This window comes from Aythya marila (assembly GCF_965140915.1).
Source record: "Aythya marila genome assembly, chromosome: 1".
Classification (NCBI taxonomy): Eukaryota; Metazoa; Chordata; class Aves; order Anseriformes; family Anatidae; genus Aythya; species Aythya marila.
Genome location: NC_139042.1, coordinates 207,263,997 through 207,324,944, shown reverse-complemented (window position 1 = coordinate 207,324,944; position 60,948 = coordinate 207,263,997). Strand labels below are relative to the sequence as shown.

The following is a 60,948-nucleotide window of genomic DNA, read 5'->3' as shown; positions in this document are numbered from 1 at the left end:
GAATGGGGAGAAAATATGTGAAAAGGGCTCAAGGATTGAGATAAGGACGAGAAAATCACGCAATAATTATTGTAACGGGCAAAACAGACTCGGCATAAGGAGATAGTAAGATTTATTGCCTATTACTAACAAGCGAGAGAAGTGAGAAAACAAAGGAAAAAAAAAACAAAAGCACCTTCCCCCCCCATCCACCCTTTTCCACCTCCTCCCCCCGAGCGGCGCAGGGGAACGGGGAATGGGGGTTATGGTCAGTCTACAGCACTTCTTCTCTGCCGCTCCTTCTCGGTCACTCTCGTCCCCTGTGCTGTGGGGTCCCACCCACGGGATGCAGTCCTTGATGAACTGATCCGGCGTGGGCTTCCCACAGGCAGCAGCTCTTCCAGAACTGCTCCAGATATGGGTCCGTACCACGGGGTCCATCCCTCAGGAGAAAACTGCTCCAACCTGGCTCCCCTACGGGCAGCAGCTCCTGCCAGATCACCTGCTCCTGCGTGGGCTCCTCTCCACGGGCTACAGGTCCGGCCCGGAATCTGCTCCGGCAGGGGTCTTCCACAGGCGGCAGCCTCCGTCGGTGCAGGGCCACCTGCTCCACCGTGGTCTCCTCCACGGGCTGCAGCGTGGAACCCTGCTCCACCGTGGTACTCCATGGGCTGCAGGGGGACATCCTGCTTCACCATGGTCCTCACCACAGGCCGCAGGGGACTTCTGCTCCGGCGCCTGGAGCACCTCTCCCCCTCCTTCTACACTGACCTTGGTGCAAGGCTGTTCTCCCACTCCCTTGACTCTCCCGGCTGCTGTGTGGCGCAGCGTTTTTTCCCTGTCTTAAATATGCTCTCACAGAGGCGCAAAACAACATCGCTTATTGGCTCGGATCTGGAAAACAATGGGGCCCTTCCCAAACATGGGGCAGCTTCTAGATCTTTCTCACAGAAACCACCCCTATGGCTCCCTGCTACCAAAACCTTGCCACGTAAACCCACTACACATGGCCAGCAGGATGACAGAGGTGATTGTCCCCATCTACTCTGTTCTTGAAAGACTACACCTGGAGTACTGCATTCAGCTCTTAGGACCCAGCACAAGAAAGACATGGACCTGTTAGAATGAGTCCAGAGAGTGCCATGAGGATGATCAGAGGGATGGAGAAGTTCTCCTATGAAGACAAGCTGAAGGAGTTGGGGCCTTCCATTACCTAAAGGAGGCCTACAAGAAAAAAGGAGGGACTCTCTGTCAGGGCATGTAGTGACAAGGCAAGGACTAATGGTTTTAAACTGAAAGAGGGAAGATTTAGGTTAGATATTGGGAATAAATTCTTTACTCAGAGGGTAGTGAGGCACTGGAACAGGTTGCCCAGAGAAGTTGTGAATAATCCATCCCTGGAAGTGTTTGAGGCCAGGCTGGATGGGGCTTTAAGAAACCTGGTATAGTGGAAGGTGTCCCAGGCCATGGCAGGCAGCTGAAACTAGATGATCTTTAAAGACCCTTCCAAACCTAGACATTCTGTGATTCTATGAAACAAAACCCGACTTCTACATTTTCCACAAAACACCTAAGAAAAGAGAAGTCAATTCTACAAGCTGTTGTTGAAGCTCCATACTTACATTAAAAATGACAGTAGTTATTTTTTACCAGAGAAAATAAACTATAGATAACTTTCAGAAATCTATCCCATATCCTTACTCCAAGGAGAGGTATGGGAGCTAAGCAATTTGTTGGTCAAGTTATACTTAAAAGACTGCAGTATTTTTATGAAATACCAGAGCATTCCCTCCACAGTGAGCAAATTGGTTAAACATCTCAGTCTCATATTCAAGTACCACTAGGTGTTGAATACCTAATATTCAAATATATATATGAATATATATATATTTTTATATATATATATATATATATATATTTATATATATATATTTATATATATATTCAGGCATGAATAAACAAGAGGCTGAAGGTGCTTAAGCCTTTTTAAGAAGTGGACAACAACAACAAATATACAATTGTCTACTGTGCGTCAGAACGTTGCAGCATGAAACATTGAATGTTGGTTTAGCTTAATTTTGCAGATAATTTGCCTGTAATATTTTAAGTCAGAATGTTGGAGCTCAAATAAAGAAACTGAAAATCAATATGGAAGAAGAAATAGCATATGCCAGGCATTACCAAGATTTCTTAAGAGGTGTTTGACTCAAGTGTAAAAAAAATAAAAAAAAAATACAGCACAAGTTGAATTTATTATTCTTTAAAGATAGATTAAGGACGGGGAATGGGGGAACAAGAAAAGAAGACTGAGAAGGGGTATAGGTTGTTTTGATTTAAAATCACTGTAAGTTACAAAATCAAAGATGACTCATCATCAGAGAACCAGGAGGCACCAGTGTACAATATAGATGCTAAGTGTCACTAGAGAAGTAGTAAAAAAAAAAAAAAAAAAAAAGAAAAAATTAAAATCTCAAGCTCTTACAAGGAAGGGCGAAAAAGCAGAAAGGATGCCAGTAGAGCCCTCAAAATAAGCATTTGCTGTCATCTCAAATCCAAAGGCTACCTTAGACATTAAAAAAATATTTTTGACATTACCTCTTGTATCTAACATCTAATTAACATCTAATTTCAATATTAGCTCTCCTGATAAATTCCACAGAATATCTTTTGTTTTGCAAAACAAACACCTTGTCTGGGGAAATGGAACTTGACAATTCTGACTACCTCTGCTTAAGTACAGTCTTGCTAGACCAAAGAAATGTTAATACTAACTTAACAACTGGCAGCTATCTAAGTACTAGTAAATGTTAGCTCTTAGTTATGTTGTGAAAACATCATGACAGTGTATCAGTTTCACCAAATGTAATAACCTTAAATGATTATGAAAAATAAACACCTAAAATGAACAGCAAAGAGATAGGAATTATCATTTAATGACATCCCAAATTAATAACCAATAAAGAAAACACATTGTAAAGAAGAAAGGTGAAAAAAATGATTAATAGTTGCAAGAAAAAACACACACAACTTCAATTTGGGGAACCAATCAAATATCAATTGTCAGTAGCATTCGGGACAGCATGATTTCAGGCTTGTATCAATTCTTACTCAGTCATGAACACATCCACCTTTGGATACTGCTAGTAAAAATAAAAGCAGCAAAAATGCAGAAATAGTCAGCAGATCCTTTTGATCTGTACCTGAAACAAAATAACAGCTGCATTTAATCTCATATAATAGTAAGGAAAGAAAAAAAAATGTTTCTATTCTTAAACAAAGAAGCTCTGTGGCACCACTTAGAACAATTAACTTTTTTTGAACAAGTACCAAAGATTTCACATAGCTTAAACTTAGTCTTAAACTACTCAAAGAGAAACTTGCTTTTGATCCATGAGAAAATAACACACTGGTTAATTTGGAGCTCAGTCAACAGAGCTGTAGCAACTATTATCATTGACACTTGTCACATTAAACTTCAGAAAAAGGCCTCAAGCAAACAAGCTTGTTGTCCTAAGTACATTACAAACGTATCTTCAATGATACAGCGCATCTGAAATTACATGAAAGAAATTTCACTCTGTATGACATGGCACCTTGATTAAAAAAAAATCTACATCGGAAGAAGCTATTAAGGGACTGTTTAAATGCATTAAACATTCTCAAAATGCATTAGTACAAGAAGACAGACATACTATGCAAGGTTCTGCCACGCTCATCAAAACCATACTCATGCACCACCACATAGTATTATTATCAATTATCAGGATGACTGAAAGATTTTGTCCATGTAATTTACAAAGGATATGAAACTCAGTGCTTCAGTGCATAGCAAACCCATAATCTTAGGGTATGCAATTGAGTCTTTGAGTTGCCATTAGATATTCTGTTACAAGGCTTAATGTAAAGAGCTCCAGGCAGAACTTCTACAGCTTCTGTGTACCCGCATTCAACTACCCTTTTTTAACCTTTATTATAGATTCACAATATTCGCATCCTTAAGAGCCACTAACAAATTTCACCAGAAGTACTAACCTCATGAATCAGAAACTCTAAAACCACAAAATATAAGATGCTTCACAGGCACCAGACTGTTCCACATCTTTCTGTAACTTCTACAGGATGTGCTGCAGGTTTGTTAGTCCAGACGAAACTCAACTGACAAAATATACTGCTTTAATTTAGAAAACAGCTTCAAACCATGCCGTCTACCAGATTCTTACGATATGAATCGCAAGACTGAAGAAAATCTTTTCTTAGCTTGGATCCAGGAAAGCAATGACATAAGAGTTACTATTACACTGCTCACCACTGCATTTTTCCTCCCTTTTCCCCTCTTCCTCCTTAAGGAACTGAGAGAACAGAGTAAATAAAAAGAATCTGGAGCCTAGTATAAGGCAGAGCTTATACCCTAGCTGCCTATAATTGGAAATAGCAATCCCATTTCCAGCTAATCCTCTGAGGAACTCACCTGTACTGCTCATGCACAAACTACTTTAGGGATTGGTGAAGTGTATTGGTATGTATTTGTATCAACTTGGAGTACTGCTCCAAATACTGGACAAGCTTTTTCTGAAGTGTCCCAGAACCTACACACTGCATGAACAACAATCCCAAGCAGCTCTGTGTAATGTGCACTAGGTCTTTCCTTCCCTTTCACTCCTCATGACATGTCATAGTTCTATAGCTTGTTATGGGGCTGACCCAAACAGAGTGGCTAGAAGCTACTTCCTGATCAGTAAGCCATACCCCCAGGTAACTCAGGTCAACTCTGTTTCTTCATCCTTGAATACACAGTGAACACGCTCCTCTGCATTGTAATACACCTGACCACAGCGTAGATGTGGCTCCTCCTGCTGGTACCAGAGCTCTTCATTGAACTCTGGGAAGAAGAAGGCAATTTCTCTGCTGGCTGATGCTGGTGAATCTGTTAGAATAGAGGAAAAAGATGAGAGATGATAGTCTTGCACCTTAAAGATGCACTACGTCTCAAATGAAAGGGCAGAATCTGAGGATGTAAAGAAAAGTGCCAGGCTTGGTTGTAACAGGCTAGGTGCACGTGGAATCTGCAAGAGAGATCAAATCATGAATTTTGACACTCCGAACAGAAAGTAAACAAAGGCAGACAGAACACCATCATTCATTCCTCACTGATCTCTAGTCCCACCCAGCACTCGGCCAAGAAAGCCTACCTGAGCCATGAGTGGTATTCCTGGTGTCAGTGAGGCCATAAGCTCCTCGGATGGAATCTGGGACACTGTTTCGGGCTCGGAATACTTTGGTGGGTCCCATCAGGGTTCTCCAGAGGGAGATAGCATTCTCATGGGCCAAGATATAAGCCCACATAGGGCCACTGAGAAAAGGACAAGGAAAGAGCAGAAATAGGTAAGGTTACAACAGGGTATAGCTTTCTCATTCTTATAAATATGACAAGCTCCAAGAAGCGAAATAATGTAACTACAGTGCAGTGTTCTCTGAGAAAAGACACAGATCCACTACAACACCAGCAAATAAGACCATGGTTTGGAAATAGACCGCAAGCGTGACCTCCTCCCAGGTGATGGCAACACAAAACACTGGGGATGCCGTTCTTGCAGTTGATCCCTGCTATCTGCCCACCCCTCAGCACATCACAAGCGCCGTGTGAGATGCATCCCACGCCGAGGTGGGCCCCTCCGGATGCAGGAATGCTCAGGCGAGACAAGGGTCCGCCTGCTACGCGAAGCAAGCTCCCTCCTCGCGCCCCGCGCTGCCCGCCCGCAGACGCAGCAGGTACCTGGCCATGAACTCCACCAGCCGCTGGTAGAAGAACCGCCCTGCGGGAGAAAGGCGCCTGGAGTCACGCGGCCCGGCCCAGCGGCCAGGCCCGCCGGCCCCGGAGCCGCGGGCCACCCGCGGGCCGCCTACCCGCGTGCTCCCGGTAGAAGCGGCGGCTCTGCTCCCGCCCGCAGCGCAGCTCCTTGGCGCGCACGATGAGGAACCGGTTGCTGAGGATGATCTCGTGCACGGCCTGTAAGGCAGGCAGAGGCGCGGCGGCTAGGCGGGCGAGGCGGCCCGCCGGCCCGGCGCGGGCGGCCCGGCCCCCCCGGCCCTCACCTCCAGCACCAGCGGGTGGGCCACGGCGTCCGGCTTCAGCAGCGCCAGCGTCAGCTGCAGCGGCCTCGCGCAGCGCCCCGCCGCCGCCATCGCCCCGTGCCGCTACCGGGCGCGCGACCACGTGACGGCTGACGCGTGGGCGGCGGGGCGGCGCCGGGCGGCGGGGCGGGCGGCGCGTGTCGCGTAGCAGCGGGGACGCGGAGGCGGCGCCATGGCGGAGGCGGCGGCGGCGGAGCAGGCCCGGGAGGAGGCCGCGGCCGGCGCCGAGGAGGCCGTGAAGATCATCTGCCTGGGCGACAGCGCCGTGGGCAAGTCCAAGTGTGTGGCCGCGCCGGTCCCCGCCGCCCGGCCGGGCCTCGCGGGAGGTGAGGGGGCCGCGGCCTCACCCTGCGCCGTTCTCTTTCCGCAGGCTGCTGGAGAGGTTCCTGCTCGACGGATTGTATCCACGCGCCGCGCCGCTCGGGACCCTCCATTGCCAGCCGTGCCGCCGGGGCCGCCCCTCAGCCGGCCGGGCGGTGGGGCGGGGCGGGGCGGGGCGGGGCAGGGCGGCGGGCGGCGGGTCCGGCCGCGGTGAGGGGACGTGCACCTCCGTCGGCTCCTTAACGCGGTCGCAGCCGCCCCCAGCAGCTCTCCACCTTCGCCCTGACGCTGTACAAGCACCGCGCTCGCGTGGACGGGAAGCCGGTCCTAGTGGGTAAGCGGGCAGTGCCCTGGCCGGAGTTCCGCGGGCCGCGGGGACGGGGCAGTGCCGGCTCTGTGGAGAGAGGGTGACGCCGATGGTGCTGCTGGCATACGCAGCAGTACGGAGACCCCAAAATACGGCAGGGGAGGTACTTGCAATGGGCAAAGAGATGCCAAATGGCAATTTGTAGAAGTCAGGGAAATGGGAGAATGAAAGAATCAGAATCACAGAATTGCAGTGGTTTCACACTGATAAACAGGCAAGCTCCACTGTGCCCCTCTGTCACTCCCCCTTCTAACAGAAGTCCCTTCAAAGCACAAACAGTTTGTGATTCTGTGTAACAGGTTTACATTGCAAGGTTTTGGTAGCTGGGGGAAGAGAGAAGGGGGAAGGGATGGGACACAAAGGGGTGGCTTCTGTGGGAAGAGCTGAGAAGCTACCCCATGTTAGATAAGAGCCAGTTTCAGCTGTCTCCAAAAGGGACCTGCCGCTGGCCAGAGCTCAGCCAATGAGCAATGCTAGTTGTGCCTCTGGAAGAGCAGATTAAAGAAAGGAAAAAAACTGCTGTGCTACAGCAGCTGGGAGAGAGGAGTGAGAAAAAGTGAGAGAAACAGCCTTGCAGACACTAAGGTCAGTGAAGGAGGGGAAGGAGTGCTCCAGGTGCTGGGGCAGAAGATACCTGGAAGCTCATGGAGGACCATGGTGGAGCAGGCTGTCCCCCTGCAGCCTATGGTGTACCACAGCAGAGCAGATCTCCATGGTGGAGCAGACTCTAGGCTGGAACTGCAGCCTTCAGAGAAGAGCCCCCATTGGATCAGGAGGCCTGGTGGGAGCTGCTGCCCATGGTACAGACCCATACCGGACCAGTTCTTGGAGAACTGCAGGCTGCAGGAAGCCTAGGATCAGTTCAAGAAGTATGCATCCCATGGGAGGGACCCCATGCTGGGGGGCAGGGGAGGACAGTGAAGACGAAGGAATGGCAGAGAGGAAGTGTTATGGACTGAATGCAACCCCCACTCCCCCTTCCCCTGCACAGCTCAGGCAGAAGATGTAGAAGAGGGTGGATGGTGGGGGAAGGTGTTTTTAATTTGGTTTTAGTTCTCACTGCTGTAATTTGTTAGCAGTAGGCAATAAGGTTACATTAATCTTAACGTGGTGAGTCTGTTTTGCCCATGATGGTAATTGGTGAGCAAACTCCTTGTCCTTATCTGAACCCATAAGCCTTTTTTCATCATATTTTCTCCCCTTGTTCGTTTGAGGAAGGGAGTGAGAGAGTGGCATGGTAGAGCTTAGCTGTCCATCAGTATGAAAGCACTGCACTTCTGTACTGCTGCTCGTGTCACTACAATTTCTGCATTTTCAGAAACCGCAGCTCTGAAAGGGACTGTGAGATGTCATCTAGCACATCTCTATACAGGGGAAATTCTTTACTTAATGACACTCTTCACGGATACTTATCTATTTCATTTAGTCAAAGACTTTTAACGATTAAGACTGTTCAGGTCATCTATTCCAATATACATGCCCTTACTTCTAGAAAGCTTCTTGACACTCAGTGTGAATCTTCTCTATCCAAGGTAAAACAGTTATTTTCTCTGTTTCCTGGGCACTAGAAAAGTTTTTTCCCCTTTCTGCTTGCATCAGTTTTCCACATGTTTGAGTGTTGTAGTTTTTCCCTTTATTTCTTCTCTCTTTTAGACTAAATAACCTCAGTTTATTCTGCCTTTTTCACAGTATAGATCTCTGGTGATTCTTGATGCTTCCGCTGAATTCTGTTCAGTTGGTTCATGACTGAAATATGGTTTACAAAATTAGAGATGATCCTTCATCAGACTTGCTAGTGTATATCATTGCTTTGAGTTATGAAATGCTGCAATTCTTAAACAACCAGTATAGTATATACTGTAGTATAAGACAGCACAAGGTCTCCTTTTTCTGTTTGAGTTTGGCCAGAACTTCCGTGTACATCCATTTTTGCCTGATTTCCTCCTTGTTGGAATGCATTGCTTCTGAGCTTGGAGGAGGTGATCATTGAATATTAACCAGCTTTCTTGGGCTCCTCTTCTTTCCAGGGCTTTCTTCCATAGTACTCTACGAAGCAGATCCCCGAAAAGGGCAAAGTCTGTTTCTCACAAAGTCCAGGGTAGCAAGCTTGCTGTGCTCCTTCCTTGCTGCTCTCTGGATCCAAAACTTCACCATTTCACAGTCACTGCAGCCAAGCCTGCCCTTGAGTTTCACATTCTCCACCAGCCCCTCCTTGTTGGTGAGAATGAAGTCTGGCAATGCACCTCTCCTCAGGGGCTCTTTTGTCACTTGGAGAAGGAAGTTGTCATCAATGCATTCCTAAAACCTCCTGGATTGCCTATGCCCTGCTGTGCTGTCCCTCCAACAAATAATGTGGCAGTTGAAGTCCCCCATGAGAACCAGGACTTGTGAAAGTGAGGCTGCTTCTATCTGTCTATAGAGGACCTCATCTGCTTGGTCTTCCTGATCAGGTGGCCTGTAGCAGACTCCCACTATAATGTCACCTGTCCCTGCCCTCCCTGTAATCCTGACCCATAAGCTCTCAGCTCCTCATTCATCCCCAGGCAGAGCTCCATCACTCCAGCTGCTGATTGACATGGAGGGTGATGCCTCCCCCTCGCCTCCCCTGCCTGTCCTTTCTGAAGAGCCTGTATCCTTCTATTAACACTCCAGTCATGGGAGCCATCCCATGGTCTCCATAAAGCCAATGAAGTCATAGCCCTGAAGGTGTGTGTACATCTCTAACACCTCTTGTTTATTCCAATACCACGTGCGTTAGCACAGAAACATTAAATTTGAGCCCCTACTGAAGCTGTCTTACTGGCTGGAATTCCTTTGTTGCTGGAAATTCCTGGAAATTCCTGGCTGGAATTCCTTTGTGCTGCTTTTCAGGTGCTCTCCTGCTGACCCATGACCTTCCTCCAGACTCTGGGCATCTTTTGCTGACACTAGCATCAAACTGGGAGGAACAGGATCGATTGAGGTTCCTCTCCTCCAGCAACTCTAGTTTGAAGCCCTCTTCACCAGCTTGGCAAGCCTATGACCAAAGATGTTCTTCCCCTTCTCTGACAGGTGGACCCCACCAGGCCCCATCAGACGAGGTTTCTGAAAGCAAGTCCCATGGTCTAGGTAGCTGAACCCCTGTCTGTGGCACTAGTCCTGTAACCATCTGTTGATTTGCTAAATTTGAGTGGCCCTTTCAATCCCCTTCCCTTTGCCCAGCAGGACTGATGAAGAAACTACCTGTGCTCCTGAGTCATTATTGCTGCTCCCAGGGCTCTGTAATCCCTCTTGATACTCCTCAGACTGCTCCTGGCTGCATCACTGGTGCCCACATGAAACAGCAACATCTGATAATAGTCCTTAGGCTGTACAAGGCTTGTCAGTATCCTGCTAACATCCCTGATATGACCCCCCCTGGTAAGCATCAGACCTCCCTCAAGAGTGGATCAGGTCAACAGATGGGCACCTCCGTGCCTCTCAGTAGAGATTTGCCTACTATTATCACCTGTCACCTTTTCTTAGTTGGACTAGTTGTTACACAGGGAGCAGGCTTACTCTGCTCCACCATCCCTGCAATAGGTCTTTCCTTATCAGTCTGCAGAGGGGTGAAGTAGTTCTGTAAAGGCATCTCAGGCTTTGGGGAAAGACTCTTCCTCCTGTTGATCATTGTTGCTGCCAGCTTCCACTCTCCAGTGTTATTGGTCTCACTCCCTTCAGTGAGTGACAGTGAGGGAGTTTTGGGCTGTTTGGCTGTGTGCTGAGTCCCCTGCAGACTGTGCTAGGATCCAACTATTCAACTCGTCAGCCTCCCTGATGCTACGCAGCCTTCTCACTGCCTACTGCAGCTCAGCCTGCCGGTGCTGGAGGTCCTCCTACCTTTCGCAGGCAGTTCTGCCACCTGTGCCTGCCCCAAGGGAAAGATCTAGGCTTTTCATGCAGTCAGAAGTCTACATTGCAGCCTCACCTTTCAGTAGCTCTGTCTTGGTGGAAGCATCATCCACTGCTAGGGCAGACAGCACAGACCGCGCAGCCAGACCCACGGCCTTTGCCCTGAGACAACTGCCCACCATTCTGCCCTGAGGATCAGGCAAGGTGAGCACCTGTGGCCTGCGCAGATGGGCAGGGAATAGAGCCTGACTGCAGGGGTAAGGTGTTCTCAATGCCTCCCACTCAGCCAGTGGAATGGCCTTCCCTCATGGGGCGCCCTCCTGCGCCAACTGCCACACTGTGCTCCTGCTTATGGGGTGTGAGGGGTGGCTGGCCTGCCCACACCTTGGCAGCTGCTCTCACCCCAGCTGCTAGCCCCCAGCAGGTCTCTGTACTCCCCCGGGGCTTCCCTGGCTCAGGAAACACCCTTGTATGATGCATACAGAACATGCCTGCCTGGAGCTGATCGCCTAAGTGAGTGCAAGTGAGGATTCTGGAATGGCACATTGAAAGAGTCAAGCAATTTTAGAAGCTAAGCAAAACTAACCAGAATGAATGCAAATATAGTCTGTTGAATACTTGCCTATATTTTGGGCAGTTTAAGAAGTTACCATCCAGAAAGTCAGATACAGTATCTAATCAGAAACTAACCTGTATTGCAATATAAAGTAGACACTAAGGTTCCCTTAGTGGAACCTTATTCCCAGTTACTGGCATAATAGTCTTTATGGAGACTGGTGTGCTTCAGTCTAGCTGACAGCATAACTACATCTAGTGGTTCTTACTTGAAGCTGCAGAAATTTATACAACATATAAGACACAAATTTTAGCCCATAAATCCAGCAAGAGGAGGGTGAAAAATCTCTACTTGAGGCACACAAACAGAAAATGGCATTAAAATATTGATGACTGTTCAGGAATGCTTCATGATACCTAGTATACAAGGTACTTAATGAATTGGGACCCATCTGTCTCAGGCTAACTTCAAAATTTTAGAAGCAGTTGTGCCCTTGGAAGGAGCAGATTCAGACTGTCTGGGAGAGTCAATGGAACATTTCATTTAGCAGGCACCTGGCTAACACAGATTAACACGGATGTAAGAAATCAAGCTGTCTCAAGACATTTGGATATTTTTTTCTATTGCCATCTCTAGTGACAAAGTACCATACGTTGTTACTACTCTTTTCTCCTTTGACTAGCTTTATCTTATTGTTCTTATCTGATGACTTCTCTTTTGCTAGAATGTTTATACCAATGTTGTAGCTAAGAAAATATCCTAGTTTTGCATGATTTCTTGGTACTGGAATGTTTCAGATTAGTGAGGTGAAACCTAATGTGTGACCCTGAGTAGATAGGCAAGTCTCCCTGTACTCAGCTCTGGTGAGGCCGCACCTCGAGTACTGTGTTCAGTTTTGGGCCCCTCGCTACAAGAAGGACATCGAGGTGCTTGAGCGAGTCCAGAGAAGGGCGATGAAGCTGGTGAGGGGCCTGGAGAACAAGTCCTACGAGGAGCGGCTGAGGGAGCTGGGCTTGTTCAGCCTGGAGAAGAGGAGGCTCAGGGGCGACCTTATCGCTCTCTACAGGTACCTTAAAGGAGGCTGTAGCGAGGTGGGGGTTGGTCTGTTCTCCCACGTGCCTGGTGACAGGACGAGGGGGAATGGGCTTAAGTTGTGCCAGGGGAGTTTTAGGTTGGATGTTAGGAAGAACTTCTTTACCGAAAGGGTTGTGAGGCATTGGAACAGGCTGCCCAGGGAAGCGGTGGAGTCACCATCCCTGGAGGTCTTTAAAAGACGTTTAGATGTAGAGCTTAGTGATATGGTTTAGTGGAGGACTTGTTAGTGTTAGGTCAGAGGTTGGACTCGATGATCTTGAGGTCTCTTCCAACCTAGAAATTCTGTGATTCTGTGATTCTGTCTTTGCATCCTGGATTTAAGTCCTAAGGAAAACAGAACTTAGGGCATTGTATCATCCCCAGTTTGTTTTTTGTTTGTTTGTTTGTTTGTTTTTCTGTCTTATAGATTTCTGGGACACAGCTGGACAAGAGAGGTTCCAGAGTATGCATGCATCCTATTACCATAAAGCTCATGCTTGTATAATGGTAAGGGTAGTGTCCCAGCTGCGATCTCTTGGAATTTTGGCTGATGGGGTCCCAGTTGATACTTGACCTGTATGTTACTTTTTCCAATTATACTGTCCTATATTTCTTGTCTCTTCCAGTTGTTTTAAAAAAACTTTCCTACATTGTTTCCTATTCTCTCACCAGATAAAGCCAGTGTAGTTGTGTATGTTTACCTTTCTTGTATCTTTCCAGATAGCACTAATACTGCATTCCCTGGGTTTTCTTTCTTCTAAGTTTCCTTTCTTTCATCACTGTGTTTCCAATAATGTGATATGTACAACTAAATGCATCTCTTTAGAAGCAGTCCTGTCAGGTGATGTGAGGGAAATGGCACTCTAATGTTGCTCTGCAATGTCACTTTTGAATTATGTAGTACAAAACTGTTTTAATATGTTCTGCAGGGGTACTACATAAGATATTCTTTTCTGGTCTTCTGCCTTTAATGGTTTCACATACTTTGAGCTTCCCATTTTTCTAGCTCAAATGAGCTTTGTTTTCTGACTCCTAACCCACTTAGATCTCTTGGTCTGTATTAGTTCTCTAATTTTTCACTATATCTCATCACTTGTGAGCATCAGTCAACTTTACTGATATTTTAATGTAATTGTTATATTAGAGAAGCTTCACATCTGACCCTATTGACTTAGCAGAACAGGTCTTTCCCAGTGATACGTCATGGGTGATAAAGTGCTTGTCATTGAATGAAATAAGCATGTAAAGGAAAATGGGGGACTGTTGCCTGCATCATGCAAAGAAGGGGGTTGGCTGCATATTTCAAAGCTTGCTGGATGTTCTCCATATTCTCTTTCATGCTTTCTAACAAAGGCCAGTTTCCCATGTTGATGTCCTCCTGGGAAAATTCTATGGATGCTGTACGTATGTTCGGTAAAGTAGTTTTATCAGGAGCTGTCCTACTGTTGGACCCATGATATAGCTGGTTCTTTTTTGGAAGGTGTTTGATGTGCAGCGAAAAGTCACCTACAAGAACCTGAGCAGCTGGTACAAGGAGCTGAGAGAATTCCGCCCAGAGATCCCTTGCATTGTGGTAGCCAATAAAATTGATGGTGAGTATATCTTCCTCTTTTAGCCTTCCAGAATTGTGAAGTTATTCTCTTCTTACCTATTTGTAAAAGAATGTCATTCATCTGTTGGGTCCAGACAAGTTCTTGAATATTAGTCCCTCAAGGGCTGTCTTTTACCAAATAAATAGCTGGGTCCTCTTGTAGCCCTTCATGGTGTCTTATAAGCTCTTGTCCTTGTTTTATTAGCAATTAAAATACAAATTTGATCCATTTATAGTTTATTCAAGTGATGTCCTTCCAATTCTGTCCTTGCCATGTTGCCCATTTCATTCAGCAAGTACACAAAAGCTGGAGCAGTACTTAGTTAAAAATTATAGGATGTCTTGGTGGAAAAGGAGCATAATCTATTCTGCGGCTTTCCCTGACACAGTCAGTAAATGCCTTTGCATTGCTAATTCAGTGTGCAGGTTTCCATGGGACTCTTCCATGCCAAACTATCTAAATATACCTGCTGAAAAACTTGTTCACCTTCCACTGAAGATGACTAGATGATTGCCTCCTCTTAGGAATGCTAGCTAGGCTTTCATAACTGCTGTTATTTAGGTTGTGATCTGTCTTCTGCATTCCATGAGAGGGCATAATGCATTGGCTTTCTGCTCAGCATCTAAGAGAGAAGACGTACCCATAGGTCCACAGTCTCCTGCTCTATTGGTTTTCTGTAAAGTACCATGTCAGACAGGGGCATCCTTGCTGACATTCATGGTGGAAAGTCATCGCAGCTATGAATAGGTGTCTCCATCTGAATAAGGTGTCTGGGCTCCCACTGCAGTTTGTGGAAGTTCATTTGATTCAGTGGTGCGGTCTAGGCTATGATGATCTTACTTAATAAAAACCTTTCCTACAGGATGTGTCAAGTTAACCTTCAATCCACTGATTGCACGTACTGTACAGGAAGTCCAGACAAAAGAACTTGCTGTTGACAGTCATATTATAGATACTACTTCTGTGTAGATGAATCCTGCTCCTAGTGTTCTATGTGAGAGTGGACACTGCTCCAAGAAAGTCTTCTCCCTTGCCTTTGCTGTATTCCATCAGGACAAGGAAATGATCACTCTTAACACAGACCCAGCCTGTGAAATGGTGGAGCCAGCTTCCTGCAAGGAGGTAAAGAGTGGCTGCCTGGGCAGTGCTCACTGGCAGGTGTTTGGTCTGAACTATTTCAGCTGTTGCTTCTGTGAGAGAGGCAAGATTGTGTGGAGTCATCCTCCTTCTGTGCATACAAGCTGTCTGTTAGTCAAAACTTTGAGCTGTTACTGCTGTGTCAGCATGTTCTATAAATATGAAGTAAATTTATTCCAAAACTGAAAGCCTCTGGCCTACTGATGTTGGAGTAGCTGGACCTAATTGCCTGCTAAGTAAAATATATATATATATATATATATATATATATATACATATATAACAGTTGAGTCATTTGTAAACTTGTACAAAATGTACATTATTCATTTGTGAGTTTGTCTTTGATTCACAGTAATATAGGTTACATAACATAAGGGCAGTGAGCAAGTACGGTTAAAACACCCAAATTGGAAGGAGAAGCATGGTTTATGCTGCCAGTGGTATCCAGGTCTCGTGAACACACAGCAAAATCACAGGGATGTACCTAGAAAATATTCATAGTTGCTGCAAAGTGAGTGAGCTGATATGTTCTGAGCTGCAAAACATTATGCATTTATAGCACATCAGAATCTATCTATAATGCAGTCAAACACCATGGATAAAGCAATAAGAACTCTTTCCTTTTTTTTTTTGTCTTCTTGCCAATTGTCTGCTGTTGCTTTTAAAACCCTCTAGCTTCACCTGACCTTGTACTGCAGAGACCAGGCCATGACAGCTAAATCAGACTCTGGTCTCCATCTGTTCCATCATCCCTGCATATGCTGACATTCTGCCTACAGTGATACTTTAATGACCATTTTTCCGTTTTTTCCTCCAGCGGATATGAAGGTGACCCAGAAAAATTTCAACTTTGCACGGAAGTTCAGTTTACCCTTTTACTTTGTGTCTGCTGCAGATGGCACTAATGTAGTGAAGGTAAAACACAGCTGTTTGGCTCAGTGTCTGTGAGACCTCTCTGTACAGTCCAAGGACATGGAGAATGCTGTAGGCACAGAGAATAGAAAAGGTCCTGGTACTTCTGCTTGGCTACTCATGACAGTCATGATAATTAGAGGTAGCTGTAGAGTGGTTTTTTGTTTGTTTCTTTGTTTGTTTTTTTCCTTGGGGTGTGGGTGCAGTTTCCAAATATTAAAGAAACCCATTGCCCTTTGCTTTGAGTGACAAGTGTTCTCCTTCTCATCAGCTCTTCAATGATGCTATCAAACTGGCAGTAGCTTATAAACAGAATTCAGGAGATTTCATGGATGAGGTTATGCGAGAACTGGAGGTAAGAAAGGCCCTACTTCCTGCACTCCTTCCTCTCTTAAATGATTAGTAACTCTGCCCTTTTCCCCCTCAGTAAAAGCAGAGTTTATACCAAAGGGTGAAACTTTGCAGGAAGGAGAGATATGCCTTATGCTGGTGACACCACTAGGTTTGTGTGCTGCTCGTATCTAGGTTGGAAGGGGCGAAGTAGCAACCTTCTGAAGAGCTCATGTTGCTCTAGACTGAGCTTGAAAGAATCACAGCAGAGTTTAGCTGTCATGATTTTCAGCATTTCCTTGTCCTACTTCTTTCCAGAGCTTTGACCTTGAGAAGAAGAGTGAGAATTTGTCGGATAAGGAAGAGAGCTTTCCTGAAGAGAAGCCCCCATCTGCCTAAGGACCAGACCCTGAGTCTATCATTTCTCTCTGCTCCAGTTGTCAGGGGCTAGTTAGAGCTGTCCTCCACAGAGAAAAGCATTTTTTCTCATGCCATGAGAACTCTGGTGATGGGCAGCTGGGCCTTTCTCCTTCTTGTGGAGGCCTGACCATGACCTTCGTTGACTGGGCCCTAACCTTCTGCACATCACGGTCAAGGAAAGGGTGAAGTATCCACACTGTTACGAGTTACTGCATGCTTCTTCAAGGCAAAGCTTGCTGGGAGAGCTAAACCACTGCTGGACCTGCAGAGAAGGGTCCTGCCCAGATGCTTTAATAGTATCTACTGGAGAAAACAAACACTAAAAATTTTTCAAAGGTTTGAACTTGGATTCTTCTTGCACTTTTGTTACAAGGCAGTCCAATTACTGTAGAGTTCAACTGCCAGCCCTCCCCATTCATTTCACAACCTAGCCAGTGCTGACTCTCAGTCCACCCGTTAGCTCTGCTGCAGTTTCTTCGGGTTTCTCTTCCCCGTTCTGTTATGGGGCAACTAGATCGGTAGACTTCTGGACATAGGAAATTTCTCCTTTCAGGTCCTCTAGTGTTTAATTGGGTGGACTCTCACACCCAGGAGGCTTTTTCCATCCCAGGCTGATGGATGTGGCTGCTCCTATATGCATGATGTAGTGTGCATTCCAAAGAGCCAGGTACAAGAACACAAATGGAGACATACATGTATACCATTAAAGCGGATGGCAAAACAGAATCACACAGTCACAGAATGGTGGAGGTTGGAAAGGACCTCTAAAGATCATCTAGTCCAACCCCTCTGCCGAGCAGGATCACCTAGAGCACATTGTGCAGGATGGCATCCAGGCAGGTTTTGAATATCTCCAGTGAAGGAGACTTCACAACCTTTCTGGGCAACCTGTTGTAATGCTCTGTCACCCTCACAGTAAAGTGCCCCCTCATATTCAGATGGAAAACAGATTAACACCGGTAAAACAACGTCCTTACCAGCACTCATGTAAACATAAACGCCACTTACATGATCATGAACACAAACCTGTAATTTTCTGTCTCTAAAGTTATCAGGACTGGTGTTCAGTGAGGAAATACACATGCAGCTTCACTCCATAAGCAGAGCAGATTTATATATCCTTCAAATAATAGCATGGGAATTAAGTCCATGTAATAGCTGTGGCTGGATGTCAAGCTCCTCAACCACTCACTGAGACAGGCCTTGCATCTTTCCAGATCTGAGTTTCCTGGTGCATGAGCTAGTCCACCTTTAAGTTCACAGATGCATTGTGCACACACACACACAGACACACACAGATCCCACCAGTAGCTGGCTCCGGGGATACTTGATGTTGCAGGCTGCTGTCCCTGAGATCTCTGGGCCAGTACTACCTGCATTCCCTTGTCCCATTGCACCCTCCTCCCTCAGCAGGCATGGCTTCAGCCTTTTTGGGTGACACTTTCCCCTTTGTGGCCTACAGTGTGCATATTTTGCAGGTGCCAAGTATGGAAATCCTTGCCTTGCACAGGAGATTGAATTAGGATGAGACATGGTTATCTGTGAAAATAGGCAGCTTTATTCTTAACCTAAGTAAAATTGAGTGTTTGTGTAGTCAGAGGAGGGTGGGCGAGACAGAGCAGGCCTTTGGCACTGGGGCTGCCTTTGGATTACCAGGCAATGCCCCTGAAGAAAATTGTTATAGCAGCCTGCACTGGATCATGCTCAGCCTGCTGCTCAAGCATTATTTCTCCTTAAAACCTGCAGGAGATCCTGCAACAAATTAAAGAATTCCAGGAGTTTCTGGCGCGGAAATGGACATGATCTAAATGGGCCTGATGATTGTGATGGTATTGGCTTGTGGACAGCGGTTGAGACAACGACTGGCTGTGGTGTTGAAGTAACCTCTCCCACTGGACGCAGTCCCATCTGTACCAGGATCCATTCGTAAAAGTGCTGAGTGGAGGTGTATACTCCAGGCCGATACATTCTACCACAGCCTGTCCCCCAGCTGGTCACACCAACGAGCCAGAAGTAGTCAGCAGTGTTATCTTTGCACACGAGAGGACCACCGCTGTCACCCTGCAGTAGAGGAGAGAAGCCTAAGGTGTTACTAGGTGTCCGCTGTCAGCAGCAGAGCTGGCTCCTCTCTCCCACCTCCTCCCAGAGCAGTATTCACAGCACAGAAAAGGTCTGCTTGGGTTCTGGAGCCTACAGTGGCTTTTCTGGGAGGAGGTCGTGGGCATGGAAGGTAGGTCTCTCTCTCTCTCCCCTATCTCTTGTGCAACAATCCCAGCTGTGGGAAGAAGGGTGTTCCAGGTGTGGGTCTACCAGGCACCAAGAACATTGCATGGGCTCTCTGGGCAGAGCCTTGGGGATGTGGGACAAGGGGGGCCTGGGCAAGGACCTGCAGATGGGAAAGGGGAGGTGAGCTGTGGAAGTGGTGGGGACCCAGAGCTAGAAGGGTGGCTTACATGTGCTGGTGTTTGTTTGGGCTACCCACGTGGCAGTGTGCTGACTTGTAGCATGCTCCTACCTGGCAGGTGTCGATGCCACCCTGCATAAAACCAGCACACAAGTTGTGGGTCTTGATGGCCCCTCTATAAAACTGGCTGCTGTTGCAGATTTTGAGGTTGATGAGATTGACCATGGCCTCCTGCAGGATATCAGGAGATCGTCCAGCTGCGAGCAGATAGAGGAATTGGCACCCGGCAACTCATTGCCAGTTCTTTCCCCCCTTGCCTACATATACCCCTTCCCTAAGTCTTGGCTTTGTGTCTTGAGAGGCACTGTGCTGATGTATCCCTTCTGTCTTGCTTTGGGAAATGGGTCAGGCCCATCTCTCTGTAGGCGTACTTCCCCATGGCTTTACCCTGGGTTGTGCCTCTGCCATCAGGGAAGCCCAACCCCTGTCTCCCCAGCATGCTAAACTTTCACTCTGGACAAAAGTGTTTTTGGGAACTTACATCTTTGCACTGTGGAACCCCAACCACTGATGTAGCAAGTTGACAGATCTGACACTCCCAGCGAGGCATCAGGCACGCAGGCAAGTTGTATATATTGACTGCACTGGACAGGTTGGTCCAATTCGAGCAGTGCAATGTCGTGCCCTGATTTGATATTTCTATAGTATTCATGCATCACTAGCCGCTTAATATTGCGCACTTCAACCTCAGGGCCCAGCTGAGACAACCGGTTGGCACCGACCACCACACGCCACATCGTGACATAACTGGAAGGAGATAGAGAAAGGGGTCAGAGGGAGGCAGAGCCATGTCCTGTTGCAGCCCAGCAGTTCCTCTGCTTTGTGGAGGAAAAAAGGAAAGCAATGGTATGAGGGCCGTGATAGCCCTCGTATGCTTTGGGCACAAGGAACATTGACGTGGAAGCTGCTAGGAAGCTTGGCGTGAACCAAGCCTTCTCACAAGCAGTCCCTCAGCTGGGTTTTGCAGTGCCCAGGCACTGGCCATATTGCAGGGAATCAGATGGGCCCTTACCTTGCGTTTTCGAAGCAGTGTGCTGCTGTGAGGACCCACTGTGGGCTGATGAGGGACCCTCCACATACATGCCCAACACCTGAATACCAGGGATTCTGGATGCTGACGATCCAGGGCCAGGCCCCTGGCTGGGCATTCGTGCCGCCCACGACGCGCATCATGCCGTTGTGCCTGGCCATAGGGCGGAGCCCACAGGTCCTGTAATCAGAAACTTTTTACTGCCTTGCTCACCTTCCCTTTGCTCTGTTCATGCTGAATGTGAGCCACCTTCCCTCCCCATGAGGCACAGTGTGGACAGTGGGGCCCCTGGTTGTCTCTGGCCATGCCCATTTCTGCTTTAGCCCTGTGGATGAGTTGTGCCAGCAGCCTGGATGCTGGTGAGGAATCGAGCTTCCCCCATGGGGTCTTGGAAGCTCTGCTGTGGTACAGGGGACAAGGGGACATCCTCCAGTGAACTCCATAAGGGTCCCCCCAGGCTCCCTCCCAAAGCCTCAGATGACTCACCCACAGTTTCCTGATGTGCCTTGCACAAGCCAGCCCATGGCCAGCAGCAGGAGGAAGGGCAGCACATTCATCACTCCCAATGGCAAGCGGCAGCTGCTCGTGCCCTGGGCTTGTTGCAACCAACACAGCAACCGATCGTGGTGTGCTGCCCGCGTTGCCCACGGAGCCCTCAGCGCCAACACCGATGTCACAGAGCCCCTGGTTCCGGGTGCTGGGCACGGCTGTGCCGGTGCCACCTGGGTGGCTGCATAGGGGGGTTCCAGGCAGGAAATGAGGTGGAAGCTGGGCTTGGGCTCAGCCCAGCCCCAGACAGACACCCTCTTAATGCTCTTCTGGTGGCACGAGCGTGTGCAGGCCACATGGCAGGCACAGCTCATGGCTCCAAGCACTGCCTGCTGACAGCTAGCAGGAGACACCAAAGCATGACTTTGTAACCTGTGTGGGAAGTTCACTGCCACCCTGTTCTCTGCAGCTGCTTACCAGCAGGTTCTCCCCAAAGACACACACCAGAGAACATAACTACTGTAGACAGTATGCATGTCTGAGCACTGTGGAGCTAGGCTGGATACAGCTGTGGCAGATGAGCAGTGATGTGTAAGCTGAATAAGCCAAGCATACCAAAGCAGGGTTAACCTTCCTACACAACTCAGTGGAAATGCACAGCTTACACACGCTATGTCAGCCATAGTAACATCCTGTAGCAGGATTAACATACTCACGTCACATACTATCTCCACTCTTAATTAATAATATTGTCATTCTTGGCCAAGTCTGGCGATATCTGTTGTGGAGTCTGGTATATGTGGCTAAACACACATAGTTCTATTGATATTCCTCCTCTCAGCTCTACATTCTCCATGGCTTTGCTAAATACTGCATCAGCCTCTTATCAGCTTGCTTCCTATTGCTATATGGGTGTATCTTGTTTGCATGCTGGAATGCCTGGAAGTTACAGGAGAAAGGCTGGAGCCAGCCACTTGGACTGCATTTTTTCCAAGCAGGACTGGGTGTCCAGAAAGAAGAGAGCAGTGACTTTACAGAATCACAGAATTGTAGGGGTTGTAAGGGACCTCAAGAGATCATCAAGTCCAACCCCCTGCCAAAGCAGGTTCCCTAGAGCAGGTTGCCCAGGTAGGTGTCCAGACAGGCCTTGAATATCTCCAGAGAAGGAGACTCCACAACCTCCCTGGGCAGCCTGTCCCAGTGCTCTGTCACTCTCATTGTGAAGAAGTTCTTTTGCATGTTGGTGCAGAACTTCCCATGCTCCGTCTTGTGGCCATTGCCCCTTGTCCTGTCCCCACAAACCACTGAAAAGAGGTTGGCCAAATTCCACTGTCTCCCACACTTAAGGTATTTGTAAACGTTATTAAGATCCCCTCTCAGTCTTCTCTTGTCCAGGCTGAACAGACCCAGGTCTCTCAGCATTTCCTCACAGGGAAGATGCTCCAGGCCCCGTATCATCTTTGTGGCCCTCCGCTGGACTCTTTCCAGGAGATCCCTGTCTTTTTTGTACCAGGTGCACAGAACTGGACACAGTACTCCAGGTGAGGCCTGACCAGGGCAGAGTAGAGGGGGAGGATCACTTCCCTTGAACTGCTGGCCACGCTCCTTTTAATGCACACCAGGATCCCATTGGCCCTCTTGGCCACCAGGGCACACTGCTGGGTCATGGCCAACCTGTCACCCACCAGGACCCCCAGATCCTTCTCCTCAGAGCTCTTCTCTATCAGGTCATCCCCCAGCCTGTACTGATACATGCAGTAACAACTGCAGACTTGAAGAACAGCAGCTGTAAAGCTTGTGAGAGGTGGGGGAGTTTCCTACTGCTACCTATGCTTGTGCAGATGGACGTAAAGGCAACCTGGTTCCTTCGATGACAGAGAAGCACAAGATTCAGCCTCTGGCTGAAAGTGGAATAACTGTTCTCAAGACCCTTGACACTGATCATGGCTTTATAGGCACCAGAACTGGGCTCCAAACAAACTGGACTCAAAACTGCCGTGTCTGAAAATTGACCTGAAGGTGGTGCCCCAAATCTGCTTATAGTAGACAGAAGGCCTTAGAGAAGATTATTTATTTTCTGTGGATACAAGGCCCAGGTACTTGTAATGCCATAAAGAATCACAGCTCCTCAGGAGCCAGCAACTGGAAACACCACATGTCTAGGGCCAGCTACTGGGGGGGATCACTGTGCACATGCGTTTCACTAGTTAACTTGAAGCTGGACTAGCTCATGAACAAGAGGAGACTTTCTGTCGTGTGGATGCAGCCCACCTGGTTGCAACCAGCTCCAGCATTCACAGACCTTACAGATGGACCAGGCCTGCCAACTGCCAGCCACATCTCCACCTCCCGGAGTCATGAGGTGTTTGTCACCATATAGACTTGTTTGAGCTGCATACCCTAAGCTGCTTCATAGAATATCCCAAGTTGGAAGGGACCCACAAGGATCATGGAGTCCAACTCCTGGTACCACACAGGTCTACCCACAAATTTAGACTGTATGACTAAGAGTATATTCCAAACGCTTCTTAAACTCCAACAGGCTTGGTGTCAGGACTACATTCCTGGGGAGCCTGTTCCAGTGTGTGACCAACCTCTCAGTGAAGAACCTTTTTCAGACATCCAGCCTGAACCTCCCCTGTCACAGCTTGACTCCATTCCCTCGGGTCCCATTGCTGGTCACTAAAGAGAACAGATCGGCACCTGCCCCTCCACTCCCTCTCGTGAGGAAGCTGTAGACCGCAATAAGGTCTCCCCTCAGCCTCCTCTTTTCCAGGCTGAACAGACCAACTGACCTCAACCACTCCTTGTACATCTTCCCCTCTAGGCCCTTCGCCATCCTTGTAGCCCTTCTCCAGACACTCTTCCAACAGTTTCACGTCCTTTTTGTACTGTGTTGCCCAAATCTGCCCACAGTACTCAAGGTAAGGCCACACCAGCGCAGAGTAGAGCAAGACAATCCCTTCCCTCGACCAACTAGCAACACTGTGCTTGATGCACCCCGGGATATGGTTGGCCCTCCTGGCTGCCAGGGCACACTGCTGGCTCATATTTACCTTGCTATCAACCACAGCCCCCAGATCCCTCTCCACTGGGCTGCCCTCCAGTGTCTCATCACCCAGTCTGTACACATAGCCAGGGTTGCCCCATCCCAGGTGCAGGACCCAGCACTTGCTCTTGTTAAACTTCATGTGGTTGGTGATCGCCCAGCTCTCCAATCTGTCCGGATCTCTCTGCAAGGCCTTTCCACCCTCAGAGTCAACAACTCCTCCCAGCTTAGTATCATCAGCAAATTTACTCAAAACACCCTTCTAGTCCTACATCCAAGTTGTTTATGAAAACAATGAAAAGAACTTGCCCTGAAATGGAACCATGGGGGACCCCACTGGTGACTGGCCACCAGCCTGATGTAGCCCCATTTACCATAACCCTCTGAGCCCTACCCATCAGCCAATTGTTCACCCATCATGTTTTTATCTAGTAGTATATGCTGGACATTTTGTCCAGTAGGATCCTAAGAGAAACTGTATTGAAAGCTTTACTGAAATCCAAAAAGATTACATCACCTGGCTTCCCTTGATCAACTAGATGGGTGATCTTATCATAAAAGGAAATCAAATTCATTAAACAGGACCTACCCCTCATGAACCCACGTTGGCTGTGACCGATGACTGCATTGTCCCCCAGGTGCGTTTCAGTAACTCCCTAGGAGACTTCCCACCTACACATATACCTTCTGCAGTATCTGTACAGAACCCTGCCCCGTAAACTGCCAGGACCATCCATCTCATCGTTCATCTTGCATTGTTCCCTTAGCCATCAGAAAGTGATGATGCTGCAGCTCTCAGCTGTTCAGCATACTTCCAACTGAGTTGAGATCTCCACCGGGGCATGCCCTTTGCTTCATCTTAAAGATGGTCTAAAAGGAGCTGTGCTAGCTCTGGTGATGCTGCTACATCCTGGTCCCTCCCCGATCAAGTCGGAGTTTCTGTCAAGAGACCTCAGCTTGAAGGTCCAACAAATACTTGCACATCCAGCAGGGTTGGTAACCTTCCAACCCTGCAGCTCACTATGCCAGCACTCTGTCAGACGTGTCACTGAGCCAAACTTCCAAGGTAGCTCCAAGGCTAAGCTTGATTAGTTGCGGGGGAGGGTCTGGCGCATTTGGGATAGGCACCACTGTGAAGCAACAGAAGGGGATGGAGCAGCAAGAGGCTAGGAGCAGTGGCAGCAGGAGGGCTTGGGAGTACAGTTTGGTATGCAGCAGGGTTGCAGAGCAGGATCCCTGCCCTTCCTGATTTGACTTTCTCCAAACTCCATGTGCTCTTCAAAAAGCATCTTCTGCAGTTTGATGTCCTTCAGGACTTGCCAAATCTCTGGCCCTGCAGCACTCTGCAACAAATCGTAGTTCTCGGCAGGGTCTGACTCCAAGTCAAAGAGCAGTGGTGGCACATGATGGGTCAGTGGGGTCAGCCCATGGCAGGCTTGGTCTGGGGTGGTATCACTGTGAAAGGAACCTGCAAAAGAGATGTCCAAGCGTAGCTCAGCTGCTACTCATCTTTTGACAGCAGAACCAGGCAGGACTTCACAAAGCTGCCCATGCAGAGGGGAGGCAGGACTAACCTTGTGTGAAGTAATGGGCCTTGTACTTCCCAAGTCTGACAGCAAACGGGCCATGCAGCGGATCAGGGGACGGTGGGTAGAAGAACATGGTCTGACGGGGACTCTGTGGGAAGCAACAGAGGTGATCTTGTCTGTGCGGCCATGAAGCTGGACAAGAGCCCAAGTACAAGACCAGGCAGAGGCGCCAGGGAATCACAAAGAAGCCCTGACACTACAGCCAGAAAATGGGGAAGCTAATGAGCAGCAGCATCCTGTTTGTTCCCTGCTCAAAGCTACAGAGGCTCCTGTCCATCCACTGCAGCCACAGGAACTAGGCTTCACAAGATATTGTGGTTGTTACAGTGTGCCCCAGAGCAGACCAGGCAAGCCCATGGTCCAGACCAGACAAAATCTCCCAGTTCACGGGTCACCCCCTCAGCTGGCACTGATCATCAAGCACATAGCTCAGGCCTCCTACCCAGCTTTCACATACCGCACCAGCCAGAACTGGCCTGCAGGACTCACCTTCCCTGATCCAAACAGCACTGGACTGAGGTCATAGCCATCCAGGGTAACACTGGGAAGAGCCGCTCCAGCCAAGGCAGTCAGTGTTGGCAAGATGTCCAGGGTGCTTGCGAGCTCATGAGTCACTCCTGCCACCCACAACAGCAAGGCACAAAGAACGGTTCAAACGCTTGATTCCACTCTCATCTCTACCATCCTCACTTCTCTCCCCTCCTCTGCTTGTCCCAGAGCAACTGAGTTGCCATGACACCCCTGCCTTGGCTGGTGCAAGCACACAAAAGGCACAGGCAGTGCTGAGTCTCACCTGGAGTGATATGGCCTGGCCAATATGCTACTGCTGGTTCCCGCATGCCACCTTCATATGTTGTGCCCTTCCCGCATCTCAGAAGGCCAGAGCTTCCTCCACGTGCCATTCGCATGGTAGAAGGGCTGCGAGAGAGAAGAACCACCTATCATCAGTTTCACAGGTCCTCACAACCCCTTCCCTGCTTGCCAGTGGGACCATGACAAGAAACACACCGTGCCAGTGACACTGACATCCTTTCCAGCCTTGTGAGGCAGGAGGCATGAGAGGGGTGAAGAAGCTGTGCAAGACACTTGAGCAGGGCACTAGAGACTGAGGCCACACACATATGAAAGGAACCTGGGGATATTCAGGCTGCATAGTCCTGGACCTAAGCTGGTGCGGCTTCTGCTTGTGAGGAGTACAGCTGATTGATGGGAGCAAGGAGATCATGCAATAGGTCCTCACCAGAACATTGCCTCAGTTCAGGTCACTAGGATGTCACCTGGGACTGCCATGCTATGTCAATGGGGCCCAATATCATGGTAGTACAATCTTACCAATTGATGAAGTCCCTCCAGTGAGCCCACTCACCCATTGTCAGAGGTGAAAAACACCAAGGTTGTGTTCGAAAGACCATTCTCTTGCAGTGCCTGCAGCAGCTGTCCCACTGAGCCATCGAACTCTGAAAGTGCATCACCAAATGGCCCACGCCGTGACTGTCCTGCATACTCCTGGCTTGCAAACTGGGGGTAGTGTGTATGCTGGAGAAAAGGCAGAGAGGGTTGCTACACAAACTCCCAGAGTTGCATTTCATTCCCAATTCACTCAGGGACAGCGAAAACCCCAGCTAGGCTGCAGATATGTGGCAATACCCAAGACATAACAAGGGGCATGCCCCTAAGTTTCAGAAACACCTCTCAGAAATGGTACAAAGAAGCTGAGTCCCGGGCAGGATGCGTAGACTCAGACAGTAGTAAGTTTTCCCAAATGGACTACTGGCCAGGGGAAACAGCCAATGCTCCAGAAAGCAGCCACGCAAGAATATCACCAGAATGGTGCTGCCACAGAACCTGGGCATGGGAACACTGACCCCAAATCTGCCAGGGGCGGGGAGTTCACCCATCCCTCATCCAAGTATTGACTGCTCAGCACAGCCCAAGCACCACAGGAGCTGAGGTGCTTCCCAGCTCTCCAGAGCTGAACAAAGGCTTCCTCCCCCACCCTCAAACCTGGAATAGCCCTCCCCCTCTCCTACATGGGAGGCATAGTAGAGCAGGAAGGGCAGGCCTCTTTGTGCACAGTCAGCAATGAAGTCCCGGGAAAATTTGTTGTAGAGTGGCACCAGATCAGGGAAGGAGACTGGCTGTTGCACGATGCTTTGGTTCCAGAGCAGTGGGACTGGCACAAGGTTCTGGTCACAAGTCCCAAAACACTTGGTATCCGGTGGGAAGCAGGTGAGATTCTGACAGGGGCCCTGGAGAGAACAAACAACACTGCCTTTCACCTGTTCTGCAGGACAGTGAATGGAAGGGGACAAAGAGACTCACAGCAACCTACCATCAGGTCCTACAAGAACCTTTTGGACAACCACTCTCAGAAGCCCAGGGGTCTGCGTCCACCCTAGCACCATCCAAGGACCATGCTGCACCAGTATCACTTTCTGCTGACAGCAGTTCAGATATTTCTGTGTAGCCCAGGAGCTGACCTTCTGTCCTGCAATCCACTAAAGGGCGTGTGTCCTCAGGCACAACTGCTACCTATGTTCTGCAGAACTGCCCTACCATATGAAAACCTCAGAGAAGGTCTTTCCCCACCAACATCCATTTCCCTGGCCTACGGCCACCCACACCCATCTACCCATGCAGGCAAAAACTCAGCCTACACATCCTCAAACACAAGGTTCACCTTTGAGGCACTCCCTCCACTTGGTCCTGATGCACCCTCATGGGCTGGACCCATCTCTCACCTGGTCGTGGGAGTACGGCACTCCCAAGAAGTGGTCAAAGCCCTGGTGGATGGGCAGGAAGGAGCCATTAACGCCCACACCAAGGTGCCACTTGCCAACCATGGCTGTCGCATAGCCTTTGGCCTTCAGCACCTCTGCAACAGTGACCTCAGACAGCGGCAGGCCTCCCCGGGATTCTGGGTCAAACACGCCAGGGTAAATCCCGGAGCGCATCTGGAACCGGCCTGTCAGCAGGGCTGCCCTGCAGAAGAGATCAGAGAGGCAGGAGACAGCCGTGACACCCGGCACAGCACAGTGCACGCCCCGCATTGCTCGGCAGCCCACACCTCTTCTCACAGCGGGCCCCTCACCCCTAGGGACCCAGAACCCCGGCTCCCCGCCCTCACAGCCGCCGCTGCCAGCCACCTGCCACAGGGCCGCGCACTCGGCCCCCTCGCAGCGGCTGCGCCTCCAGGCCTCCCAAGGCGCCGGGGCTTTACCGCCTGCCCCTGCAGCGCCGCGGAGCGCCGGGCGCCGCCTCGGTGCCTCCCCCCGGCCCGCAGCAGCTCCAGTACCGGGACGGGCTGCACACCGGGGCGCTGCTGTAGAAGCTGGTGAACCGCAGCCCCCGAGAAGCCATCCGGTCCAGGTTGGGCGTGGCGGAAGAAGGGTGCCCGTAGCTCCCCAGATCCCCGAAGCCCAGGTCGTCTGCCAGCAGCAGGACGAAGCTGGGGAGGGCGCCGGCCGCCCCGCGCAGCGCCGCCAGCAGCAGCAGGGCCCGCAGCGGGACCCGGCGCCGCGGCCCCATGGCGCTGCCGCCGTCTCGCGCGGGCTGTGCCGGGCGGGCGCTCAGCTGACCCGCGCGGCCAGCCACGTGACCCCGCCGCTGCGCAGGGCGTGCCGGGGCGGTGGCGGCCGGGGGGGGGTCTCGCGGCGCTGCCCCCGGGCCTCCGGCACCCGGCCCGCGGCGGCGCAGAGGGGGCGCAGAGGGGGCGCAGAGGGGGCCCGGCCCCGCCCTGGGGCCGCTCGCAGGCTGAGGCCGGGCCGCCGGGAGGCTGCTGGGGGGGACGGTGAGCACCTCGGAGCGAGGCAGCGAGCGGGGACCGGGCTGCACGTGCCCTGGCCAGCTGGCCCGGCCTCTGCTCCGAGGTGCGTGCTCCCGGGTCGCTGCTGTCTGGAGGGAGAAGTGACCGGGCTTCTCCCCGGGTGCCTGCAGGGCACAAAATCAATAGAGCGAGCTTTGTTCAGGGCAGACTTGGCCCTGTGGGAGTCCTGGTGCTTCTCCAGTGAAGCGTGTACAGCAGTGACAGAATTCCATGCTTACGAATAGGGGCTGCTGGCAGTGCTTGGCATGTAGAAGCCTATGTCCTTAAAGGTCAGTGACTTGCAATCAGAATAAGGAAAGGAACATGCAAAGAGCAATAGCAATTTTATGGTGGGAGTTCTGCACCTGAGAAGAATGCTGCTGTGCCTGATTTTGAGAAAGTTTGGAAGACAGGCACTGAAAATGAATTGGGGCCTAAGATCCTGAAGAGCACCATCTGTTTAGCATACCCAAAATGAGATTAAAGCAAGATCAGAGATCTTGTACAAACATGTACTGGTGGTGGGATGGGGTTAACCACACAGCAGGCAGAGGTGAGGACTTTCAGTCCAAAAGCAAAGCAGGTGTAAAACTGGCTAAAGTCCTAGTCTGGATGTTGTCATGTGGATACAGCATATTTTGTATTCAGCCTGTGTAATCAGTCTGTTCTGGATTTTACCATTATTACTGGTCAGCACTTCCTAAGACCCATCCGACTTTTACAACCACTTTACAATTTGCTTGGGAACTCAGCTTCCCATCACTTCCTGTCCTCACCAGTTCAGACTGCTGATATAGCTCCTGGCCTTCCCACCTGTCTCACCTTGTGCCTCCTGAAGGCCTGGCCCTGGCACAAGTAGGATGCTCGGGCTGCTGCTTCTGCTGTGTTCACTGACATCAATTATTCAGGGCTAAGAGGCAGAACGAGGGGGCTGTCACTGCAGCAGGAGGCAAAGCTGCTGTATAATTCATGTAGCCTACTTCATTCATAGGGCATTGCAGTGGTTGCCCTGTAGTGCCTGGCCATGGTGACTGTGGCACAAGGGGATGGCACGCAGGATGCTGAGGGGAGGAGAACAACTGCAGTTCTGTGCTCTGGAAGGGCACAACATGAGGACAGTTTCAGGAACCAGACAAGGAACAGGGAAGGACATGTGGGACTGTGTGCACTGTGCACAGGTGACATAGTTGTACGGAGCCAAGCAAGGCACTGTGTGACTGCCTCAAGCTGCACCAATGCCAGCAAGCAGGGGTAGAACATACAGATGAACAGTGTCCATGTGTCTGGGCTTAGAAGGGAAGGTCCAAGTGACTGCTGCTTTGCTGTGGGAGCCCACTCTGCAAGGACACATGCAGGCACACTGTGGTTGGGAATGGTAAGGGTAAATTTTACAGGCTGAGTGCATGAGAGTGGATTGTGAGTTTGTGGGATGCTTGTTAGTTGTATGTTTGAGTGCAGCCCCACATATGCTGGGAGTGTGCTCTGCATATGCATGTACCACTTTGGATGCACAGTGTGTGCATGCATGCAGACAAGCGGGTGGGTGCACACTGTGCATATGCATACTGGGTGTGCATACACTGTGTGTGTCTGCGTCTGGTCTCTGCATGTTGTGCTTGTGTGCACAAGAAACAATGCCTTTACCAGCACCCACATAGTACAAAAAACACAACCCAGAACTTTTCTGCCTCTCCAGTTATCAGGACTGGTGTTCAGTAGTGAAACATACATGCAGATTTACTCCCTTGATTCACAGGCAGAGCAGATTCACATATCCTTCAAATAATAGCATGGGAATTAAGTCCATGTAATAGCTGTGGCTGGATGTCAAGCTCCTCAGCCACTCACTGAGACAGGCCTTGGGTCTTTCCTGATCTGGATCTCCTGGTGTGTGCGCTAGTCCACCTTTAAGTTCACTGGTGCATTGCATGCACACCCACACAAGGACCCCACCAGTAGCTGGCTCTAGAGACACTTGGTGTTGCCAGCTGCTGTTGCCATGGGCAGGGATGCCACCCACTAGATCAGGTTGCCCAGGGCCTCATCTAACCTGGTCTTGAACACCTCCAGGATTGGTGCATCTACTACCTGAAAGGAAGTTGTGGGGAGCTGTTGGTCGGCCTCTCCTCACAGATAACTAGTGATAGGACTAGAGGGAATGGCCTCAAGTTGTGCCAGGGGAGGTTCAGGTTGGAAATTAGGAGACATTTCTTCTCAGAAAGAGTAGTCAGGCATTGTAACAGGTTGCCCAGCGAAGTGGCGGAGTCACTGTCCCTGGGGGTGTTTAAGGAAAGGTTGGATGTGGTGCTTAGCGACATGGTTCAGTGGGTGACATAGATAGTAGGGCAATAATTGGATCAGACGATCTTGGAGGTCTCTTCCAACCTCAATGATTCTATAATTCTGTGCTTCTCTCTGGGCAACCTGTTCCAGTGTCTCACCACCCTTACAGTCAAAAACTTCCTCCTAACCTCTAATCTAAATCTCCCCTCTTTTAGTTTAAAACTAGCTCCCCTTGTCCTGTCATTATCTGATTGAAGTTTCTCTCCATCTTTTTAATAAGATCCCTTTAAATGCTGAAAAGCCACAATGAGGTCACCTTGGAGCCTTCCCTTCTTTAGGCTGAACATCTCCAGCTCTCTCAGCCTATCTTCAGAGGAGAGGTGCTCCAACTCCTTGATCATCTGCGTGGCCCTCCACTGAACCTATTCTAACAGCCCCACATCCTTCTTGTGCTGGGGGCCCCAGACCTGGATGCAGGACTCCAAGTGGGCCTGACAAGGGCAGAGTAGAGGGAGCCTATCACCTCCCCCCACCTGCTGGCCACTCCTCTGTTGATGCAGCCCAGGATGCAGTTGGCCTGGGCAGTAAGTGTGCACTGCTGGCTCACACTGAATGCTCCTCAAGTCCTTCTCTGTAGGGCTGCCCTCACTGAGTTCTTCTCCCAGTCTGTACTCATACTTTCTGGGTGATTCTTTCTGCTTTGTGACCCATGGTCTGCACACAGCTTCATTTTGCAAGTGCCACATATGGAAATCCTTGCCTTGCACAGGAGATTGAATTAGGATGAGGCATGGTTAGCTGTGAAAATAGGCAGCTTTATTTCTTGAACTAAGTATATTTGAGTAAGTAAAACTAGAGGAGAGTGGGCAGGACAGAGCAGGCCTTTGGCACTGCGGCTGCCTTTGAATCACCAGATACTGCCCCCAAAGAAAATGGTTATAGTACACTGCAGCCTGCACTGGATCATGCTCAGCCTGCTGCTCAAGCATTATTTCCCTTTAGGGCATACAAGAGCTCCTGCACCCGACTAAAGAATTCTGTGAGTTTCTGAAGTGGAAATGGGCAGGAGTTAATCTTGCTTGCTTTTGTTGGCCTTGGCCTCTGGAAAGAAGTGGAGGCAGTGATAAAATGACTCCAATCCCGTGATCCTGGAGAGGATCGTACTGATGTGTGCAGTCCCATCTGTACCAGGATCCATTCGTAAAAGTGCTGAGTGGAGGTGTATACTCCAGGCCGATACATTCTACCACAGCCTGTCCCCCAGCTGGTCACACCAACGAGCCAGAAGTAGTCAGCAGTGTTATCTTTGCACACGAGAGGACCACCGCTGTCACCCTGCAGTGGAGGAGAGAAGCCTAAGGTGTTACTAGGTGTCCGCTGTCAGCAGCAGAGCTGGCTCCTCTCTCCCAGCTCCTCCCAGAGCAGTATTCACAGCACAGAAAAGGTCTGCTTGGGTTCTGGAGCCTACAGTGGCTTTTCTGGGAGGAGGTCGTGGGCGTGGAAGGTAGGTCTCTCTCTCTCTCTCCCCTATCTCTTGTGCAACAATCCCAGCTGTGGGAAGAAGGGTGTTCCAGGTGTGGGTCTACCAGGCACCAAGAACATTGCATGGGCTCTCTGGGCAGTCTTGGGGATGTGGGACAAGGGGGGCCTGGGCAAGGACCTGCAGATGGGAAAGGGGAGGTGAGCTGTGGAAGTGGTGGGGACCCAGAGCTAGAAGGGTGGTTTACATGTGCTGGTGTTCGTTTGGGCACGTATGTCAGGGCTAAATACATGGCAGTGTGCTGACTTGTTGCATGCTCCTACCTGGCAGGTGTCGATGCCACCCTGCATATAACCAGCACACAAGTTGTGGGTCTTGATGGCCCCTCTATACCACCGGCTGCTGTTGCAGAGTTTGAGGTCGATGAGATTGACCATGGCCTCCTGCAGGATATCAGGAGATCGTCCAGCTGCGAGCAGATAGAGGAATTGGCACCCGGCAACTCATTGCCAGTTCTTTCCCCCCTTGCCTACTGTCCTGGTTTCAGTTAGAACAGAATTAATTTTCTTCCTAGTAGCTGGTGGAATGCTGTGTTTTGGCTTAGGATGAGAAGAGTGCTGATAACACCCCGATGTTTTAATTGTTGCAGAGCAGTGCTTATACCAAGCCAAGGACACCTCAGACTTCTGCTCTGTCCTGCCAACAGGCAGGCTGGGGGTGCAGTAAGAGTTGGGAGGGGACAGACCCAGGACAGGTGACCCGAACTAGCCAAAGGGGTATTCCATACCATCTGGGGTCATGCTAAACAATATATAGGGGTGGCTAGCCGGGGGGAGGGGGCCGGACTGCTCGGGGTTAAGCTGGGCATCGGTCAGTGGGTGGTGAGCAATTGCATTGTGCATCACTTGTTTGTACATATTATTAGTAGTAGTACTATTATCATCATTGTATTATTATTATTATTATTATTATTATTTTCCTGTCTTATTAAACTGTCTTTATCTCAACTCACGGGCTTCACTTTCCATTTCTCTCCCCCGTCCCAGAGAGGGAGGGGGGAGGGTGAGCGAACGGCTGCGTGGTGTTTAGCTGCCAGCCGGGTTAAACCACGACACCTACATATACCCCTTCCCTAAGTCTTGGCTTTGTGTCTTGAGAGGCACTGTGCTGATGTATCCCTTCAGTCTTGCTTTGGGAAATGGGTCAGGCCCATCTCTCTGTAGGCGTACTTCCCCATGGCTTTACCCTGGGTTGTGCCTCTGCCATCAGGGAAGCCCAACCCCTGTCTCCCCAGCATGCTAAACTTTCACTCTGGACAAAAGTGTTTTTGGGAACTCACATCTTTCCACTGTGGAACCCCAACCACTGATGTAGCAAGTTGACAGATCTGACACTCTCAGCGAGGCATCAGGCACGCAGGCAAGTTGTATATAGTAGCTGCACCAGACAGGTTGGTCCAATTCGAGCAGTGCAATGTCATGCCCTGATTTGATATTTCTATAGTATTCATGCATCACTAGCCGCTTAATATTGCGCACTTCAACCTCAGGGCCCAGCTGAGACAACCGGTTGGCACCAACCACCACACGCCACATCGTGACATAACTGGAAGGAGATAGAGAAAGGGGTCAGAGGGAGGCAGAGCCATGTCCTGTTGCAGCCCAGCAGTTCCTCTGCTTTGTGGAGGAAAAAAGGAAAGCAATGGTACGAGGGCCGTGATAGCCCTTGTATGCTTTGGGCACAAGGAACATTGACGTGGAAGCTGCTAGGAAGCTTGGCGTGAACCAAGCCTTCTCACAAGCAGTCCCTCAGCTGGGTTTTGCAGTGCCCAGGCACTGGCCATATTGCAGGGAAACAGATGGGCCCTTACCTTGCATTTTCGAAGCAGTGTGCTGCTGTGAGGACCCACTGTGGGCTGATGAGGGACCCTCCACATACATGCCCAACACCTGAATACCAGGGATTCTGGATGCTGACGATCCAGGGCCAGGCCCCTGGCTGGGCATTCGTGCCGCCCACGACGCGCATCATGCCATAGTGATCAGCCATAGGGCGGAGCCCGCAGGTCCTGTAATCAGAAACTCTTTACTGCCTTGCTCACCTTCCCTTTGCTCTGTTCATGCTGAATGTGAGCCACCTTCCCTCCCCATGAGGCACAGTGTGGACAGTGGGGCCCCTGGGTTGTCTCTGGCCATGCCCATTTCTGCTTTAGCCCTGTGGATGAGTTGTGCCAGCAGCCTGGATGCTGGTGAGGAATCGAGCTTCCCCCATGGGGTCTTGGAAGCTCTGCTGTGGTACAGGGGACAAGGGGACATCCTCCAGTGAACTCCATAAGGGTCCCCCCAGGCTCCCTCCCAAAGCCTCAGATGACTCACCCACAGTTTCCTGATGTGCCTTGCACAAGCCAGCCCATGGCCAGCAGCAGGAGGAAGGGCAGCACATTCATCACTCCCAATGGCAAGCGGCAGCTGCTCGTGCCCTGGGCTTGTTGCAACCAACACAGCAACCGATCGTGGTGTGGTGCCCGCGTTGCCCACGGAGCCCTCAGCGCCAACACCGATGTCACAGAGCCCCTGGTTCCGGGTGCTGGGCACGGCTGTGCCGGTGCCACCTGGGTGGCTGCATAGGGGGGTTCCAGGCAGGAAATGAGGTGGAAGCTGGGCTTGGGCTCAGCCCAGCCCCAGACAGACACCCTCTTAATGCTCTTCTGGTGGCACGAGCGTGTGCAGGCCACATGGCAGGCACAGCTCATGGCTCCAAGCACCGCCTGCTGACAGCTAGCAGGAGACACCAAAGCATGATTTTGTAACCTTTGTGGGAAGTTCACTGCCACCCTGTTCTCTGCAGCTGCTTACCAGCAGGTTCTCCCCAAAGACACACACCAGAGAACATAACTACTGTAGACAGTATGCATGTCTGAGCACTGTGGAACTAGGCTGGATACAGCTGTGGCAGATGAGCAGTGAGTGACATGCAGTTTCAATGAATCCTATGATGCATGCCATGTCCATGCATGATTACACAGATGTGTTGATTTGCCTTTTGGTGGTTTCCACTCTGAGTGTGCACATACCAGGCATGTTTGCACTCTGAATGGGTGCACTCTGTATCTATGTACACACATCGTGTGAGTGCACCTTGTACACATTCATTGTGGCATCGGTGATTTGTGTGTGCAGACTGTGAATATTCATTCTCAGATTAATGTGTGCATGCCATGTGTGCCTGCTTTCCATATTGTACAAGGGATTTGTATGTGCACTCTGTGCACATACAAATTGGTAGTTCTGGTGTGCAATGTGTATTGGTGTGTGTGTGCTGACGTGCAGTGTGTTTGTGCGTGTGTGTGCATTGGTGTGCAGAATGTGTGTGCATGTTAGTTTGAGGTCATACTCTGTGTGTTGATGTGCAGTCAGGCTGTGTGTGTGTACATGTTGGCATGCTGTCTGCACGTGCATGTGCATGTGTGCAGCTATTGGTGTGCAGCATGTGATAGCGTGCATAGTGTTTGTTATACACGCGTTGGTGTGCGGTCCATGTGCGTTGCGCGTGCGTGTTGGTGTGCAGTCTGTGTACCTGTGGGGGTGCGGCCGTGTTGATGTGCAACCTGTGTTTGCGGGGTGCGGTGCGTGTCCCCGTCTGGCCGCCTCCTCGCGCACACGCGGACCGTGCCGCCAGGGGTCGCCGCCGCCCGTCGCGGGGTCCCGGCCCCGTGGTGCGGGAGGGCCGTGGTCCTCTCCCCCCGCGGGCCGTGCCGGGGGTGGGGGCTGTCCCACCTTGTGTCCCCATGCTGGGGGTGGGAAGTTGTCCTCCCGGGGACACCCCCACTGCCGGCGCGGCTCGGGACACCCAATTTCCCGGGCGGGCGGGCGGCAGCCGGCCGGGGCGGCGGGAGCGTGTGGGATGCGCATCGCGGGGAGCCGGAGCCGCTGCAGCTCCGGGCTTTGCGGGGGAACCAGACACCTCGTGTGTCCGGAACTTTGATCTCAGGTCCTAGGGCCACTTGCCGTTTTGACGAGCCCTGTTTCCTCCTGGAACGAGGGGACGAGGGAGGTCCTCGCACCAGCTTCCTTTTGGGGTGGCAGTCTCACCGGGACTGCCAGGACCAGGCTGGGCTGGCAGGAGCTGCAGGGATCGCAGAGCAGAGGTGAGAACAGCATGGGCAATGCCCTTGGTACTTCTGATGCCGACAGAGCTCTGGACACCCCGGATTGCAGTATTCCTCTTCTCCAGGGTTGGCGACTTAACATGTCAATGCAGAGGAGGGGTGGGAGGTAAGGAGGGAGCTTCGCGGTGGGGGAGGTGGAGAGCACCAAGGAGTGGAGAGGGCAACCTCGGGGTAGATGTGGGGTGTGGGCAGCACTCCTGTTCTGCACATGCACGGGAATAGCTCCCAGAGCTTGGGTTGCACCTCTGGAACAGCCTTCTTGCATCTCTCTCATCCTCCACCTGCCAAAGCTGGTGGGCCTGGCAGCGGCTGCTGCTGATCCTCTTCAACACTGTTTCACACCCTGCCTGTGCCTCCTTCTGCACAAAGCTGCCTCTGAGCCAGCTTGATGCTGCTCCCTCATAGCTGGGTCTCACCCATGCTGCACTGATGACAGGGGTGCTGTCATTGGTGCATGACATTGGTGCTGAAGGGACAGGAGCGTGTCCCTGAGGCTGCCTGGTGCTGAGAAACAGGGGAAAACTTGCCGTAGAGTTTGAGGGCTGTGAACTGCAAGGACAAGGGTTTGCTAGGCAGAGCAGTAGGGTATGAGGGAAATTTGGACATCCACAGAAGAGAGGTGAGGCAACTGCTGCACCAATGACAGGCTCTGGTCCCTTCTCTGCCCCAAGCATCAGTGTTCACGTGGCACTATTGTGAAGCTGAGTGCAGCTACATGGACAGTCACATTTCATGAGAGAGCACTTGGAAATCTCTTGCGTAACAGCCAGCTCTCTTCTTTGTGCTTCAAGATGCCTGTTTCTGAAGGTCTAGGAGTCTTTTGCTGGAGAAGCAGCGCGGCAAGAGGGTGCTGTAGAGTGGTGGATGGGATGCAGGGCTCATCATTAAGCTGGAGTGATGTTCAAGGTGCTGCAACTAGCAGAAGGGTGGGTGCTGTAAAATGGGGTCCCAGGGACATTGACTAGCTTGGGCTGTTTGGAGAACTTGCATGTGTTGTTTTGGTGTGCTGGTTATGCAGAGCACTGCAAAAACCCAGTGACTATAGACAGGGCTAGAAGCAAGCCAAGTCCTCTGTCTACAGGGGGCCAGGCCCTGTAGATAAACAAGAAGTTAAGTGAGTTCCCAGAATGGGGACCAATGTGCCAACAGCACATGCAGCCACAGCCTGGAGTGCACAGGGAATGTGGATGATTGCTGCCTGAGCAACAGGGATGCGGAATCGCACAAGTGAGATATGTGTGTGGAGAGGCTATCATCGGGGGCATGGGAAGAGGGATGAAGTTCAGAAGAGTCTGTATCCCTCCCAGAAGAATGGCCAGAGTTACTGCTGCTTCCTGACATGGGGAGCCCTGGTCCTAGACCAATGCCCTGCTATGCCAGTGTGAGGACATGTGGCAGAGATTGTCCCCAGCAGATGGCCTCACTGTTCCTGGACTGGGGGCGGTTCTGGGCAGACATCCTGCAGCTTTCAGGTGGCAGATGGATCTGGGATGTCCCTCTTCAGCCTAGTACCACCCCTCACATGCCAGCTGGAGTCTCCTGCTGGGTCTCTTCAATCCTGTTCCTGACATTATTTTCCATAGACCATGTCTACTACTTTCTATCTGCATGCTTATGCCGTGGGCTGCGTGACAGAGATGATCTGTGTGGTGGAGAATGCTGCTGGGCAGCTGGTCATGCAGAACAAACTGTCTCAGGATGGAGCCCTTGTCTCTGCATGCATACTGCTTGCAGAGCAACAGCAAAGCAGTTATGCTGTGTTCTGTGATGAAAAACACAGCTGCCCGCCCCCAGGGCTAGAAAAATCTCTGAAGGACCGTTCCCTTGCATAGGTATGTGGGACACCACGAGTCATGGAGTGGCTGGCTCACCTTGGCAAGGAAGGACAGTGCTGTGAGAAGCTGTCACAAAATCAGAATGGTTGAATTTGGAAGGGACCCATGGAAATTGTTGGAAGGGACCTCTTAAAGGACCCCAAACTGCTCAAGCAGGGCCACCCAGAGCAGGTTGCCTAGGACTGTGACCAGTCAGATTTTTTGTCTCCAAGGACAGACACTCCAAAACCTCTCTGGGAATCCTGTGCCATTGCCAAGTCACTCTCAAAGTAAAACAAGTGTTCTCTTGTGTTCAGATGAAAAAAACATGGCTGTACCCAGTACTGACCCCTGGGGTATGCCACTAGTTACTGGTCTCCAGCTGGACTTGATGCTGCTGTTTACCAACATCTGGGCTCAGCCTATCAGACAGTTTTCAGCCTACCTCATATTCCACTTTTCTAATCTATACTTTGTTAGCTTTTCTACAAGGGTGTTGGGAGACAGTATGAAAAACATTATTCAACTGAAGCTGAACAACATCCACTGCTATCCTTCATCCACCAAGTCAGTCATCTCATTGTACAAGGTTATCAGAATGGTTAAACACAATTTCCCCTATATAAATCCTTGCTCTCCCATCCTGCCCTGGCACCTAGCACCTGTCATCTACACCCATTTCAAGGCTGAATTTTTCTATAAGCTGTGCCGGGGAAGCCAATGCCTGCCAGAGCTGACAAGTGGGGTGCAGCTGGTTGAAACTATCCTGGGCTGCAGAACAATGGGATGGCTATGGCAAGGTGAAGGGCCACTATGTCTGCATGGCCTCTGTGGAAGCTACTGAAGCCCTGAACAACTGGGTAGCCACCTGCCCAGGTCCTACTGGGCTGAAGAGGAGACCAGGGTGCTGGAGTCATGGGGCCTAACCCTGGGGGCTGGCTGCAGTGTAGGAATGGGATGACACCCCTTGCTGTTGGGACTCAGAGAAGGGTCTGATGTCTTTCCTATCTGTACCCAGGGCTGTGTCAGGTGCATTTCCACCATGCAGGAGGGTTTCTTCAGAGCTTTCTAAGAGCAATGGTGTCCACCTCCATGAGCACAGAGTGATGGATGCAGCTTTTGCCACTCTTCATGTCTGGGTAGGTCTTCCCAGAGAGGCTGAACATCTTCTTAGCTCCACAGAATTAGTGCCTGGGTTGTCATCTCAACCACACAGAAGCCTGAAAATGAAAGGTTAAATGAAACAAGCTTACAGCATGGTTCTGTCTGAGCTCACAAGAAAGTTCCTCTCCAATAAGAGTCACTCCATGCTCAGTCTCAAGGTGCGTGTGGCCACTGCCTGCAGAATGTCCTGCACTGTGTCATGCTGGAAGCCATCTTCACCTGCCTGCCTATGCAGAGCTGGGTACCTGCTCCCCTTTCACTGTTTGTCACACTTACTTTTGCCTCCCCACCCCAGAGAGCAGGCTGGTTGCACTGGGCTTCTCACACCATCTCACTGGACACCTTGTCTGTGCCTCTGGTGAATGTGCCCACACTCAGCCTGGCACTGTGGGGCAGGCACGCACCTAGAGCAAGGTGCTTGGCCACCCTTGCCTTGGGGGCAACTTTGTCCCTAGCTGTCAGTTCAGAGCCTTCCTAGGTCACACAAAGAGTGATGGGGCCATGTGAGCCAGGACCATGGTGTCGGAAGAGATGATATGGGACAGAGCACGGCAGGGACTGACAACAGCAAGCCATCCAGGCTGTCATGGTGCATGCAGCCCTGCTCAGAAAAGCTCTCTCTGCTGTCCCTCCAGCAGTGGGCTGGGAAGCCAAGGTGCTGCTAATTCTCTGGGTCTGGGGGGAGCCAGTAGGGGGAGGCTGGCTGTCCCTGGGTCAGGCTGTGTCCCTAGGCTGCCCTGCCCTCAGAAGCTGCTGCCCTGCACCAGCACGAGCAGCCCTGCTTGAGGGGAGCAGGAGGAGGCTCTGGCCACATTGCTGGCCTCTCACAGGCCAGTGGCACGTGGCCCAGTGAGTAGGTGCCTGCCTCCTACCCATGTACACTGCCATGTCCCAGTGGACCAGGGACTCCAGGAGCCACTCTGAGCATTTGTTTCTCTGTCCTGCACTGGGATAATGGCTTGGAACCCAGCAGGGCTGTGGCTGCATCTGGCTTCCATGGAGGTAGGTGATGTTTCCTCTGTCCTGGGTGCTTCAGAATCAGCCCCATCCTGCCACCCCTCTGGGCTGCTTTTTAGAAGAGTGTCACGTTACTTGTTCTTGCATAGTCATGCTGGCAGGAAGCTGGGAAGTGAGTGGCAGAAAGGGCAAAGAAAACTCAACCTTGGGCTGCAGCCCCACTCCTAGAGGGTTGTGCCACAATAAAGAGCACCAAGGAGCACTTCCCTGGACCACAGGATGAGACAGAATTAGCTGGACACCTTTCCAAGACAAAATAGTCTCATTCTCTGAGACCAGTCCCCCTAAGCCCATGTAAACCCACAGCGCTGAAGGAATGCTGCACCCCTTTGCAACCTCAAGAGGCCCCTCTCCCTCTCCTTTGTTCCTACCCCCATGATTTGCATTCCTGTCTCAGTGCAAATGCAGCTCAGCTGCTGTCCCACAATCCCTCATTTTTCCTGTCCAGCCTCCCTGCCTGCACCCACAAAGGTCTGTGCTCCCAGTTGCTCCCTGGAATAAGTGGCTCCATTGCCAGGTGATGGGAAAGATGTGCTGCATGCAGTCCTTTGAACATGAAGTAAAGGCATTGGCTGGGACAAGGGCTCCTGCAGAAGTGGCTTGTGACTCATTTTAAATAAAGAAGGTGGCATGTGGTGCAAGAAGATGCTTTTCCTGCAGACCGTGAGTGCAGCTGAATGAGTAAGAGCAGACGAAGCAGATCACAGGATGATGCTGGCTGCTTACAGCACCAGTGCCATGCCATGGGTTGCCAGGAGCAGAGGGGATATTCTCAGTGCCAGGCAAAGTGATGTGGAGGAAGCTGGTATTTTCCCAAATGGGAGCCAAATGCATTATTGTGCTGCAGGCACAGCAAGGGTCTGAAGCACAGCAAGGGGCTGTCTGAGATGAGTTCTGAGGCTATGCCTTGTGGGGTGATCCAAGCAGCTAGGATGGGAGTCAACAGACTGATGGGAGAGAAAGGGTTTAGGAAGAATGGCAGTCTGAGAAAGCCTTGGAGACAGCAGGATACTCTGGCTGAAGGGGAGTGGGTTCAGGAAAAAGTATTGCAGGGGAAGAAACTGCTTCTGGCAGCCCAGCTTTCCTCCTTTCCTCACCACCCTCTCAAAAACCTTGTGCTTCCCTCCACCCACAGACAGCTCAGAGCTTGCCAGGTCATGTAGGACCTTTCATAACAGCTCCTCAGGGTCAGTGGTGGCTCTGGGAGTGCTGCTTGATGGTTTCTCTTGCTCTGTCTGGGGCAGGAAGGTGATCTGTACCCAGGCAGTGCACCTGACAGTAGATCTGAGAACATGTGAGGCCTTAAACAGCTCCAGGACTACAGCTAGAGGCATCTGGACCTCCATTGCAAGCTCCCAAGGAAGATGCTGTGGCAGCCCTTGGGATCAGGGCTGGACCAGATGATGCTTGAATCTGGGTGCTGAGGCAGTGGTCATGGGGTGGGGCAGAGCTTGTGTGTCTGTCAGAGTGCATTTGAGGTGCTGAGTGTTGTGCTGGGGAAAATTTGGAGCAGGGAGTGCAGGGTGTGGTGGCAAGAAAGGAAAACTTGCAGGGTGGCCTGGATCCTACAGGTCTACCTGCCCTGTGCTGTGCTGTGCTGTGCCCAGGACTTGGCCCCGTGGGAAGGTTCTGTCCCTGCATGGCTCCATGGCTGTACTGCAGGGCTCCCACATTCCCGTTGAGGTTGACATAGCTGGAAGCAGTGAGGCCAGGCCTGCACCAGATCAGTCTTTGCTTGGTACCACTCTGCGCCAGATCTATGCTCATCTCTATCACTAAGCTGCTCTTCCACACCCTGCTGCTTCCCACAGCTTGTTTCTCCCCCACCTCCTGCAGCTACAAGAGGCTGCTGTGAGATAACGTTTCAGAAGGTGGAACAGGCACATCTACAGCAGAGAGACTTCAAATGGGCTGGGAAGCTTGCAGCAGCTCTGCACAACAGAGATGGTGTGCAGTCAATCATTGGATTTCCCCATTGTGCATGCTGCATATTTAATGGCTCTTTGGGTCTCAATGTTTAAATCTATCTAATAAGCATTTAACTGCCACTCAATATTTAATGCTTCAGTGTTGAGTGTAATAATTCCATGTATCACCATGAGTGCTGGTCCATCATCCTGGGCATGGGGAGAAGCATGCTGCAGGAGAGGCTCTGCCACAGGGCACACGGTGAGGGGAGAACTGCTCCATGACACAATTTGCATGGGTGTCAGGTTATCTCTACACTATGAGCTGAACCACAGGGCAACAGAAACCGGCCACAGGAGACTGGTGAATAGCAAAGGGACATCAAAGGCAGGCAAAGCAGGACAGCCTCCACATCCAGCACTCCCTGCTCTCCCTCACAGTCCTCCTCCATGAGTACAGAGCATTTGCCATGTGGCTGGCCTGTGTGCAGGTGCATGTATCTCTCCCTGCACTGTGTTTGTGTGTGCACTTCAGTGAGCTTGCACATATCAGCTAGTTGTTCTGAGAAGGCTTTCACTCCCTTTGGGTCTGGTTCTACTTGCTGGGGCCTCTGCCACCTTGCAGAAAAGCTGAACCCCAAGGCATTTGTTTAGGAGCAGTTCCAGTAGCTCTGTACAGATGACCTTATCTAAGCTCACATACTCATGCAAAAGAATAAAATAGAGCAGCTGGAAGGGCCCTTCAAAGATCATCTAGTCCAAATCCCTGACCTGTTCAGGGCTTACCAAGAGTTAAAGCATATTATTGAGGGCATTGCCCAAATGCCTCTTGAACACTGACAGAAATGGGGCATCAACCACCTCTTTAGGAAGCCTGTTCCAGTGTTTGACTACCCTCACAGTAGACGTTTTTCCATTTTTGTCCAGTCTGACCCTCCCCAGTGCAGTTTTGTGCCATTCCCATGCAGCCTGTCATCAGTTACCAGGGAGAAGGGATTGGTGTTGTCCTCTTCACTTCCTTTCCTCAGGAAGAGAGCGATGAGGTTTCCTCTTAACTTTCTGTTCTCAAGACTGGACAACCCAGGTGTCCTCAGCCTCTCCTTATAAGGCATGCCTTCCAGCCCTTTTATGAGCTTTGTTGCCCTTCTCTGATTCTTTCAAGGACCTTAACATTCTTTTTATATTGTGGAGACCAGAACTGCACACACTGATGTTAAATATAGTACGAGAATCACCTCTTTTGACCAGCTGTCTGTGCTGTGTTTAATGCATCCTAAAAAATGCAGTTTGCCCTTCTGGCTGCCAGAGCACTCTGCTTGCTCATGTTGATCCTGCTATCAGCCAGCACTCCCAGATCCACTTCTGCAGAGCTTCTCTCCAGCCACTTGACTCCAGCTGTGTATTTGTGTCTGGCATGTCGGTTTCCCAGGTGCAACACCCAGCATTTTGCTTTGTTGAACTTCATATCGTTGCTAATCCCCTGGGGTTTCAGGGCTACTCTGTTGTGCTTGGCTTGCAGGTACTTCAGAATCACAGAATGGTGGAGCTTGGAAGAATCACAGAATTGTAGGGGTTGGAAGGGACCTCAAGAGATCATCAGGTCCAACCCCCTGCCAAAGCAGACTCCCTAGAGCAGATTGCCCAGGTAGGCATCCAGATGGGCCTTGAATATCTCCAGAGAAGGAGACTCCACAACCTCCCTGGGCAGCCTGTCCCAGTGCTCTGTCACTCTCACTGTGAAGAAGTTCTTTTGCATGTTGGTGCAGAACTTCCCATGCTCCATCTTGTGGCCATTGCCCCTTGTCCTGTCCCCACAAACCACTGAAAAGAGGTTGGCCAAATTCCACTGTCTCCCACACTTAAGATATTTGTAAACGTTAATAAGATCCCCTCTCAGTCTTCTCTTGTCCAGGCTGAACAGACCCAGGTCTCTCAGCATTTCCTCACAGGGAAGATGCTCCAGGCCCCATATCATCTTTGTGGCCCTCCGCTGGACTCTTTCCAGGAGATCCCTGTCTTTTTTGTACCAGGGTGCACAGAACCGGACACAGTACTCCAGGTGAGGCCTGACCAGGGCAGAGTAGAGGGGGAGAATCACTTCCCTTGACCTGCTGGCCATGCTCCTTTTAATGCACACCAGGATCCCATTGGCCCTCTTGGCCACCAGGGCACACTGCTGGCTCATGGCCAACCTGTCACCCACCAGGACCCCCAGATCCTTCTCCTCAGAGCTCTTCTCCAGCAGGTCATCCACCAGCCTATGCTGATATATGTGGTTGTTCTTTCCCACGTGCAGGACTCTACACTTGCTCTTGTTAAAGCTCATTTGGTTTCTTCCTGCCCAGTTCTCCAGCCTGTCCATGTCTCGCTGAATGGCAGCACAGTCTTCTGGCTTGTTGGCTACTCCTCCCAACTTTGTATCATTGGCATACTTGCTGAGGGTGGACACTATTCCCTCATCAAGGTCGTCGATGAAGGTGTTGAACAAGACCGGATCCAGCACCGACCCCTGGGGAACACTGCTAGTCACAGGTCTCCAACTGGACTCTGCGCTGCTGATCTGAGCTCGGCCAGTCAGCCAGTTCTCAACCCACCTTACTGTCCACTCATCTATTCCATACTTTGTCAGCTTTGGTAGCAGGATGTTGTGGGAGACGGTATCAAAAGCCTTGCTAAAGTCAAGGTAGATGACATCCGCTGCTCTCCCCAATCTACCCAGCTGGTGATGCCATCATAGAAGGCAACAAGGTTTGTGTCATGTGTCAAGTGGTGCCATGGATTTGTGTGCGTTGATCCCACTCAGTCACTCCTGAACCACTCCCTCATCAACTGGGGGGGGGGATTTCTCCATTTCCCAGACTCTTTCTTCTCCCTCCAGGGTCCAGGGGTCCCAGGGAGGAGTATGAAGCAAAGACTGAAGCGAAGAAGGCATTCACTATCTCCACATTCTCAGCATCCCCCATTACCAGGACACCCCCCTCATTAAGCAGGGGACCCACATTATCTCTAGTACTCCTTTTACTGTTTACGTACTTAAAACAAACAAACAAACAACAACAACAACAACAAAACCTTCTTCTTATCCTTTATCTCTTTTGCAAGCTTCATCTCCAGGTAACAGCAACAGGTACACAGATTCTTTGGATTGCCAGTGATAAATTCACTGTCTACAAAGAAAACTCAACAGCCAAAAGTATGAGTAACACAACCTGGCTATTAACGTGTTAAAAGGCACAAAGTCTCTATAGAGACTTCTGTTTCTCAGGGAGGCACTCGGTATGACCAAGTGTTCAAATCTTACCCAAAGGCGTCCCAATGGGGGGGGGGGGGGGTGAGGGGGAGAGAGAACAGAGGCTCAGCCCATCAGCTGGTGTCACGATGGTATCTTCTCTCACATCCCCTCTCTCTTAAGTCAATTTATATTATTTTCTATCTTTGAGGTGGAGCTTGAATAGCTCTAGTCAGACATATCTTGGTTATGATTGGTAAAAAGTTTTCTTGCTTTCATTTAAAGGTGTAGGTTCCAAGAAATTCAGAGTGCATGCTAAGTGAGGGGTGGTTGCACCATGGAGGCAGGGAGTTTTGGGGATGGAGGTGTGTTTTGGTGTTATAATGATATTATAATGAGCAAAGTTTACTAGAGTACCTCATTTTGTCAAAAACATGACAGATCGTTGGCTCAAGGGTAGCAAATATGCAATTTATTGGTCTCGGTGTGCACAAGAACAATCGGGTCTCCATCTGGTCACAGAGCTTAGCCACGGTGTCTCCACTCCGCTCTACACTCTGTACTGTTCCTTAGAGTCAGCACACCAGGTTCCCCCAGTGCGATAGCATCTAAGGCTGGAGACCTAGGGAACTTTTATATAGTGCAGTTATGCTCCACCCTGGAAGCTTCTTCAATGCTGTACATTTTCTTTAAAATGTGAATATCAGTTCAAGTCACCTTAGGCAATTATTCCACAGGGTGTTTAATGAAAAGTTGGATGTAGTACTTAGTGATGTGGTTTAGTGGGTAATATTGGTGGTAGGGGAATGGTTGGACTAGATAATCTTGGAGGTCTTTTCCAACCTTAATTATTCTATGATTCTATGATCATGTTTAGCAGTGGCTGTGGCACGTAAACCCCGCAGTCACTGCTTCTTGGGGGAAACTTAGAATATCCTTGCATATACTGTTGCTGTGGCTGTCACCCTGAGGTGAGCAGTTGTGGATCTTGCCCCACAGCTCAGAAGAGCTTTGATTTCTGAGGCATTTCACTTCTGTAACAGCTACATCCTCCCTGGATGACCCCACAGATTTAGGACAGTGCCTTTGCCACATTGAAGTCCAGAGTGACTGCTCATCTTCCGGCATGAGCCATGCCCACTCCCCAGCCACCTGCCTTGTGCCCTGCTGCCCTTTTGCAGCACAACCCAGCAGGCAGAGTCCTTCAGCCTCAAGGAAGGCTGCAGAGGCACCTGCCTCTTGTGTCTGCAGTGCTGGTGAGCCCAGGCATGTCTTTTCCCAGCATGTGCATGGGTGAAACACAGTCCCCTTCCTGCTCAGAAAGCTGCCTCCAGGCATGAAGATAACTGCTCCATCCGTGGGATAGCTGTTCTCTCTGGTGCTGCCTGTGGTGGGTCACGCTGGACTGGCTCAGGAGGACTCCATGACTGTGAAAAGTGCCCGGTCTGGCCTGGGAGCCCCAGAGCTGTGCCCCAAACTGAGCACTAGCATACAGGGGCTGGACAAACCCAGCTGCTGTGTTAATACAGTCCTGTGACATCATTTTCTGCAGCAAACTTTACTTAGCTTTCCCTGAAATGTTTCCTTCCCTGCCTCATTCACCTGCCCTTTCTGGAATTGCCATCTCAATCCCTGTTCACAGCTAAAGACTCAGCCCCATTATCATCCCCACTGCAACTCCATCCTCATCCCTATTCTCATCCCTATTCCCATCCCTGTCATCATCATGCTCCCCACTTCTGTTCATCTCTGTCCCTATCCAGACAGCTTCTTTCCTACCCTCTGGCTACTCCTGCAGATTGCTGTAACTGACTCCCAGGGATTTTGAGAAAGAGAGAAATACCTGATTAATCCCAGAGCAAGCTGTAATCACATGGCAATAACTACACGACTCGTGCTTATCTGAATGTGTAATCACAGCAATGAATAATACTCAGGGTTTAGCACCTTACCAATTAGCTTGGGAGAGGCTGCTGTTGGCTTTATGCAGCAGGTCTCATCCCTCTTGGGGTCAGGCTTTGCCTTGTGGGGACAAGGAGCCACTGTCCTTCCAGGACACAAGTGGAGTTAGCAGCTGCCTCCTCAGGGAGCCTGGCAATGACTGGGAAATTGTCCCATGTAATGCAGTGACTCCTGTCTTGTTGTGAGGTCCCCAGCTGCCTGTGCTCCAGGCAACAGCCATGCCCTGCTTGTTCCCTGTGTGCTTGTGGAGGACATGGAGGCAGGGCACTGTCCTCTGAATCCACTGTCCTTGATGATGGTTGTGGGGTGTCTGCATGGTGTGGAAACACTATGCTATGCCATGTTGTGCTGTGACAATGTGCCAGTGGGGACCCCAGGGAGATGCCCTGGTCCCTTGGCTAGCAAAGCTGCTGGCCATGCAGCCTCTTGTCTGCTTGCTGGCCTTTTCCACCCAGACTAGAAGGACAGAGTGCTTTGGTGCTGCAAGGAAGTGACAAACCGTGGTCATCCTGGCCAAAGCCAGTCCCCTGCAGGACCATCTCTGGCTGCAGACTCCAGGTGCTATCAATACTGGGTAGCAGAGATGGGGCCTCACCAGCCTTGATGCCTTTGGGCTCATGGACCCAAAGCGAGCTGGATGCCTCTCTACCATGGTCAAGTGACAAAGCAAAGACCTGGGAGTGGAAACCACTGCCATGAGCCATTATTGTACCATCCAAACTACTCCTTCACAAGTGCCAAGAGAGACAGACTAAGAACTCTGCCTGTGCAAATCCCTCACAAGGTGCAAAGAATCAACACTCTCTGCATCTTTATCTCCCTTTGACAGGGAAAAGAGACCCTCATCTGTTCAGCCTGTAGACCTCAGCACTCTTAGCATTCCCACTGACCTTCCATAAAGGCCGTGGACTAACTGCAGAGGATCCTATGCTGCTGCCTCTTCTGACCACTTGCAGACAGCCCTCTGGGTGTGTAATGACTCTGACACACTCCCTGCTGGCCAGACAGCTCTTCCCCTCACCTGGTCCCTGTCATGGTTGCCCCAAGGCTGATAGGACACAGACCAAACACATCAGCTAGTCCTTCCCAGGTAGAGCAAGACATAACATACACCAGAGACATGCACATCCCAGAGTGAGCATTGAATGGACACACAGTCCAAACTGAACACTGCCCTCAAGATAGGTAGTCCACTGCCTGTGTGCAAGCACATCCTGTGATGAGCACTGCCAGTGCATGTGCACAGTCTCTGGTGAGCACTGCCTGCATGTGTGCACACTTTGGCTGAGCCCTTGTTCACGTGTGCAGCCCTGCACGCTCTTGCTCCACAGTCAGTGTGTCCCTGTAGCTTGCTCAGCTCTCTAACATCATGATGGCAGTGGCAGCTGAGGTGGGGATGTATGCAGGCAGCTGCTTTCACCCTAGTCCTCTGTGGTGAGAGTCTGGGACTGTGGAGTCCTGTGGCTCAAGCACAGTCAGGGCACAAGGGCAGAAGACTGTGCCATGGCCAGGCTGGGGAAGGACATTCTTGCAGTCTGGCAGGCAGAGAATCATCCTCTGGAAATGTGCAGTGCCACCAAATTAAGGGCTTAATTAGCAGGCGTGTTTCCCTCAAGGAGCTGTCACCTCATTATCATAGAGAATGGTGATTAATCAGTGGGAAGGGGCAGGCGCTGCCAGCAGGACCCCAAGGAGACAGGCAGCAAGCACTTGTCCCCACTGCAAGGCAGGCCGTGTGTCCAACATGTCCACATCTGACACTGTCCTCTTCTGCCAGTCTCCAGGGCCCCCTCCACCCCAATCTAAGACAGATCTGCCCTGATCACATTGCTCCACTGGTCCTATTTGTCTCCTTGCTCCCTACAAGCTCCCCATTCCATGGGCAAAAGTTATCCATGATACAAACTTCTCTCCAGGTGGCTTTTCTGACTCAGTGATGTTGGGCTGCAGGAGGCCCATGGCACAGCACATGGGGGATGGTGCTGATGGCCCTTCCCTTCCCTTCCCTTCCCTTCCCTTCCCTTCCCTTCCCTTCCCTTCCCTTCCCTTCCCTTCCCTTCCCTTCCCTTCCCTTCCCTTCCCTTCCCTTCCCTTCCCTTCCCTTCCCTTCCCTTCCCTTCCCTTCCCTTCCCTTCCCTTCCCTTCCCTTCCCTTCCCTTCCCTTCCCTTCCCTTCCCTTCCCTTCCCTTCCCTTCCCTTCCCTTCCCTTCCCTTCCCTTCCCTTCCCTTCCCTTCCCTTTGTCCAGCACCATCTCTGTAGAAATACTCTTAAACATTTAGGTTCTCCAGTGCAACACAAAGTCTGTGCTATCACCAAGGAGAGTTTTCCAGGGTGCAGATGGGAAACTTGTGAGGCCATTTGCAGCCACTGAGGTGGACTCTGTGAAGTTAAATGTCCTTACCCATCTGTACTGCCTATATTAATCAGGTCCAAAACCATGGGGATATCCCCACTTGAGGCCTCAGCCTCTGAGATGGCAAAAATAGCAAGAGCATGCACACCCTTGGCCTTGCATTAGCTGTACAGCTGCAACAGCCAGATGAGCTGACAAGAGAGCCCTGAGAAAAAACAAGTCCTGCACAAAAATGTGCACACATGCTGTTCCTTTACACACACTAGGAGAACACCCCCTGCAAAAAAATAAAATAATAATAATAATAAAAAATGTACACAGGCACACACAGAGTAGTTGTGTATTTGCAAAACCAGAGATATGCACAAATCCAGTTGTGTACATACCCACATGCATTCGTGCATACACACACACACACACAAAATTTCTGTTTTCTGAAGTGGAAGGATATAAGCATAGGAACGCATATTGGCTAATACATGCCCACATATATGTCAAGGCCAACCTGGACCTGAACCTGCTGCCTATGGGTATCCTCGCCCAGTGTTCACATCTGAAGATGCCACACATTGGCCCTGACCTACGACACCTCCCTTGTGTGGGCTCACTGCCCTCTGGGGGCACAGATACGTGCCACAGCTGTATACCAGAGTGCCCTGACCCTGGGGCCACAGGGTGCTGCTGGAGGAGCTGGGCAGGCAGGGGCACAAGGCCAGCAGCAGTGTGGTGCTCTTTCCAGTCCCTCTCTGAAAGACTGCTGGGTCAAACCTGCACTGTGTTACAGCCCAGCGTGTGCTTGTGTGTGCTGGTGGGGTCTGGACAGGACACAGCAGCCTCCAGCCCAGAGCTCCCAGAGCCAGGATGGCCACTGTCAGCAAGGGTCTGACCAGGGCCTGCCTGTGGGTGCAGGGGGGCATGCGGTCAAGGCTGGTCCCTGGGCAACACCCTTCAGCTGAGGGTGGTCCATATGGTTACAGGGACGGGTACCCTCCCCAGGGGTCGTGGCTGCTCCTGCCTGTACAGCCTGGTCCGTAGGGAGGGGGTGATGGTCAAACTGCCTAGGCTACGCCACATCAGACTTTTCCCTTTGTCAAGGCAAGAGAGCTTCCAGGAGGCAGCACAAGCCCCAAGTGGAATACAACAGAGGGCAAGGCCCTGGGGCAAGGCATATAGGGAACAGAACAGGGGCCATGGAAGTAATGGAAAACAAGGTGCACACTCACCAAAGCATGACCATGCTTACCTAATGTGACACCTGCAGTTGCCTGGAGTTTCTTGGTGGAAGGTATGCAGCATAAACCCATCTGGATAGAGCTCCCGGCCATGCCAGGGTAGGTGGGCTAGGTGCAGGGTGTTGGGCTGTAGGAGGCTGCCTGAGCATGGTGCACTGTTGATGATTCTTGGGATGTCTGGTGGCCTGGTTGCAGGTCAGCATAACTCATGGGGCAGTGTTGCCAATGCAAAGCATAGTAGCACACCCAGCTCCGTGATCAGGAGCAAACAAGAGGGCTCGGAGCCACCTGCAGGAGGAATGCGGGCAGGTACCAAATATTATGTGGGCACTAACTACCACAGGGTCCAACAATGAGGCCATGGGGCACAGACAGAGAACCTCTCCTCGTCGGGGAGACCAGCATGTTTTTCCAGTGGGGACTGGAAGAGTCTGGCTGTTTTGTGAATCCTTGGAGTACAAAAAATGTGCACCTTAGTGATGCAAATACTACCCTAGAGGACATCCCTTACACAAGGAAGCTGCTTGGTGCCCTACTCAAAGGCCTGTTCCAGTTCTAGGAGGTGGTCTGCAATTTTGGGAGAAACACAAGGATTGGCATCCAGAGAAAGAGTCCACATGTGAACCTGGAAAGATGTCAAGGGAGAGTTCAGTGTGCCAAGGTAGCACCAAAGCTAGCACCTCATCAGGAAAAGAACTACCTAGGGTAGAGACTGGAGTAAGGACTGTGTCCAAAAGCTGTCAGCGTACCGACAGCTGTGATCTGTGTAAAGGGAAAGAGATAACACTGCCTTACAGCACAGAGAGCTGTAAATAAAGCTTTGATATGTCCCCTGTCTGTCTGATCCTAGGCACAGTGTTGTTGATGGTTAGTCATCCTAGTAAGAGAGTTCTTAAATCTTACCATAGTGTTTGTCTTGTGTAGAGGGTAATGTGAGGCACATGCCAGGATTTCCCATTCAACAGGTGTAATCCAGTCAGGTGCCTAAGAGACAGGGTGTTTGCCATGCAGCAGGCTGGGCTGGAAAAGGATCTGATAACACAGGACATTGTTGCAGAAGAGGTATCTTCACTAACAGGTGTTAGCCAGAGTCTCCTTGGCAGCAGGACCACAGGGACTGTGTCCAAAACTTAGCACAGGAAGTTTCCACGGGAGGATAATGATGCCAGTTGCTGTGCACAGGCTGTAGGTGGTGATGTTCTGGAGCTGGATCCCAGCAAGGCACAAGTAGCAAGGGCAGGAAATGTGGTAAGGTATATGATGTCTTGCATGCTCCTGTGACACAGTGGAACTGTGTGACGTGAGTTTTGAGAAACCATGGGCTGCAGCAAATGGCCAAGGACTGCCACCTCGCTCCCCCTCACCATATGCCTGTGCTCTCTGCCCAGGTAGATTACAGCCTGAATCAGGCACATGCACAATGGAATGCATGCACTCATCAAAGCCTCTGCTGTAGGAAACAGAGGGCTAGGCATAGGGTGCCCTTAGCAGTGTGCTCAGAGGCTGCTGCTGGCAGAGCCCAAGGCTTATCTGTGTCAGCTAGGAAGATCTGATGTTTCGGAGTCCCACAGCAGCTGCTCCTACACCATGAGCTCAGGGAAAAGAGACAGCTGCACCTTCTGCTTTCATCAGTGGTTGGAAAACACAAGACCTTATCCTGGATTTGTCCACCTTTGAGACCTGTTCCAGGACCTGCAGCTTTGGACTGAACATCCAGGAATGGCAACGAAGGGGAGAGGCTGCAAAGTGGGATCCAGCATGTGGGACATGGCACAGAGAAGGGGTCTTGGAAAAAATGCAGTTTATTCTATAAGCATCTATGTAGGACCCAGTGGAGAGGCAGAACCCTACTCAGAGATTCCAGGTGCAAGCATATCCCAAATGCAGCTATTGCACAAATGCCAGCAGTGTTGGTAGGCAAGCGCAGCCACTGAGCACTCACCTTGGGAAGGGCAATGTGGGGTTGAAGGCTGTACATCTGTGTCAGTATCTGGGCTGCTCTGCACCTGTGTTTGCAGAAATGACCCCAACAAGGAGTGGTAGTGCTGGGAAAAGGAGGTAGCAAGGCTGGGAGGTGAGCCTGGTGAGCTCTCAGCCAGCTGTCCCTCAACTGACAGGTCTCACCCTGTCTGTGGACAATGCTGCTGTGCCCGAGCACTGTGGTCAGCCACAGCCTCAGCCCAGAGCTCCAGGTGCTGGTCCAGGCCATGGCACTCCTTGCAGACAAGGACCCAGACCTTGAACTATGCTCACTGGTCAGAGGGATCTGGGGGCCAGCAGAGACCTAAGGCTTTGGCTGGGGTAGCCAATGCTGCTGAGGAGCCACACTGCAATCCTTTTGTATCATCTTAGATGATGGGTGAAGTATCATCTCCAGCCAGAGGTTTCAGCACTCCAACTCCAATGAGTCTCTGAGCATTGGGTTCAGCAGGAATCACCCTCAAGAAGGGCTGCAGAGAGCAGTTGTGAAACAGCACTGCGCAGTGAAGCAGGCTCATCAGCATTCTCTGTCTACTACATTTGCCCTGTCCTTGCCTGTGCTTAGCTGGAGCCAATTGCTCCTCTTCCTGGAGCCAGTCCCCAGGTACTCAGGGCATCTCAGGAGAAGTGGTGTCACTGTATGATGAGAGACACTTTGCTGGCATGTGAGCCAATGCAGCCTGAGCAGCTCATGCAGATGTTACTATGTGCTAGGGAGGTGATGGCTGCAATGCTCTGTTCAGCTGGACCAGTCAGTTGGGTGCAGTTCTCCATCATGTTTCTCTGTCCACTTCTCTCCTGGGAGGACTGAGCTTACAACACATCTCTGGGCTCCCTGCTAAGCTCTGTTTTTGCACTAACCACTGCCAGGGAGAAAGCCTCTTCAGGAACCACCCATTAATCCGCTGACCATGTCCTGACCTTCCCAGAGACTGGACTTAGATGGAGGCTGAAGGAGATGGCCAGCTCAAGCATGATCCCCTCTGTGGCCCTGACAGTCCTGGGAATGCTGCCTTCCCTGTGGCCCCACAGTGGCTCCCAGCTGGGCTCTGGCACAAGCTGGTGCCAGCTCTGCCCTTCTGCTTTTGTATGCAGCTCATAGTGTATTGCAGAGGAGCATGGGAGCAGCCACTGCTGCCACATCCTTCCCTCCAAAGGGCAGCAGCCCAGGGGACTTCAGCTGGCCTCCCACCTTCCTGCCATCTCCTGCTGTACCTTGGGCCACTTAGTGTGGGAAAGGGCAAGTGTGAAATGAGGGGGCACAAAGGGGAATGTTGAGCTGAGCTGTTCTATGGATGCTGGGCCCTGCTGCCCAACAGTTTGCACTTGTCAGGGCATGGGATCTCAGCAAAACACATGTACAGATGTCTTGACAGGGGAAAGGCAGTGCCCTGCATCATATGCAGCACAGTTCATGTGCTGAGTATAAGATTCACAGATATCATCTGCCTCTGCTGATGGAGTGATACCTCTGTCTTAAACATGGCAGAGCATCCCCATGTAGCCCACCTCAGTAGGTGGGCAAGAAGCAGAGTTCCCCAAGACCCTAAGTGAAGCCCCTAAGCTCTGCCTGGCTCTCTGCTTCTCAAGTCTTTCCATGGTCATGAGCCAGGAGCTACTTCCTTCTGTGCTATACCTCACTGACCAGAGGAATGCCTCCAGGGTCCCCTTAGCTCCTTTGCCAGATACGGTTTCCCAGCCTTGCTGGTGTTGGATGCCCTGGTATACCTGGGAGCAGGGATGGGCAACCCTGGCTGCCTTCCTTGTCTGCCCCTTCCCTGTCTCTCCTGGGTCGCCAGTGCACTATTTGCTATTCTCCTGGCTGCCAGACTGGAGGGACCAGATGGGCCCTGCCTCCGCCTGGCTCCTCACTCCTGCCTGGGAGACATTGCTTCCTGCTGCTTCCCACTCACCAGCATTTGCATTGCACTTATTCTCTGACCTTTGGAGAAACCAGCGCAGGCAGCAAGCTCAGTTCTACAGACCCAGGCTAGGACTCTAGGCAGCCCTCTTGTGCCTGGTGTCAGCTACCGGGGACCAGTGTACCCGTATTCCCCAAGAGCCAACTGTGTGTGCACCACCATCAACCTTCCCTATAGCAGAGCCCCCGCTTGGGACTCCTACTTAACCACGCCAGAGCCTGTCTGTCTGTGATCTGGCCCAACCTCATAGACTGCATTCTAGCAGATTGACCTGCCTGATATGCTCACCCAAGTGTTACCACACTTACGTTCCTCATTGGAAGGTGAGGCTCAGGAGTGACTGGCACAGGCCTATTGTGCATGTTTGTGTATGCAAGCTCATCCCTGCATGCACACAAACATGGGTCCTCTCCACAGGACTGCTCTGGGACTTCCTGAGCAGGCAGGAGGAGGGATGGCTTCCCTCTCTTTGGGCTTGCCTGGCTCTCAGGAATGGGCAAATTGCATGTACACAGGCATGGATTTCTCATCGTCTGTGCTCATGTACTGGCTGCTGCAGAGATACCCTGAGCTGAGCACACTTTTGGCTCTTCTTCCCTGAGCAACGTCTCTTCTCCCAGCTCATAGCAGCTCTATTTCACACTTGGCTTGTTTCAAGGGGTGCTGCCACATTCAGTATGTCAGATGCTATGCATTCTGAGCTGCCCCGTGTAACACAGTGGGGCTCAGGATTGGCCTGCTCCAGTGCAGCTGTGCCCTTCCTGGGGCTACTGGATAGAAGAAAGAGGTTCTGCCTCATACCACCTCATGAAAGCCTGTCCCTGGCCATTCAACTGCTCCCTGTGCCTTGCAATCAGGTTTGTCTCAATTGATTTCTGCCAGGACCTCTTCACAGGCCACTTGGACTGTATGGGGCTCCCAGGGCTGTGAGCCCCATACCACCCCACTGCCATGTGCCTAAGACTGGTCCCATCCCTATGACCCAACGAACAGTTCCCTCCTGTGCATATGGGAGCTGTTCTCAGTGCTGTGAGGCTGCAGAGCATATCACAGCTCCAGCTCTGAGCTGCTGCTGTGATCATCACAGTAATCTGAAAATGCCCGGAGTCATGGGACTGGGGGAATGTGTCAGCTGTGTGGGAACAGTGCGTTCTCGGCTCTCCAGGCTTGTGAAGGAAATCCGGGAAGTTTGCCTCCATGAGCTAAAAAATACCCAAAGAATTGCAACTAAACATCTCATGATCAAAACCAGGCCAAAGGCACAGACAGAGCCTGGACACTATTTCTGAGCCTCTGAGGTGGTAAAACTGCCCTGGGAAGTAGCAGGAAGACATCTCCTGGTCGATCCTGCTCCCCTTGGAGGGTGGAGGAGTGATGTGTAGGAGCTATGGCCAGTGAAGGTCTTAGGGCATGCTGGAAAGCGGTCCCTGTGGATGGAGAGAAGGGCCTCATGAGGACTTGCAGATGGCTGGATGGCTCTGCCTCTTCTGCAGCACCCCTGTGCTGTGTGTGACTGCTGTGGGGTGACTCATGCTGACCATAGGTGGGACAATTGTCAGGCAGAGAGAGAGCTGGCACCTGGGGCAAGGCAGTAGTCTGTCCCTGGAAGGGTACATGACGTTCAGGAGAGCTGTTATGTGTGATTGCGCAGCTGCTGGGCACAGGTCCCCATGCAACTCAGGTGTGCCTGACCTCCTTCCCACGCAGCCCACTCAAACACATGTCCTCGTGCTGCACCCTGGCCACGTGCCACTGATACTTGCATAGAGGTTGCAGAACAGAGCCAGGGAAGGGGGCAGGCCAGGCTCAGCAGATGGGGGGCATGAGGGCCTGCCAGGCTGGGCAGGTGGGGGGCCCAAAGTGGAGGGGAGGGTTCCCACTGGGAGCTGTCAGGGTAGGGCAGGGTTCCCCTTGCTCGCTGGGCAAAGGGTAGGCTGGGCCGTAGTGCTGCTGCGCAGCTCCACCTGTGTTTGCTGGCCCAGCCCCACACTCTGACCTTCCCAAGCTCATCCCACCCATGTGTGGCCGGGGCAGACTCTGTGCCCAGCCTGTCCTCTAGGCTGGGCACCATCAGTCAGCCCATTGTCCATCCGTTCCTGCTGCCATTGCAGTGCTCTCAGGGTTTCCTCCCAGCCGTGGCGCTCCCGCAGGAAGGGAGAATCTCTGCTCCGGCAAGGTGTTTCCTGGTTCCCCAGATAGGATGCGGAGGCACATCCTGACCCCTGCGTGTGTGCACTGACCCTGAGCTGTGCACGGCGTCACCAAGCCCCGGCCACGCAAAACATCCCGCAGCACTCCAGCACAAACCCATGACCATGCAGCCACGCATGTGCATGCAGGAGCCCATGGCCAGGCTGTGACCCAGGACGTGCGAGTGTGTCCCGCACCACTGTCCCAGCCCAGCTGGCAGCCGGCAGGACGCAGGGGCAGGGGTGTCCCCTTCCTGGCAGGAAAGGGGCTGAGCCGGCGGCTGCAGGTTTCCTGTAGGCTCAGGCTCTGAGGGCGTCAGGAGCCAGAGCAGCCTGAGCAGCACCACGCGGGCCCATGGCAGGTAATGGCGCTGGGCTGCAGGATCCTGGCTGCCGCAAGCATCGTTCGGCTGGGACACCTCTGATCCCTGCCAGGATATGGGGCTGGGGCAGCCCTGCCAAGGGAAGGTTCCGCTGGCAGCTCTGGTTTCTCACCCTGGGGTGCAGAATGGGCCATCCCAAGGGCTTTGCTGTGGGGCCAGTGGGGCTGGGCTGGCAGCAAGGGCCATGGGTCTTGGCTGTGCTCGGGCTAGGGCATTGGGCAGAGCTACAGGACCGGGCCCTGAGCAGGTCTTTTGAGCGGCATGGGGCCGGGTCGTTGGGCAGGGCTGTGGGGCAGGGTCGTGCAGCTGTGCCTACGTTCGGTGCCCGCTGCCCTGCTCTTGGTTTGTCGCACCGCCGCCGTCCAGCCGGCAATTCCGGGGTCGCGGCCATGCTGCGGCGGGGTGCCCCCCGGCGGGTGCCCCCCGGCGGGGAGCGCTGCTCCCTGCTCACGTCGGCTGCCGCTGACCGCGGGCGCCTCCCGGGGGCCGCGGGCTCGGCGGGAGCGGCGTGGCCGGGACGAAGGGTGCGGGGAGAGACCGGGGGCCCGGAGAGCCCGAGAGACGAGGAGTCGGGGAGAACGGGGAGGGAGGGGGGGGGGCGCGGGGAGCTCCGGGGCTCGGGGGAGCCGGGCAGCTCCGGACCGCGGCGGCCGCAGGCGCCGTCCGGCCGTCGGAGCGCGGGGCGGAGACCCTCGGCGCCGTCCGTGAACTTTCCCTGCCGCCCTCCCCTCCCCGCGCACAGGCTCCCCGTCGCCATGACAACTCCTTAAACTAACGCCCCACCGCCGCCGGCGGGGGCCGACTTCGCGGAGGATCCGCCGCGCTCGCCGCGATCCTCCCCGCGCCCCGCCGCCCCCGCCCGCTCCGCGCTGCGGCTCTCCCGCTGCCGGCGGCCGCCGCTGCCCCCGGCCGCGCCGCGGCTATGGTGGCTCGGGCCCCGCCGCCCGCCGCCCCGCAGGTAAGAGCGGCCCCCGGGGCAGGGCCGGCGCCGGGGCGGGCGCGAGGCGGGCGGGCGGAGTGCCCGCGGCGGCGGCGGGGCTGGGGGGCAGCGGGCGCCGCTCGCGGACGCCGCTCGGCCCCCGGAGCGCGCCCCGGGGCGCGGGGCTGCGCGCTCCGGCCGAGGCACGGCGTGCTTCTGGGGCACGCGCGGGGACGGCTCCGCGTGGCGGCGAGCGGCAGCGGGGCTGTCCGGCGGGCTCGGGCGACGGCGGCGGGGAGCCGCGGCCGGCAGCGGGTCCGTGGGCAGGCGGAGCCGTGGCTCCGGGGGCTTGTCTGCGGGGAGCGGCTGCCGGGGGCTGCGGGGCCGGGGGTCCGGGCGGACAGGGGCCGTGGCTCACGGCGGGGTGTCCGCGCTGGGCGGCGGCAGGCACGGTGCGCCGTGCGGTGCGGGGAACCGGCGGCTGTGGTTTGCCTCGCTGTGCTGCCTCGTGGGGTCTGGGGATGGCGGTGGGGTTTATGCCCTGGGAACGGGGCCGTGGTGTGCAGTCTGGCGCGTCTGCGCTGGTGAATCTGGGCCACGGTTTGTGGTTGGTTGTCCATGCTGGTGTTAGGGGCACTGGTGAGCAGTTGGACGAATGATTTGGGGAATGGGGCTGTGGCTTGCATTGGGTTGTATATTGGACATGTGGCTTGCATTGGGTTGTATGTTGGGACATGGAGTGGCAGTCGTGGTTTGCTGTGGCAGGTGTTGGGGGATAGGAATCACGAGCTGCACTAGGGTGCCAGCACTTAAGGACAGGAGCTGTGGTTGGCACTGGTGTGCCTGTGCTGGGGAGTGAGGGCTGTGGCGTGCTATGGGGTGTGCAGATTGGAAAGAAGGGTCTGTGACTGTAGTGGGGGCGTATTTGAGGGGATAAGGGTTGTGATTTGCAGTGAATTGAATGTAGCTGGAGGTAGATGCCATGGTTTGCCGTGACACGTATGTGCTGGGAAGCAGGGGCCATGATTTATGGTTGGGTGTATGTGCTGGGCAACGGGAGCCCTGCTTTCTGGTATCATGCACACAGGTGTAGTGTACATCAGAGAGTATGGACCATGATGCCTGTGGCATGGTCCAGAAGCATTTAAGTGGAGCAGGGTTACTTCTGGTGAGGGCATGTCATTGATTTTGCAACACGTCTCTTTTTGATCTTTGTGTATCTGCGTATAACTGAGTGTATCCACACCCAGGGCTTTGCACATACCTGTGCATGATGCTCAGCACACCATTTTTCCATGTGTTCTGTTGTCAGTATGTAAGCACAATTTGTGTAGTCAGGCATCTCCAACCCAGTCTCTTCTGGATAATGTGCTGGCCTCTGGACTCAGGATGTGCTGTACAGTCCTGTGTGCAGGACTCACATGGCCATGCTCCTGTGCTTGGGCCTCAGTTTGCAGTTTTGGCCTGCCCCCTGATGTCTTGGGGAACTGCTGGAAAAATGAGAGTCTGCCATTCTCCTCCTCTTCTAAAAATGGGTCAAGGAAGCAGGAAACTCCAGAGCTGGATTTACGCAGGTACTGGTACACACGAGTGTCTGTGTTTGTGTGAATCAGGATGTGAGAATGAAGAGACGGTAGCCCTGGAAGCAAACAGGATTTAAACAGGATCTGTACCTTCTGTTTCTTGCCTTAATGCCTACGGACAGGGATCCTCAAAGGCTTCAGTGATGTAAGGGTTACATCTGTCAAGCATCTGTGAGAAACATAGTCAAACAGGAGGCTAGCTGTGTAACCATGCCTATAGCAAATGTCTTGCTGTGTTAGCATACC

The 60,948-nt window shown here is 51.8% G+C and overlaps 6 protein-coding genes across 21 annotated transcripts in view; 2 read left to right on the top strand and 4 right to left on the bottom strand.

Annotated features, from left to right (window-relative positions):
- Positions 1 to 1,934: 1,934 nt before the first annotated feature.
- NME6 (NME/NM23 nucleoside diphosphate kinase 6) lies at positions 1,935 to 6,202 on the bottom strand. Its single transcript, XM_082783131.1, has 6 exons — positions 6,073 to 6,202; positions 5,884 to 5,986; positions 5,753 to 5,792; positions 5,169 to 5,329; positions 4,726 to 4,903; positions 1,935 to 3,179 (listed from the first exon to the last, which is right to left on the bottom strand). Exons 1-5 carry the CDS (start codon positions 6,160 to 6,162, stop codon positions 4,737 to 4,739), a joined length of 561 nt encoding a protein of 186 aa, XP_082639257.1. The 5' UTR covers positions 6,163 to 6,202; the 3' UTR covers positions 1,935 to 3,179; positions 4,726 to 4,736.
- On the top strand, positions 6,165 to 16,726 carry RABL2B (RAB, member of RAS oncogene family like 2B). Its single transcript, XM_082783120.1, has 8 exons — positions 6,165 to 6,390; positions 6,482 to 6,511; positions 6,687 to 6,766; positions 12,727 to 12,806; positions 13,780 to 13,891; positions 15,846 to 15,943; positions 16,212 to 16,295; positions 16,589 to 16,726. Exons 1-8 carry the CDS (start codon positions 6,284 to 6,286, stop codon positions 16,667 to 16,669), a joined length of 672 nt encoding a protein of 223 aa, XP_082639246.1. The 5' UTR covers positions 6,165 to 6,283; the 3' UTR covers positions 16,670 to 16,726.
- Positions 16,727 to 18,395: 1,669 nt separating this feature from the next.
- On the bottom strand, positions 18,396 to 21,047 carry LOC309889909 (acrosin-like; the record flags this gene model as incomplete). Its single annotated transcript, XM_082783104.1, has 5 exons — positions 18,396 to 18,751; positions 19,206 to 19,351; positions 19,636 to 19,901; positions 20,167 to 20,364; positions 20,671 to 21,047. The coding sequence occupies 5 exons, from the start codon at positions 21,045 to 21,047 to the stop codon at positions 18,407 to 18,409; spliced, it is 1,332 nt and encodes a 443-aa protein (XP_082639230.1). The 3' UTR covers positions 18,396 to 18,406.
- An 87-nt stretch (positions 21,048 to 21,134) lies between these two features.
- ARSA (arylsulfatase A) lies at positions 21,135 to 28,894 on the bottom strand. The gene is made up of 8 exons (XM_082783092.1): positions 28,607 to 28,894; positions 28,053 to 28,293; positions 27,342 to 27,560; positions 26,678 to 26,847; positions 26,105 to 26,229; positions 25,801 to 25,928; positions 25,297 to 25,399; positions 21,135 to 25,190 (listed from the first exon to the last, which is right to left on the bottom strand). Exons 1-8 carry the CDS (start codon positions 28,837 to 28,839, stop codon positions 24,889 to 24,891), a joined length of 1,521 nt encoding a protein of 506 aa, XP_082639218.1. The 5' UTR covers positions 28,840 to 28,894; the 3' UTR covers positions 21,135 to 24,888.
- Positions 28,881 to 35,815, bottom strand: LOC309874303 (acrosin-like; the record flags this gene model as incomplete). The annotated part of the gene is made up of 6 exons (XM_082752351.1): positions 34,750 to 35,815; positions 34,219 to 34,484; positions 33,203 to 33,381; positions 32,564 to 32,734; positions 29,356 to 29,414; positions 28,881 to 29,241 (listed from the first exon to the last, which is right to left on the bottom strand). Exons 1-6 carry the CDS (start codon positions 34,926 to 34,928, stop codon positions 28,881 to 28,883), a joined length of 1,215 nt encoding a protein of 404 aa, XP_082608477.1. The 5' UTR covers positions 34,929 to 35,815.
- A 22,160-nt stretch (positions 35,816 to 57,975) lies between these two features.
- Positions 57,976 to 60,948, top strand: part of SHANK3 (SH3 and multiple ankyrin repeat domains 3) — a 374,153-nt gene continuing 371,180 nt past the window's right edge. For 14 of the 16 annotated variants that reach the window (XR_014317924.1, XR_014317925.1, XM_082764921.1 and 11 more), the window contains exon 1: positions 57,976 to 58,179. The gene's annotated coding sequence lies outside the window, so the exon portion shown is untranslated. Of the gene's footprint in view, positions 58,180 to 59,003; positions 59,159 to 59,346; positions 59,435 to 60,948 lie in introns of those variants that run through there. The other 2 variants (XM_082764917.1, XM_082764918.1) reach the window with 2 other exon arrangements.

Excerpts from the sequence above, each read along its gene's own strand:
- ARSA (XM_082783092.1), bottom strand. The coding sequence starts at position 28,839 with ATGGGGCCGCGGCGCCGGGTCCCGCTGCGGGCCCTGCTGCTGCTGGCG. Across the intron at positions 26,848-27,341 it reads TGCTCTACTATGCCTCCCAT|CATACACACTACCCCCAGTT; the intron begins GTAGGAGAGGGG and ends CCTTTTCTCCAG. Across the intron at positions 25,191-25,296 it reads GGCCCATTACTTCACACAAG|GTTCCTTTCACAGTGATACC; the intron begins GTTAGTCCTGCC and ends TCTCTTTTGCAG.
- RABL2B (XM_082783120.1), top strand. The coding sequence starts at position 6,284 with ATGGCGGAGGCGGCGGCGGCGGAGCAGGCCCGGGAGGAGGCCGCGGCC. Across the intron at positions 6,512-6,686 it reads AGGTTCCTGCTCGACGGATT|CCGCCCCCAGCAGCTCTCCA; the intron begins GTATCCACGCGC and ends ACGCGGTCGCAG. Across the intron at positions 16,296-16,588 it reads AGGTTATGCGAGAACTGGAG|AGCTTTGACCTTGAGAAGAA; the intron begins GTAAGAAAGGCC and ends ACTTCTTTCCAG.
- NME6 (XM_082783131.1), bottom strand. The coding sequence starts at position 6,162 with ATGGCGGCGGCGGGGCGCTGCGCGAGGCCGCTGCAGCTGACGCTGGCG. Across the intron at positions 5,330-5,752 it reads CTGGTGGAGTTCATGGCCAG|TGGCCCTATGTGGGCTTATA; the intron begins GTACCTGCTGCG and ends TCCTTTTCTCAG. Across the intron at positions 4,904-5,168 it reads GAATACCACTCATGGCTCAG|ATTCACCAGCATCAGCCAGC; the intron begins GTAGGCTTTCTT and ends CTATTCTAACAG.